At 39.8% G+C, this 69,797-nt stretch overlaps 6 protein-coding genes across 18 annotated transcripts in view; 4 read left to right on the top strand and 2 right to left on the bottom strand.

Moving 5' to 3' along the window:
* The window catches only part of nrap (nebulin-related anchoring protein), a 30,606-nt gene extending 28,259 nt beyond the window's left edge, over nt 1-2,347 (bottom strand). Inside the window, exons 1-4 of one of the 3 annotated variants that reach the window (XM_076887513.1) lie at nt 2,093-2,347; nt 1,620-1,714; nt 1,298-1,385; nt 26-130 (exon numbers count right to left, since the gene is read on the bottom strand). In XM_076887513.1, coding sequence (XP_076743628.1) covers nt 26-130; nt 1,298-1,385; nt 1,620-1,714; nt 2,093-2,158 — 354 coding nt within the window. In that variant the 5' untranslated portion in view covers nt 2,159-2,347. The remainder of the gene's footprint in view (nt 1-25; nt 131-1,297; nt 1,386-1,619; nt 1,715-2,092) is intronic. The other 2 variants (XM_076887511.1, XM_076887512.1) reach the window with 2 other exon arrangements.
* Nucleotides 2,348-4,023: 1,676 nt separating this feature from the next.
* Nucleotides 4,024-13,923, top strand: casp7 (caspase 7, apoptosis-related cysteine peptidase). Of its 11 annotated transcripts, none has more exons than XM_023153827.2 (7): nt 4,024-4,130; nt 4,518-4,636; nt 7,967-8,118; nt 8,209-8,337; nt 10,250-10,425; nt 10,624-10,822; nt 10,969-13,923. In XM_023153827.2, the coding sequence occupies exons 2-7, from the start codon at nt 4,521-4,523 to the stop codon at nt 11,193-11,195; spliced, it is 999 nt and encodes a 332-aa protein (XP_023009595.1). In that variant the 5' UTR covers nt 4,024-4,130; nt 4,518-4,520; the 3' UTR covers nt 11,196-13,923. The 11 variants fall into 11 exon arrangements, with proteins under 11 accessions (XP_023009595.1, XP_023009597.1, XP_023009596.1 ...); XM_023153829.2 differs by having other exon boundaries at nt 4,025-4,130; nt 4,515-4,636; nt 7,970-8,118; nt 10,684-10,822; XM_023153828.2 differs by having other exon boundaries at nt 4,025-4,130; nt 4,515-4,636; nt 7,970-8,118.
* A 6,644-nt stretch (nt 13,924-20,567) lies between these two features.
* LOC101473660 (pleckstrin homology domain-containing family S member 1) lies at nt 20,568-29,703 on the top strand. Its single transcript, XM_004567491.4, has 17 exons — nt 20,568-20,628; nt 20,986-21,008; nt 21,365-21,462; nt 21,556-21,671; nt 21,921-22,055; nt 22,754-22,829; nt 22,930-22,959; nt 23,412-23,465; nt 23,681-23,752; nt 23,861-23,932; nt 24,191-24,246; nt 24,320-24,370; nt 24,464-24,592; nt 25,822-25,923; nt 26,894-26,986; nt 27,796-27,931; nt 28,053-29,703. The coding sequence occupies exons 2-17, from the start codon at nt 20,999-21,001 to the stop codon at nt 28,137-28,139; spliced, it is 1,317 nt and encodes a 438-aa protein (XP_004567548.1). The 5' UTR covers nt 20,568-20,628; nt 20,986-20,998; the 3' UTR covers nt 28,140-29,703.
* Nucleotides 29,704-31,600: 1,897 nt separating this feature from the next.
* Nucleotides 31,601-40,706, bottom strand: dclre1a (DNA cross-link repair 1A (PSO2 homolog, S. cerevisiae)). Its single transcript, XM_004567492.4, has 9 exons — nt 40,003-40,706; nt 37,765-39,126; nt 37,539-37,672; nt 36,088-36,206; nt 35,286-35,429; nt 34,985-35,130; nt 33,965-34,119; nt 33,184-33,325; nt 31,601-32,132 (listed from the first exon to the last, which is right to left on the bottom strand). The coding sequence occupies exons 1-9, from the start codon at nt 40,427-40,429 to the stop codon at nt 31,966-31,968; spliced, it is 2,796 nt and encodes a 931-aa protein (XP_004567549.2). The 5' UTR covers nt 40,430-40,706; the 3' UTR covers nt 31,601-31,965.
* A 36-nt stretch (nt 40,707-40,742) lies between these two features.
* nhlrc2 (NHL repeat containing 2) lies at nt 40,743-61,594 on the top strand. Its single transcript, XM_004567493.3, has 12 exons — nt 40,743-41,108; nt 43,394-43,546; nt 47,021-47,070; nt 49,108-49,513; nt 50,154-50,275; nt 50,387-50,516; nt 52,599-52,692; nt 53,007-53,238; nt 55,702-55,824; nt 56,087-56,296; nt 56,528-56,741; nt 59,526-61,594. Exons 1-12 carry the CDS (start codon nt 40,946-40,948, stop codon nt 59,786-59,788), a joined length of 2,160 nt encoding a protein of 719 aa, XP_004567550.3. The 5' UTR covers nt 40,743-40,945; the 3' UTR covers nt 59,789-61,594.
* Nucleotides 61,595-66,941: 5,347 nt separating this feature from the next.
* On the top strand, nt 66,942-69,306 carry adrb1 (adrenoceptor beta 1). Its single transcript, XM_004567496.6, has one exon. The coding sequence runs from the start codon at nt 67,216-67,218 to the stop codon at nt 68,407-68,409; it is 1,194 nt and encodes a 397-aa protein (XP_004567553.2). The 5' UTR covers nt 66,942-67,215; the 3' UTR covers nt 68,410-69,306.
* Nucleotides 69,307-69,797: the final 491 nt, after the last annotated feature.

The following is a 69,797-nucleotide window of genomic DNA, read 5'->3' as shown; positions in this document are numbered from 1 at the left end:
GCCAGTTGCTCTCCCAGGAGCTCACCTGGCTGGCCATCTGATTGGCTAGGCAAGCCTTCTTCAGCTCCATGGATCTCGTGTCACAGTGGAAGGTGGACATAAAGCGTTCGCCATCTTCGCGATACTTCAGCTACAAGGATGGCACATGGATGACAAGCATTAAGCCAAGGCCAGCGAGCATTTGCACATGCAGACGCTGCACATGTGACTGCAGCATCCATTTTGGTAGTTGGATGCTACTAATCACCTAAAAATAAAAATATATTTTTTTTACTGCTAGTCCTAACTGGTATTGCTTTACTTAAACAGTGCCAAACATCTCTCTATTCTTGTGCTGCAGGAGAACCTGAGCTGAAAAGCTAAATGATGAAGGGATAATGTTAGAGAGCTGGTATTAATAACTAAGATGTTCCACTCAAGATGGTACAAGACCTGCCCAGAACAAACCAGAATAGAGTACTTTGTATATCATCCTAGAGTTGTAAAAACCATCCCAAACTAATCTTAGAATAGCTCTATGTCAGAGGAAGACACAGGACAGAGTGACGTCTCTAGAGCATCATCGCCTAAAGGGTATAAAGTACAATCAATAGGAATAAGAAAGCAAAAGCTGCATGTTAACCCAAGCAAGATATACACTTTTAAAATGTTCAGTGGGGTAAATCTAGACAGGGGGTTGAGGGCCACTCACGATCCGAGGTCAGCCCTCAGATCAAATGTTGAAATGTTAATTCCCACATCCCTCCAGTGGCTTAAAACAGTAGCCGAGGCGCTTGCTAGCCTACTGCTAATATAAGCATGAGAGCCTTGCGTGAACTTAGAGGCACAGACAGACTCAGACAGACAGAAACAGGTGGCTGAGCAGAGGAGAGGAAGGGATGTGAAGCTGTTTTTCCTGACATATAATTTTAGCCCGTTGAAGCATAAAGTGGGCTAAGTGGAGGGGGGTATCTAGCCCCTGTCAGGGAAACAGAAATAACCTGAGCCAGTCTCCATTCCAAACCACCTCCGTCACCACGGCCTCAGAACCACCGACCACCTCTCGTAAAGAAGGATTTAGACCTTTGTGATCCAACAGTAATGGATACAAATGCTCAGGGTCAAATCTCAAGTTTTTTACTGCCTTTTTAGACCTCGGTGTTCAGTATAAATAACAATCTTTAGAGTAGACACAGCCATAAACTGTCTTTCCTCTAGTGCCATAGACAGCAACAACAATGCCAGTGAGTCAGAGGACTGAAACATGTTGTATGGCATGCATGCTGCTGCTGTGGTTTTGCTCAGGATGTCCTCTTACCTCACTGCTGGCCTTACTTTGCTTCTTTGCGTTAATGTTGATGGGGGTCTCATAGACGCTTGTGAATGTGTTGTTCCTTGGATTGTGCCTGAAAGGATGAGATACACATATAGTTGCCAACATGGTCACACCAGGTGTAATTCACAACGTTAAAAATGGGACCCTGGCTATTGTGCAATCGTGGTTTACTAAGATGCAGTTAATTTGCCTCCTCTGTGCTTTACTCATTAAAAAAAGATTACGTTTTTATTTATTTTTATCATGTCTGGTGATTAACTACAAACGCTCAATAGGCATTGCAGTAGCATTGACTCCTACTTACACAGAGCAGTATGGCCTCTTCTTGTGGCTGACAAAGTTATTTGGAGTGAGTACCATTTTGCAGACATCACAATGAAAACATGCTTTGTGCCAATTCTGCCAAAAATGAAAGAAAGAAAAAGAAAGACAGACCATGAATCTTTAAATCCGTGTTCAGAGGAAACATGACTGGAATCTAGTTCATTAAGCAGAGAAAAAATGCTGGACAAGTAATTTCTGTTATATCTGATTAATAAGAGGCCCAGAATAACATCAGTAATCACATCACATTTTTCCACTCAATGACCGATTCTCTAAAGCTTTAATGTCACTGCTAAACTGTAAGTCTTTTTTTTGTCCAGTCTTTTAATTAAAAACAATCTTATATCCATAACCATTGTGCAGCTGTTATTAGTTTTATGGCTAACACAGACACATTTGAGAGTTCACTTTAACCCAAGAAGGCATTTATTTATAAATGCTTTAATGTATTACCTGGTCAATGCAGTTGATCTTCTCAGCTGGGTAGACCACAAACCCACACCTGGCGCAAGACTGCATGGTGAATGTTTTCCCTTCTTCTCAAAATCTCTCGGGAAAACCAATAAAACTATTGGCCAAAATGAAGTCGGGTCAGTCAGACGGACAGACGGCCCTTTAGCTGAGGAACTGGGAATCCCAGACAGTAGCGGTAGTGCGTCTCTGGTGGCTGAAAACTTAGCTCTGTGACTGTGGGACTGTGAAACTGGCTCTTACTTCACACCATGTCCCATGATGGACCACCCCCCTTCTGTGCCCCGTGCTCAAAGACTGGCCGAGTCCAGCTGTCTGTCTGCAGTGAGGGGGAAACAGAGTGACAGAGAGTTCACGTGTCAATCTATATGTGTAATGATCCTCAGTTGGACAGCTACCTCAACTTTGAGTATCTCCACATGACTAACAACATAAAACTGTGATTCCCTGTGTAATACTTTTACTTAGTCAAGTCATCAGCCATGCATGTAAACACAAAGTGTAGGCTGCTTGTTTAAGGCAAGTTTCTGTAGACTTACAAAAGATGTAAAGAATAATGACACAGGATTAATACAGACATACGAGAAAAAAATACACAAAAAGTGAATACTAAAGAAAAAGGTTAACGCAACATTAGCAAACAGCTTTTTTGACATAAAATGAGGCAATCAAGACCCTCTGAAGCTCAAAAGGGTCAGGGCTGTATTCACTGTAGGAAGACTGTCATGAGGTTGAGGTTTTTAATCTAACTGTGATAATAGGTCACATACCTTGACCTCATAGGATTTTTTTTGTGATTTTTGATAGATTAAATATGCAATAGGAGTAAATATTTAATACTTTGAAATTAATTGTTTATAGAGTATTCTTATACTTGAAGGAAATAGTTTCATATTAGGGAATTAGTCAGTTATAACATATTACTTTTCTTTGCGTGATCAGAGACGTTCGATGTTTGAGGTTATTAACTTCAGTCTATAATGTGACATTTTATCTGTGATGTCTTAAAATGCTTCTTTGATTTTCTAATGGATCAACTGTTTTAGTCTAAGATACAGTAGGACTTCTTGTGCCTTTTACAATTTCATTACAATAAGAATAGAAACAGGAGCAGAAACAGAAATACTCTGTTAGATAAAATAATTTTAAAAATAACTAAATAAGCTTGAATTACTAGCAACCAAGATACAGAAAATAACAATTAAATGACTTGTGTAATAGCCACAGATAGAATGGATCTCTTGGAGTGCTCAGAGATCCTTTGGGCCAATGAGGCTGTTGCTGTGTGTGCTGCAGTGACCAATCAGAGAGGCATGTGTCGGGTGGGATAGATTGCCCATGATGCTGAGGAGTTTCTTCAGCATCCTGCTCTCACACCTCTACTGGAGTCTGACGCTCCACTCCCAGAACTGAACCAGCCTTTTAGTTTGTTCATTCTGCTGGCATCAGCTGCTTGCACTCTGCTGCCCCAGCTCACATAGAAAACCACACTTGCCACCAGAGTAATAAACATAGACTGATATCGAAGGCTCTGAGCTTCCTTCCATTTGTAATTTAGGGCAACATTAAACAAATTAATATACATACCTGGCATAGATTATTCGCTTTATGCTGTATTATTATGTCTTCACCGGCCAGCACAGAAAAAAAGCCTTAATTTACGTTTGTGGATATAAATTTGATCAATATGCTACAGGTAAATGCTGTCACGAATATTTCTGCTCCAGAGCAACTAAAACCTTTCCCATTTGGAAGAGAAAAAAGATAAACCTTCATAAATCAATCTTGCTTTTACTGCATCCTTTATTGTTGTTGTTGTTGTTATTATTATTATTTGCAAACAACTAGTCGTTTTTCTCCTTTCAGAAAACAAGTGTGCCAAGTGTGCAGGTAGGAGGGACGCAGTGCTGTGACGCAGTTACGCAGTCGCGAGAAGTCAAACCGTACTTTCTCTTTCTTTCACAAGGAAGAAGGGACAGAAACTCAGAAGGAGACACTTTGGAGAACGAAAATAAGTCAGGTAACTTTAGTGCTACAGCAAAGTTCGCGTAACACAGTACGATTCAGCTTAACTTCACTCCTGTGTATTAATCTCTTTAGGTATACTTAAAGAAAATGAAAAGTTTATTTATGTATTTTTAGCTAAGTCGCTTTTCTGCTACATGCTAACCAGACATGAAGCTAACAAGTCAAGTTGAATGCCTCAATGTGACAAAGTGTTAATAAAAGCAGTCTAAATTTTGCTAGCTGTCCGTTTTCAAACCGTTGAGGTGGGACTGAAGAAGATTAAGGAAGTGAGGCAAACTTGTCTCAAAATAACGCCAACGTGTGGTTAGTTTACACCTAATGTAAGGAAAGCAGTAGGTTAAGTAAACCATAACGTTATGTTCGATTTGTGTGCTAGAAGAAGATGGCTGGATACGCCGGTGAACCCTCTGAACTTGGAGAGGGTGGGGGAGATGGGCCGGTGACAGACGAAACAGACGCCAAGCCTGACCGCAAAGGGAGATTTCTGCTATTTGGGAGGTGACTTCCTTTTTATTGCTTCTAAACATGAAAACCAGTTAACCTTCGAGGGAAAAAAAGGTCATAAGTTTGGGCCCTAAAAATAAACTCAGTATAACGCAAATAATCTACGTACTGTAATAATATAGGTATTAAGCTGTGGGTTTTGCTTTCATTATTATTCCCTCACTCATTTACAAGGTGTGTGTTCATTTACTGTGGTTGTATCAAGATAAGGTACATGTACTGGACACTTTGTTAGGTACACCATACTAGTACTGGATTGGACCTTTTTTTTTCCCTTCAGAAGTGCTTTAATTATGGAAAGGTGCTTGAAACCTCCCTCAGAGATTTTGGTCCATATTGACATGACAGCATCACACAGCTGTGTAGGAGATTTGTTGGCTGCACATCCATAGTGGGACTCTCACTCTGCCGCATCCCAAAGGTGGACTGAGATCTTGGGGATCATCTCAAGTTCAAGAAACCAGTTTGAAATTATCTGGATTTGTGACACAGCACGTAATTGTGCTGCAAGAAGCCGTCAGGAGGTTATACTGCAAGCATAAAGGGATGGTTAACATCCCTCAGATAGGCTGTAGTGTTGAAGAAATGTTAAGCTGGTGAGCCAGTGTGAAGGTGAGAGATGCTCTTCTACCTAAATTGATTGTTACGAATGTTATCAGCTTGACGGAGTCTGGCTGACCTCATCTAACCTCGCTGGATAGTTTCTCTTTTTTTGGACCTTCCTCTCTAAACCCCAGAGACTGTCGTGTGACAAGATCTCAGTAGATCAGTAGTTGAAATACTCGGACCGTCCCATCTGCTACCAGTAACCATGCCACATTTAGTCACTTAAGTCACCTTTCTTCCCCGTTCTGATGCTCAGTTTTGAACTTTAGCAGATCATCTTGACCATGTCTACATTCATAAATGCACTGAGTTCCTGCCATGTGATCGGTTGATTAGATGTTTGCAATAACAAGCAATTGAGCAGATGTACCTAATGAGGTGGCTGGTGAGTGTGTAGTTTTTAAACCATCCTATCATCTGTAGCATAATCTATGTCTGTTTTAATTTGCTTATATTTTTCTGGGGATATTGTCACCTGTTATGATTTGTTTGTGTTGGATGTGCAAACTTTCTTTTCTTTTTTTTCATGGTTCTTCCACATCTGTATATGCCCCACAGATCTTACAGTACACACGTCATAACACATAAACATAGCAAGCAAGCTCGCACTTTGCATAAAATTAAAAAGAAGGTTTTTACAGAATAGAATAACAAAAGTTATAACAAAACTCTGTTTCTGACTGCTTCAGTATTCCTGTAGATACTATTAGAATTGGTTTGCAAGTAATTTGTGGCTCGTCTTTTTATTTCAATGGTAGTCTTCTGTTGAAATTTGCTTTATTATTCTCTAATTTAGAAAAGAAATTAAACCCAAAGTGTATTGATTTAAATTACTCAGACATGTATTTGCTCATTTTCTCAAGTAAAACTATTGTGGTGATTAAACCACTTCCACATAGGATTTGTGTCCACAACCACACAGTTATTTTTGGACCACACACAGCCGAGCACTCTCAGTAAGATCCTGGATTCAGTATCTGAAGGTGACTGTGGTTTCACAGCTAATCAAAACCTAAAAAAGTAGACTGTAAAAATACCCTTGATTTTACACAGCGACCTGGTTTTGAATAGCCCAATTAAGGCAATGGGTCACAGAACATGAAATCAATCTTAAGTCTAATTCAGGGACAGGGGTCAGTCCTCAAGTGGCTTCTCAAAATTAGACCATAGCTGAGGCCAAAATCATTCAAAATGTGCATTCATTATATTATGGAGTGTGGGCCTTTTAACAATATGCAAATTTGTTTTGTAAACTGATCACTGACACAAAGAGCTGTTTATTCCAGTCTTACTCACAAGGTGGCACTCTGGACCTTTTTAATGGAGAAGTATAAAGTACGGCAGCTGTGTTTTCCCTCAGACACTGGTAATCAAGCAAAAAGGCTCTGCGCTCCGTCTGGAATTTAGATTCTTACCCAAAAATATCAAGATAGCAAGCAATAGAAGATGTAAAAAATACTATATTAAGGAATTATTAATGAAATTCACATTCATTTATTAATCATTTGTAGTGTGCTTTGGTGTTCATCAAAGGAATATCTTCTTGGAAAGAAATATTTTCTTTATTTACTTATTTATTTAGTTGCCTTTTGTCACAAGTGTAGATAACAAGTATGAAAATCCATACAGGTAGATTCTGTACCTGTCAGCAGAGGAGCTACTTGTTGCCCTGTCTGACCTCAGCAGGGAGAGCGAGGCACAGGGGCCATGTGTGAATAGGCCTTTAGAAAGCACTGGTGTGATGGTGAGGTTGCTGACTCAGGGGCCTCACAGTGCGCCGCCCCAGTCAGGTCTCCATCCAGAACAGAGAGCATGTCAGTATCCTAGCACACAACCAAAAATTACGCTTCCAGGTTTGGAGAAACTTGTTTTTTTGTGAGGGAACAAAAGACACAAGACGAAAGCAACGCATTTCAGATGCAGAGTGGCGTAGCGCTTAATGACGAACCCAGGTAAGACAGACGCAACGGCCTCCTATTCCGCTCGACTGTCTTCCTGCTGTACCTGCAGTGCCCAGGGTCTCAGCTCTTTGCACAGCCTCGTGCAGTTGTTTGGTACAGTTGGCACAATTTGGAAGTGGGAGGGGGCTAGAAAAAGTTCTGGATCACATGTTTTTTTTGTTTGTTTTTTTCTAATATGGCTGGGCAGCCTGTGAGTGAGCACGCAACACTGTTGGTACACATTGCTGTGCATTGTTCCCATGCTTGAGTAAGCTGTTGACTAGGCTCTTCTGGAAAAAGCCTTGATTTTGTGAGTCCCTAATGGGTCACTGTTGGCTAAGCTATCTGGATGGATATTGTAAAGAATGGAAATATGACAGGTGTGTGAGAATTACCACTCGTGGAGGATTTCTTCTTGCTCAGTATAGATTGCTGTTTTTATGATTTTTTTTTTTCCAATTATCTGCGTTAAACAAAAATGTTCTAGTTTCTCCTTAAATCTTCCTTTGGATTTCTGCAACCAACTTTGGCCGTGACTTTAATGCCTTATTTGGAAATGTATGTACCCTTTGGTTTCTAAGTAAGTAGTTCGTGTTGTTTTCAGTTTAATGTGTGTTACTTGTTTTGAAAATTTTACTTAAGGATCATTCATTTGTAGTATTTTTTTGTATTTAAATAGACATCTCAGCTGCAGGAAATTTTAACTGAGAGAAATTTGACAAACTGTTTTAGCTGTGCAATATAATATAACTGTTTTTTTATTGTCATTGTATAAAAGCAGGAAGAATAAGGATGGCCAGACGCGGGAGCAGGACTACTCTTCTGAAAGCCATTACAGAATTGTTTCACCAACATTCCAGTATAAGATGAGCCACCGGCGAGTGGGAAAGTGCATCATCATCAATAACAAAAACTTTGATGAAAAGACGGGTATAGCAAACCTTACTCAAACGTATAAATTCAGTTTGGCTCAGTGTTATTGCATATTGAGTTTGTAATGTAAGCGTTCTTTTTTGACAGGGATGAATGTACGCAACGGCACGGATCGAGACGCAGGCGAGCTTTACAAGTGCTTCAAGAACCTGGGCTTTGATGTCATTCTTTACAACGATCAGACATGTGAGAAGATGGAGCGTCTTCTCCGAGAGGGTAAGTCATGTCATATAGATAACGAGACTTTTCTCTTTTTTTTTTACATTTTTCTTTTTGTTGTGATGGTGTTTCATATTTAATATTTAGATCCAAATGTAGGCATATATTTTCTTTTGTAAGCCACTGTAGTTGACGGAAGGGTTAGCAGCACAAAGGGTATTATTTAGTTACATATAGTTATATACTAGTAATCTGGTGCCTTTTAATGTGTAAAACAGGGAGGCCTTTGGTCATATACACCCTCTTTGATCTTTTGTGGGCCCGCGAAATGAAACTTCCTTCTCTGTCATTGTACAGATATTTAACTACACATTTAGTCACTTAGATATTTTTATATTAGAAAAATGAGCACAAGTTCAACATTGCGTGTATGTTTTTCAACATGACAAAGAAATGCTGCTTTAGTAGATGAAAGAAATGTGTCAGTATGAGTCTTAAATTGTAAGAAGCAAATGTGTAAAATTACAGAAATCTATTATTTACTTACTTAAGTGAAATATGAATGGTGATAGGGAGATCTCTATCAGTAGGAAAACCTGTAAAAAGTACAAAACTTGTGCTCTCCTTCACATTTTTCAAAGCCATCCAGTAGAGCTGTTCAATATAATGATATCGGATGACGATATGAAAATGTCTATCGTTTCATTTTACGCTATCGTTTGTTTTGTGGTGTCGCAAAATAAACCGTTTACGGCAATATTTTTTCATCGTTTTGATGGTCACTGTAGTGGTTTTATTAATTTCCTAAAGTTCTCACTTTCTCTTATATTTAAAATAACCACACTACGGATGGACAAGCCACTATTTTTACGCGTTGTCATTAGCAACGTGTGGCGCCACCATCCTTTGTTTATTTTCCACATAAACCTTTCACAATAAAGCTGAAGATCCTGTTGAGATTTTTCAAAATAAACTGAAATGATGACAAACTAAAGGACCTGTCAAAACAAAGTGAGGAACTTATTTTTAAACGAGGGGCCACCTCTGTTGCATGGACATGGTTTGGTTATGAAAAGTCTGACACGGACCAGAAAACTGTACTATGCAAATTATACAGGAAACCAGTCCCCACCTCACACTCAAACAAGGCTCTTCTACCTCCTATGCTAGAATCATGTGAAAGAGTACGGAGAACGTTTATGTCAGGTGCTCAAAATAAACCTTGGACTTAAACGTTAAAACAGGCTTTTCTCAGCAGCACGCCGTGTAATAAATACTCATAAAGAAAATGCCTAAAAATGTATAGTTTCATGCATTGGTCAAAACACTCGACTCCAGTTACACGACACCCAGCTGAAAACACTTCACGTAAGCTGAGTTGCCTGAGATTCACATAATTTACAGAAAATGTAACATTTTTCTGATATATATCGTTGTCAGGACGATAAATGTCTTATATTGGGATATGAGATTTTTGGTCATATCGCACAGTCCTACCATTAAAGTCTTCCTTGGCCTGATTCTGCCTTATGTTAGACATCCCTGTTGTAAAATGACCAAGATGTGCAAGTTTAAATTAATAATTCTTGTTTCTTAACAACCACCACTGGTATAAAAGTAACACATCCTACTACTAAATTTAGCCAGATGTGTCTCTAATCAAAGTAACTGGAAGTCCAATAACCAGGTTTTATGATCATAAGACTATATGAACCTGTCATGTCAGTGATGCTGATAAATTTCTTCTTATAACAAAGGGCTCACTGGCATATTAAATATTTTGATGGGCTGCATTATAAATCATTCTTTATCAGTTAAATATATAACTTAGCTGAAATCTCAAATTCACGCTAAATAAACTTCAGACGTAACTATTAGGGACTGACTTTATTCATTGATCTAGACAGGTTTAACAAGGCCTGAGTCGAGCTAGGAGTTCAGTGTTTGTTTGTTTGTGTGTGTGGTTCAGCCTCGGAAGAAGACCACAGTGACAGCTCGTGTTTCGCCTGCATCCTGCTGAGCCACGGCGAGGAAGGAATGATCTACGGCACAGACGGAGCCATGCCCATCAAAACGATGACCTCGCTGTTCAGGGGGGACAAGTGCAAAAGCTTAGTGGGAAAGCCAAAACTCTTCTTCATCCAGGTGTGCATGGTTCATACTTGATTGTGTGACTAAAGTCTTTTATTGTAACAATAGCAGTGTTAAGTTACAGATTTGTGTGAACTTCTATTTGCTACTTTTCACCCAAATGGGCAGTTTGAACAGTTCTTTGCTGTGGAAATAGGTGAATTTGGCTTATCTCAGCTTTTAAAAACAGTTAATTTTGAATTGCTTCACCAGGTCATCGATGAGAAAACTACTCAGGATCACAATGAAATGTCATTTCATTTACTTCACCAGGCTTGTAGGGGTTCAGAATTTGATGATGGTATACAGACAGATTCAGGTCCACCAAATGATGCCCTGGAGACAGATGCAAATCCAAGACATAAGATCCCCGTAGAGGCTGATTTCCTCTTTGCCTACTCCACTGTACCAGGTAAACCTGAAATCCCAGTTTAAACAACATATTTTTCCTTACAGTAAAATACAATTGGTATATATATAAGTGGAGAAGCATTTCCTGAAGAGTTTAGTTTGACTGATTTCTAGTTTCATTGCTCACTAATGATGCTTATTTTCCAGGATATTACTCATGGAGGAATCCTGGGCGTGGCTCCTGGTTTGTACAGGCGCTCTGCAACGTCCTGAACGAGTTTGGAAAACAGCTGGAGATAATGCAGATCCTGACACGGGTCAATTACATGGTGGCCACCAGCTTTGAGTCCTGGTCTGAAGACCGCCGCTTCAGTGAGAAGAAGCAGATTCCCTGTGTGGTCTCTATGCTGACAAAAGAACTGTATTTCAACTGACTGCCGATCCACCTGACTGTACTGTAATGGTGACACAGACTGACCGACTGACTAACTAGACTGACTAGACTAGACTGTTTCAGGTACTGATTAAGCAGTCAAAGCATTCAGGGATGATTCAGGCCTGGCAGGACGCTTCATATTTCATGCACATATGACATTTTGCATGTGGACTTGGGGCCGAAAAGCACTACATGAGAAACAAAAACATTACAGTGGCACATGGCGTTCATGTGTTGATAGTGAAACTTCTTCCTCTTCTTCACATTCTTCCACTTCTTCAGAATAATGGTGTCACATTTGATCTGATCTTCGTTGACAGGCGTTGTGAAATATCCATGTTATTCTACCAGCCCAGAAAATTTGCTGCCAGGTTTTGTGGGTTTATAGAATCGTCTATACGTCACACCATTTCCAGCATTTGCAGTAGATGTTTGAAGGGACTGAACCCTATGAACACGGGCAAGCAAGGATGGGCAAAAGTTGGCTTTTGGTATTATACGACTCCCAGTGGAAAGACATTTTGTCATTTTGACTGATCTAATATGATTTGAAAAACTAAATTAAGCCCCTTTTAAGATTCATTAGGCAGTTTATAGAAATCTTCAGTAGGAAACTGAAATGAGTGATTACTAGAACTTTGATTGCTGTAGGAGTGTTGAGGGACCTGCCTTCATTACAGACCCTGTGCAATGAATTGTTAAAGAGAAAAATGCCTTTTAAAATGACTTAGATCATTTTCAGCTACCTGTATTTTAAAGTTTCTACTGTCAATTGTCAGAAAAAGAGACAAAAGAAAAGACAAACAGATCAGAAACATGTCAACCCTCTTGCCAAAGGCTTCTTGTCTCAGCCTTCCTAGCAAGTTTTAGTTTGTAGCAGAAAGCTGGTATCCTCAGGTTCTTTAATGTCCACGAAGTGGGTAAATGTCATGTTAATTTCATATCCATAGTGGTTAGGAAGATGTGATTGTTTGCTGTGTAATGATTAGTTCAGTGAGGTTTTGGGTCAAGTGCATAGCATAGAGTCCGCCCTATTTAAACTCAAATAAGTTAATCTATGCACCATTATGCAGTCAAAAAACTGTAATGGATTCTGCTTGTTATCTTTAGAGTTCTTCTTCAATATTTTTACTAAAGAATGAAATAAATGCTGTATGATTATAACACTAGATAGACAAAAGAATGTCCAAAGCTGTGTTGTAAATTTGTAAATATCATAGTCTTAACTTGAACTCAGGTTAAGACTATGTGCCTTAAGCACAAATGCCAAATCATTTTACTCAGTACATTTATGTTCTCTGCTTATACACTACACAGTAGTAAACTATCAGTCTCATACCAAATCTCTTTTATTCATTTTTTTAAACTGTTGCTATGCTTTCCTTATGCAATTAGGACATATAACCACCACAAGAGCTCATGACCAAGACACCAAAGACCCTAAACTCCCCCAGTTAGGGTATTAACTTGTCCCAGACCTGAAGTGGGCTCTGTACCATTTAAAAGCATGGCCTCTGACTTAGAGGGGCTGATTCTCATTCCCATCACTTCACACTTGAGGGGTCGAGTGTGAAGTGATAGGTCACTCTACGGGTCGCTCTGCATTCCTGCCCTTAAAGATAGGTGGAGTAGAGCCACCACCTCTTCATATAGCAAGGAACCAGTTGCCCGGGGCAAACCCAGGACTCTGGGGAGATTACATCTCTTGGCTGGTTTGGGAACAACTTCGTGTCTCCCAGATGAGCTGGAAGAGGTGGTGGGATGAGGGAAGCCTGGGTTTTCTGCTTAGAATGCTACCCCTGCAATCTGAACTCTGATAGGCGGCAGAGAATGGATGGATGGTACAGACAAATTTCTAAACAATTTAATGAATTAATTAATTTGTTTCAACTTAAACAAAGTTTGTTTCTGCAGATAATGTGTTATTGAGTGTTTTTAATTACAAAGGCAGCTATTACTGACATTCTGAACATACACACTCCACATGTCCACAATCTCGCTTTTTCTAAAAGGTTTTTACCATAATTCATATAACTGCATGTCTCAGTACCTTAGAGGGGGAAGTTCAGCAGTTGGTTTCATTTTGTTTTAGCTTTTTTATGCTTTTTTAATTAAATAAATATATTTTATTATTATTTTTTTTTTAATCAGGATGGTATTCCCCATCCGTGTCCATTGTACCCACAAGTGTTAAATCTTCTCAACACATGGATCTGTGATGAGCGATGTAGTGCCTAACCTGTGCCAAAAGGAGTTTTTGCTCCGCTTATTGTGGAATGGAGTTGAAAAAGGGGGAAAATGTGTTTAGGGGTAGAAATTTTAAATGCTTTCAGGTTTTAAATGCTGTTGTCCTCAGGAATATATTTGAAAAGATTTGGGAAAATGAATGACTGAATTCATGATTTATTTCTTTTTTATTTGGGGCAATACATTATTTAAACAACTTCAAAATAAAGAAATGCTCATGTAAACAGTTCATTGTATTAAACTTACACACTTTATAATGTAGTGAAGTCTGTATCATTTGTCTTGCACATTTGTAAACAGACCCCATTGAAAACATTGTTTTTTGGTAGGATGGTGCTTACATACATACAAACATATTATGAAGTCACTGGGTATTTTTAAATGTTTCCATGTGTTTCACTCAGTGCTCACCTAAAATTTGTACTTGTATTGGTAAAAACATTCCAGGATCAGAATGGATATTAAAGTTTTTAAAAACATTTCTCTCATTGTCATCTTAAAAACATTAATTTTTTTTTTTAGGTCGTGAATGTCAAACCATAAGACCTGCAGACCAGCAGTGCCCTAGCAAAGTCTAATCTGGCTCACTGAATGGGTTTACTGTATAAGCTGTGAAAAGCACAGAGAAGGAGGGGCTCATTTTTGGAGCTTTTGTATTTCCCGCTAGGAAGCATGACTTATGTTGTGATAATAGTTGTTCACTTTGCTCATTTCAACCAAGCCAAAGATCTGAATCACCTTACTGATAACATCATGCCTGTGGCATCCTATAATGAGATTTTTACCGTAAGTCAATCTATGCTGGAACATCTCTTTGAATTATGAAAACAGTTGGTTAAAAAGCGGATGAACTACTAATATCATATTTTCTGTAAGACAACTCGGGTGATTTTTTTTTTCTACTATTTTCAGGTTTGCATGTGTGTGTTTAGTCCATGAACTAAAATCTGCAATAAAAATGAAAATAAACTCTTAACACTGATGTATTAATCATTCAAACCTAAAAATAAAATAAAAATCATTTAAACTGTAAATGCAGTAAAACCATACCTGGATAGAAAAACACACAATGGAACACTATCAGTCATGGATTGGCCTCCCCAGAGCCTGGATGTGAAAGTTATTGAACCAATGTGGGATCATCTTGATAGAGAACGGAAAAAAAGACAGCTAAGACCCTAAGAAGACCTCTGAACGTCCTTCAGGAAACCTGGATAATGATTCCTTTAGAGCAGCTGAAGAAATAATGAGAGCATAAGAAAGCTTGCTTAAGAAAGTTGAGGCTTTATTGAAAAATCAAGGTGTTTCAAATATTGACTTTCAAGCTTATTAGAGTTGAACAAACTTCCACTTTTCCTTTGCCGACTTAATTTTACCATGTATGTTTGCATGTTTCGATAAATTGTTGCACTAATTGTTTAATTGTTGTTTCAATAATCCTATTACATCACATACTGGTTATACATACCAAAGCTTATTTAACTCTAAAGATATGTAAGCTCTGGTATGCATACACGTGAATGATGGTAAACAACATGTGCAGTAAATCTAAAACAGAAATGCTTTAAAAATTACTTCATACTAACATAGACTTGCTTGTAATCAGGGCTGCGGTGCTGTATCAACAAAGTAAACAAAGCAAACGACTCACTACCGGTACTAGTCCATAGCCCGGGGGTTGGGGACAGGAAAGGACAGAGCAGGCTGTACCTGCTGTGGAGGCTTAGGTCGTTTGGAGTGAACGGCCCACTCCTAAAGACCTTCTATGACTCTGTGGTGGCCTCTGACATTTTTTACAGTGTGGTCTGCTGGGGCGGCAGCATCTCTGCAGGGGACAGAATGAGATTGAACAGGCTGATCCGATGGGCCAGCTCTGTTCTAGGATGCCCTCTGGACCCAGTGGAGGTGGGGAGTGACAGGAGAATGGTGACTAAGCTGTCATCCCTGCTGGAGAACATCTCCCACCCCGTCCAGGAGACTGTGACAGCACTGAGCAGCTCTTTCAGTGGCAGGCTGCAGCACCCACGATGTGGGACGGAGAGATTTCGCAGGCCTTTCCTCCCCACTGCTGTCAGACTCTACAACATGGTGTCTGCAGAGGCCCACAGATGTGCAGACAGACACACACACACACATCCCATACACATTTGTAACTGCCTCCCTTTCTCCTTGATGTGCAATGGCACATGTTTATCTCATTCTATTCTATTGTTTTTCTCTTCTTTCTCTTAAGTTTTCACTGTTCGTGTACCAAAAATTTCCCACGTGTGGGACTAATAAAGGTTTATCTTATCTTTTCTTATTTCTGGGTAAACTCATAGCTTGCAACATCTTTTCAGTGACAGGATCGTAAGATCTGATGAACAACAATAGACTGATGTAAGACTTAGAAGCTGTTTAATCTTGAAGTCATCCATTTCAGTCAGGTCTGGATCAGCCAGTTTCAGTGTCTTAGAAATTCCAATTTCACACAAAAGAAAGAGATTAAAGAAGTAATGAAAAGCTAAAGAGGTGTTTTTAATATCTGTCAATCAAAGTTCTAACCAGAGGTTTCTGCTTTGAGGTTTAATCTAAACACTGGATCTTGTTAGTCAACTAAGAATCGATTTGTCATTCCACTGCACCAGGAAATGCTCCATTTGTTTTCAGTAAGGAAAAACAGGCTGTGCAGTAAATAAAGTGGCTCAAGGTACTGGTAAACGCCACAACTTGATTTTCAGGGTATTCTCCCCTTTCGGTATTTCCCCCAAAATATGTTTGGTATGTCTGGGCACTCTACTCTGTTAAAATATTGTACTGTAGGTACCTATTGTGTCACATGTGAGTAATATATACCTCACACAAAGAGGTTTTGAAGCAAGCTGTTACCTCAGAAAATGTGACTGTTTCTAGATCCTGTTAAAGATATATCAAAGAACATATGATAATGCTATTTAATGCCAGTGAGAGAGATATACATTGAAATTCAATGGCACAAGCTGGGCTCTTTACTTTATGTCTACCTGAATATTACTTTCCTCAGCAGTGATGTTGACCAGTTTCTAGCTCCTCTGTGGCCTCGGGCCATCTACAATTCACTTTGCGTCATCCTGTCTCTTGTTTATTTGATCCTTTCCTGTTCTAGTCTTTATCTGAAGTTAAAGTGGCCAAGGATTTAACACCTGAGCAGATTACAATTTCAAGAACAAGTGTAGTGAAATGTCTTGGATAGAAATCAAACTGTAGGCAGAGCTTTGTTTTCAGGCATGCCAGGCACTAAATCGGTCACAGTGATAAATGTTTGTGCAAGAAAAGGAGGCCAGTTCAAAAGTTCATAACATAGTGTAACATCAAAGAAAAGACACTAGAATGAGGATTTATTTAGTTGTTTATTTATTTTTGGTGTGAAGAAGAAAAACATTATTAAACAAAACATTGTTAAAATGTTTCACTTGCAAATATCTTTGTGCTGAAAACTAAACTGTCAATGTATTAATCAAATACCTAATCTAATATTTTTAAAATGATTTTTAATTCTAAATTTCTAATCTAAGTGCACCTCTCCATGAATTGCACCATTTGCTTCCCCAGTTGACAGCAGGAGGTTAGCTAGCAGGGGCACCTCGCCTCGGGAAGGGTCTCCCAAGGCAATCTTGTCCTGTGTGAGGAGCCAAAAGCAAGAATGATTCATAACAGCTCTATAAATACATAAACAACCCAGAAACCTTGCCATTAATAGGGACACCAGGTCCCTGCCCTGGAACAATACCTGGAAGAAGTGGCCTTTGGTGAGTCTCTGGTGCCTGCCTGGGCTGACTCTCTTGTAAGCCCATTACTTGCAGAGGGAGCTGCTGAGTCGTTGAGTGCTTTTAGATGAGATGACACTCAAAGTCAGAGGCCTTGGTAGGCTGATTCCTAACTATTAAAATTAGCTTTAAGGATATTGTGTATAGCTTGAGAAATTAATATAGACTGGTCCATCAAACTTTACAGCACAGCTTCTTGGATCAGCTTCCTGTTTTGGCTGAGAGGGGTGGTTGGGGGTCTGACTGTTGCGTATGTATTCTTTGTTTATTTTTCCTAAAGAAGGGAGATTTGATAATGCTTTCCAACTTCGAGTAGATGAACTTTCCGAGCCTCTGTGGAAAGGTCTCTGGGAGGGAACTTGGATGTTTGCCCGGCCAGTCTGTATGTGGGTTATGAGTATTAGAGGTGATCACTGTACAGCCTTTGTGAAAGCATGAAATGATCCATGGTGGCTGTTAATCTCCTCCAGAGTTGTCCTTTGTCAAGACTTCTGTTCAGAAGTTGTTAGGTTGTTGTTTGGTATTTGGCATGATGATACAAATGGTTTGGATGAAAATTGCTGTTTTTTGATTATATATACAAAATCAAATTCTTCCTATTTTCATTTTTTTAAACTACACTACTGACCAAGTTCAGGTGGGTTCAGCATATGAAAGCAGTCCACTAGTGCAGATAAATAGCAACAAATGCAAACAAAATTATAAACTAATCCCAGATGTCAATCAGTATTTGTATTGTATTCTTTTTACTGAGACCCAAACACTTAAAAGTTAAAGAGAACAATAGACATACTGTTATTTCCACCTGCATGGCTGCCAGTTACTGGCCGCTATGCCTCTCTTTGCCACTGCAGGTGCTGCTGATGTTTCAAAAGCATTTTCTGAAATACATACAGGCAGAAAATATGAAGAAAATTAAAAGAAAGAGTTCAAGAACTCCAGGTAAAAGAGGTCCAAACACCATGAAATGAATCAAAGTCATTGAAAAGTCTTCTTGAAAAGTGGACGCGCCCTATGTCAGCTGTGCCCTTCCCACCAACTTTGCTAATACAGAAGTACAGTACTTACAGAAGTGCTACTAAAACCTCACTAACCAGAGGCAGCACAACCACAAGGGCTCTTATTGCCCCCCCCAAACTGATGTAAATGCTTTCTTGTCAAAGAAGGGGAGGCTTGGGTTAATATATGTCACCTACTGCCTCTACTGTACTAGTGCCTTAAAAACTTTGAACACAAGAAGTTTTCTGGCGAAGATGGTCAAATAGACAGCTAAACTGTCAGATTTTCTGAAGAGTTATTCCATGTCCTACTAAACATGAAGCCCCTAGGAGCTCTATTAATACCAGCCTGACACTGGCCTTGATGCATGTGTGAGAGTACTTGTGACCCACATGCACATTTGAAGTAGTTTGTGAAGTTTTTGAAACATGGACAGTGCCTAATTATTTATATATCAAGTGCACACATGAGTGCCTGCTGCCAGAAAAAATTCAATTCATCCTGTTAATACCTGTTTAAAAAATTCTTGCCATGACCCAGGACCTTCATGCCAGGTACAAATGGCTCGTGCCCTATGGCAGCTGGGATTGGCTCCAGCCCATCCATTCATCCACCAACTCAAATTCTTATAGTTTAATCATAGCAACAAATTTTCATAAAAACTACATTTATTTGAGCTTTCTGTAAACAAAACAAACTGATGATGGCTCTGTATATTAAGTGTACATGTGGTTCCCTGGACTGCAGCAGAGTAAAACTTCTATTTCGTTAACTAGTCCAATAAATCATACTGGGTGTTAGGATGATAATCTGAGTCACATAAGCATTATGTTATTGATTACATAGTGACAGCTGCTTTGTGCACATTTCATCCAGTCAGCAAACAAGTTATTATGAAGATTATATGTTGACATAAGTCCCATTAAGTTTTTATTTTTTGATTACATAGATAAATTGTTTATCATGTTGTTGATGGGGTAATTATCAGGAAATCCAATAATCCCAATAATCAATTTTTTATTCAATGACAGAGCTAGATGGACAGATTGTGGGGAATTCCTTATGTTTTGCATTAATGCATTAAAATGTCTCCCTATGACAGCTGGGATAGGCTCCAGCGCTCCCCCGCGACCCTGAAAAGGACAAGCGGGAGCAGATGGATGGATGGATGGATGCATTAAAATGTTTCCAAGACTGTCACTGCAACAATCACAGGCCATTATTTATTTTTTTCTGCTGCTTTCTATTTAAAAAGTGTCAGGCTTTTCTCAAATCAGGTCAGGGCGCTGCTTCTCTTAGCTGTCTGTATGTGTTCGTATGTGTCTGTGATTCCTCCTGGAGGAGAAACACCTTCATTCCCATCCAGACCATTGCCCTTGCAGGCATCGGTCTCAAGGGATTGAGGGATAAGGGTCTGATTCGGTCTTATAATGCTGGGAAATGTTGATTTGCTATTTAACAGATGCAGCCCCCTTGACCTAAATGAACCTCACTCCAGCAATTAACATGAGACATCATAGGAAACATCTGCAAAGTCTGCAACACACATCTGGCCCTGCTAAGCTACATAACATTAAACATGTTAACAACACAAAAGCCATATTAAACACAGACTACTTTAGGCCCGGAAGTAGGATTCGTCACGTCATCACTTAACAATCGGATAGCTTAATGATTACAGGACATCAGACTACTTGTTCTTATTGTGTAATTATAAAGAAGTATCATACAGAAATAAATAACCTGAAGTTTCAACAAAAACATTCAACATTCACACTTTCCCTCATTCACAGTAGTGCTGTCCCACACTACAAATTTTGTTATTGATCCAATAACAAGTAAAGGGTTAGGGTTAGGGGTTAAGTTGCTCTGCATGTGTGTATGGTCAGAAGGGGGCCTATTTCAATAAAGACTTAATCAATCTTAATCAATGTGACCTGTTAGGGCTTTTATGCATTTTGCATCATGTTTAAGATAACTGGATTCACTAGGAAAAAAAGATTTGTGGGTATTGGCAAAATAGAAAAAAAAAGCCACCTCAGCTGGCTCCTTTCGATGTGGAGCATCAGCCACATAGCAGGGCTACTCTGAGCCCCTCCCGGATGGCCGAACTTCTCACCCTATCTCCAAGGGAGAAGCCAGCCACCCTTCGGAGGAAGCTCATTTCTGCCGCTTGCCACTGCCAAGACTGGCAATAGCTGTAATGCTTTGAGCATATCTTCTTGGAATCGCCTCTTCCGAGAAGGTGCACTTGAAGTTGTCACTCCAGTAACCAGAAATTCCAGTTCATATTAGATTTTTCCGGTCACTGTAAGAGATAAAAAACAAAAAAACAACCTGGCTTCTTAAACAGTTGCGCAGCTTGCCAGAGAGAGTGCGAGGTGAACAGCTGTTCCACAGGTAAGAATACTTATGCTGTACTTGTGTTGCAATTAGTAGTTTTTCTGTCTTTGTATAGTTTAAAGTCCATTCAACAGCAAGTTAGTGAGATAGGTTAATGCTCTTTATGAGTTCATACTTTGAATTCGCTGATTGTAAACGACTCACTTTCCTCCCTCTTGTGCTTGCACATGGGCATTTTTTCTCAGTGTTTAAATTCAACGACGTTTTTCTTGACATAAGCTTTGTGTTTGAATAGATTTATAGAGGAATTTATAGAGGAATGGGCATAATAAGGATAGTTTTTAAATTTTTTTTTGAAAGGTTGAGTTTCAGAGAGTGATACATTCTCATGTTATCATCTTCATCTTTTCAAAGGTTTGGTGTAAAAATGAAGCCAGGTATTGTATGAGATCTGGGAAACTTGATGGGTGTTTTTTGTTTTTGGTGCTGGTATTTCCTGGTGTTTTGTCAGCGCTTACGGTGTATTAGAAAACCTGTTTTTGCAGATGAGCACAGAAGGTTAATCTGACAAAGACAGAATCTAATGTACAAATCTGACACGTTTATTAACAGCTCATTTCGTCAACTTGCAGGAATTAAAACTTTTCAGTTCTTACATATTTTGCTGGTATTCAGCAAAATATGTAAGAACATACAAACATAGAACTGGAAATACAGATTTTTGTTAATAAGGCGAATCTTTAAGGTCACCTTTAAGCAAAAAACTACTAAACAGCCTTTTTGTTGCCCTCAGTTAGATGCAGTTTGTTCTATGGACCTCCCAAAGCAGTGACAGAGGTAAGAGCTGGATACCTGCATAAGTCTCCTCCTCCAAAACTGATGACAACAGAGGTAATATAACCCACTCAGTGATCCAGTAATTGTACTTATATTTGCAGTTCTTTGTGAAAAGTACAAAACATTGTTTAACCTTTTTTTTTGCAGAAAGCATGGAAGAAACGTTTCTTTATCCTGTTCAAGCTCAGTGACACAGAATATCAGCTCAAGTACTTCAGAAGAGAGGAAAAGGACAAGGCAGCTGGAGAAATAGACTTGTCACAGTAAGTTCTTGCATAACACTTTAAAAGCTCACCTTAAGCCATTAAGGTCTTTGAGAATGTAAACCAGCATACTTTTCTCTCCTTTGTTTTCCAGCATATTCTTTCACCAACACAAATGTGTGTTGAACTTTTAAAATACCAAATCTAAAAATACAATTTCATCTACATACATGTTAGAATTTGAAGTGGCACGATGCAAATAGGGCAGCTCTGCTTTTGAGGGTTTAACTTTTTTCAATCGCCCATCAGGGTCTCACTGTTGCATGTGAGTCCGCAGCATCATCCAAAATGGAACTGGATCCAGAAAAGCTTTAAATGCTCCCCTTCCTGTGTGCTCTTCATCAAGGCTACGGAACGGGAGTACTTCCTTGTCGGGGAGAACAGGTTAGTCAGCAGGGCTTTATGGGCTACATAAAGCTGGCATGCATTTTATTACACTGTCCTGTAAAAGTTCTAGGCAAACCCCAGTGCAGATTGTCATGTGGCGTTTTTCTGTTTCTTTTGTCTGTTGTGCCCAAGTACTGACTGCTGTTGTGTGTATGGACCCCTAGAATACAGAATTAAAAACAAAAAAAGGAATCATAAATGCTTTTCAAAATAAACTACAGTCATTTTGTTATGACAATGTCTGACTCATCTGAAGTGTGGATAAAAGCAGCCAACTTTAATGGGTGTAACTTTTTCAAAAGAGATTGGTTTATATTGTTTTCTTTGGGGGGGGGGGTTCCTGCAACTTTCATAATATGTTCCTGTAAGAGTAAACTGCATTAATTTGAAAGTCAGCAATGGCAAAACCAAGACAACAGGCTTTCAATTACATGTTCTCACCTCCCCCCTGCCCTTCACACCCTATTACTATTTTAGGAGGTTTCAACAATCAAAAAGACACCATAATGCTGCTTTCTGGTTTAGTAACATTTATCATCTGGTGACGGCTTTGCTCAAACTAAATTGCCCCTTTTTACTAAATTGTTATTATTTCCACTCTGCGTTTAGTTTTGGTATTGAATTTTAAATTAAACCCAGTAGTTGTCATTTGTGGAGCCTAAAAAGACCTTCATTGGTATCCTTTATTCTTCCAGCGACGATGTGGATGGCTGGTTCTCTGACCTGTTTGATGCAATGAAAAGCCGACCTCATCAACTCTCCTCTTCAGGGGTACATTTAACCTTTTTTTTCATAAAAATAATAAATACAATTTAATTATATGCAGTGTTTGCTTCTTTTGTCACTGACTTGGACTATCCTGCTCCTACAGGAGTTCCCTTATAAGCAGGCAACGATTGAGGTAAATACTCAAAATCTACTTGGCGATATCTACTCAACACATGCACAGCATCTGAGGAAAGCTTTGACATTAAAAAAAAAATACATTCACTTCACATGGAGTCAGTATCTGGTTACCTCAGCTTAGTTAAGACTGTAAACAGCTTGCCAGTTAACAAAATCCACCTACCAGCAGCTATCCGACGTATATCTTATTCGAAATCTGTATAAAAAATAAAAAGTCACGTTTTTATTATCTGTCAGAGTATTTCGGGTTTACAGAAAGATAATAAACTGTACGTTCAACAAGTTAATCGCCTGCAAACTCCTTTGTTTCCAGTCTTTGTGTTGAGATAAACAAGCTATACTACTTCTATGTTTGATCTCTAGAAAAGGAAGCAGATAACCTTGATATAAATATACAGTGCCTCCTTCTATGACAAAAATAACAACAAAAAAATCTCTTTTTTACAGGTAATTTCAAAACCACTCATCAGAAAGACGAATTCTTTCGCAGAGGCTGAAAAGGTTAGTCACCAAAAGCTCTGTGTTAATTTGCCTCATGCTTTCTCAACCAGAAAGCATCCAAACGCTAAATTATATCCTAATTTTTTTTTCTTTCTGCAATTTTCTTTGTTCTTCCAATCCACGCTTCTCAATTGCATAAAATATTTTTTATGGGGTTTGTCTTATCAGGACAATGCAAATGTTTGAATGTGTGCGTGTGTGATTTTACTTGTCAGGGATTCCTAAAATTCCGGTCAATGTCCGATCCGTCCTCAAACACTTTGGAGAATGTCACTGAAAAACCCGAGGTGCAACATCTTCACTTGACTTTTCGTAGATAGTAAACAAAATTACCTCTCTCCATTTGAGAATTAGACTTGACTGTATGCATTATTGCTTTGCATCTTACTCAACAGGAGCAAGCGGATCCTAAAAGACGCGCATCTGAGCCTGAGGAACCAATCTATGTAGTTCCAAGACCACAAAAAGTACAACTGGGATTAAAAATTATTTTCATTGCTAATTCTTTGGCCTGATCAATCATGTGTTTTCTCTATAAAATGACAAATAGAATATGTTCATGTTAGAGTTTTCCAAAGTCCAGGTTTGAAAAAAAAAAGCAGCACAAAAACTAAAGATAAACAGTTTCGTAGCATATGTGACAAATGATGAATCACATCTTTGATCAAAAGTACAGTGACTAAGACTTTTAGTAAAACCAATTTCTTTTTTCTAATTATGCACAGAATGTGAATAAAGATGGACCACCAAGTGGGGAACGACGCAACAGTGTGGAAGCATTGTAAGTATTAATTAATGTTTCCATTGTCATACAGACTTCTTTAAAACATGTCATAATGTTTGTTCTCATTTAGATATGAAACAATGAGTGGCTTCAAATATATTGAAGAATCAGCTCAGCCAGAGTAAGCATACAGAATTTTTTAAGATAATGACAATAATAATGATAGCTAACTGCTTATGGTTGCTGAAAAGGTAACCGTACCAAATGCCTCTAGGGACCATGAAGTTGAGGACGCTAACAAAAGCACGCTGATGAGGACCGTCATTCAGACCTTTGACAAAATGAAGACACAGGTGTCCCCGCTGCCACCGTTTGCTGAGGAGCCAGATGATGACAACAACAGGTAGCTCTCACGCAGTTAGTGGTCCTATCTCTGTTTGGCTTGTTTACTTCAGTCTTCTATATCAGTGCCCTGGAGCCCTTCGTGACATGTGTTGTGAGCACCCTACAAAAATAATAATCACAGGTAACTGTGGTGCCACGGGCACAAACACCTTGACAACAACCAGACTTATTTTTAGCGCACGGAACTGTTTACACTCCAGGAAGAGGCAAGAATTTATAAAAGGCAGCGTTTCAGAGCCAGTTTAGCAACAAATGTGCTTGACAACATGAAACATATCTTCTTATCTTGGGAAAGAAGTTGTGTCTCAACTCAACTCTGCCTCTACACTTGGACTGAACATCTTTACTGATTCATTTACAGTTAGGCTGTGAATGTGTGTTATGGCACAACTGAAAAAGGCCGATATATAAGCTAAACATATCAATTATATATCTCTCAGATTGGGTGAAACCGTTTAACATAATCTGTGTTATCTGTACGTGAATCCAAAGGCGCTTTTAAACTACACTTACTTGTGTGCATTATCTACTGTTGATGTCTGTTACAGATTATTTACACAAATTAATTTTTTTAAGTCCTTTTGCTTCTTATGTAAAAGCCTCTTGGCTTGCGTACAATAAAAACATTGTGAAAAGGTCAACTCGGGTAGCTTGCCTGGTAAACTGTCTCTTTTGTTCTGTCTTCCTGCCCTCACCCACAGCCGATCACAACAGATTTTTTCTGTTAAAAAGGAGTTTTTTCTTCCCACTGTCGCCCAGTGCTTCCTTATAGGCGAGTCTTTGTATTATTTTACAGTCTTTACCTTACAGTATAAAGCGCCTTGAGGTGACTCTTATTATTATTTTGCACTCTACAGACAGAATTCAATTAAACTGAATTTTGTCCTGTACAAATATTTTATGCTTTTTGCAGAGGATTGGGTTCCTATACTGCAAATCACTCACTCGTCATGATGTCTTTCTTAATAAATAAAAAGGAATCCCATCAAACAATACAAGGTTTCATCATCATCCTATATTTAAAGCACTGACGACAAACTGTTTCTTTCTTGCATTCATGCCTTTCTGTTTAACAATGATGTTCTTTGTGCAGGCTGAGGCTAGAAGGAACTAAAATTCCAGACTTGCAATACAGTGCCAATGACTGTTGTTGTATGCATGCAAAGTGTATGCAGCCAGACTACACATTTACTAATATCTGGTGTTTTATTTCCTTATGCTATACAGTAAACGCTGGTCTACAGATTTAAGCAGCAGCTCTAGTGACCGTGGTGCCATGTCCCCTGTTGAACTATTGGATGCATCTGAAAAAAATGACTCCAGTGAGAGGTGAGATTAGACAGGAAGTTGTTTTTTTTTAATTCAGTTTCATAATAAGCAAACACAATGTGCCAGTAGGTGTTAACCTGTATTAGGGATAAGTTGCTTTACTTGACACATGGACATGGTAGCATTTTAAAACCCAACTATAGCAATGTCTGTCATATAAAAATAAAAAAGTTGTCACCACAGTCTGACTTAACCAGAATTGAATGCTGACATGTTAGACTGGTTGGCGTGGTTTCTGGAGATTTCTACAAGAAGGCGATGACAGCTGGTGATAAGCAGTCTTTCAAAACAAAACAACAACAAGTCGTTGAAGTTTTATCCAAGAATTTAAATAGGTTATGTGTAAGAGTCCTGCCTGTTATCGTTTTCTTTTGTGTCTTCATGTCTATGTATGTCCCATGTCTCCATTTCAGTGACATCATGGTCTATGCTGAATGCTTTTTTTCTAATATGGGACCTTTTAATGCCTTTGTCTTACTTATTACTCTTCTCTTCCTGGCCTATATTTAGTCTGTGTGCTTCCCCTTTGCTTTTGTTGTTCACAGGTTGCGATCTTCCCCTCATTTCACTTATTGTTAACTAATTTGATTAAAACTGTGTATTTTTCATAATGTTTTTTGGGGGAAAATTTGTACAATTAATGAGTACAATAATATAAATTCAAGTTGTGAGGAAAGGTAGCTGGATGGTTAGATTTAGCTTTAGATGTACTTCTCTTACGGGTACAAGATATAACACTCCCTAATAAAGCTTTTGTTGTCTTTTAATTTTCTTTCAAGTATTGACAGAGAGATTGATGTGAAAGACATGTATTTCAGAAGGCAGTGCACACTAACTGAAGTAAATGGACAATCAAGTTATAAACGTGATATTAAAGCATGAAAGATCACACAGTTTGAACTGATTTGAGTCATACCTTTAAAGATTTGATAGAACAATGGATGTTGTTGTCTTTTGTCTTTCTTTCAAGCTCTGACCACAGAACAGAAGAGCGGGATATTATGGTGAAACAGGCAGACCTTAAAAACTACCTGACCCTAACAGAGGTGGATAGGAAGCCCAGGTGGGTTTATCAAAAATCAGGATGAAATCCAACAATCCTCAAACTGAAAATGTATTCACATAGGACTGCTTTGAGTCAGATAACTGAGAAGCCTGGTCTAACTGGAAGATGTAGTGTCAAATGTTTGACTAAATGCTTTCCAACTTGTTAATATTTATGGAAACACAAAAATCTCAGACATTTGTGTCATATTTACTCAGGTCTGTTGATCAGGTTTCGTTTAATCCTGTGTATCACTGGCAAAGCTGGCCACAGTTGGACTGTTTGTCCTGACTTGCGCTTTTACAGCTGACGAGGCTTAATATTGTTTATTCGTGGCATGTTTGATTTTATTAGGCTATTTCTTGTGTCAGTTTAATTGCTTTTCTCTGATATGTTTGTGCTGATATTTTGCGTGCCACTGAATAGCGGTCTCATCTGTTCATCCAACATCTAACATGCTAACTGAGACCTGTAGAATCTCAGATGTAGATCTTGTGTTTTTTGTCATTTCTTGGAGTGAATTTGCTTGGACCTCCACTCTTTAGAAGACTGAGGCATTGCGTTAACACACAAATGCTCATGAAAACTGCCAAAGCTGCTTTCATAACATGCTCAGACTTGCTGATGATCAAGTGCATACGATTATAGGCACCTGGCCTCTAATGAAATGAAATGAAATGCCCATGGAAGCAGTAAGCATGCACTTAAATTTTTAAAGGACTGTATACAGTCCTGTGAAAACCTTTTTCTGCGGTATGCTAAATAGAAGAGCCAGAAGCTACAGAGTGCTTGGAAAACTCAAACCTCTCTTTGTGTATGTGTGTCAGTGTGTCTGGGTGGACGGGACAGCCACAGACCGTGTGTCTGTTCCACAAAGGCGACCAGATTCTGGCAGTTAATGACCTGCAGGTCAGCACTGTGGAGGAGTTCACCACGTTTATCAGCAAGTCACTCAAGAATGAGGTATGCTCATAACTTGCAATCAACCAAATGACAACGCACTAACAGATTATAAGAGTCCATGATATAGATGTGTTAATTCATGCATGCATTCAGTCTATCTGAAAAGCAAATCTACTTTCAGGTGAAAGTGACCCTCCTGCGTCAACCTAGAAACCAGCAGCTGCACCTGCCAAACTTCACCTGCACTGATTGGCAAAATGCTAATTAGAAATGAGAAATTTCATTCTTCTACAAGCCAGCATGTGTTTATATGACCTGTGCTGACCACTTATAATAGCTGACAGTATTTTCCCTTCCCTTGCTTTTTTTGTTTTGTTTTTAAATCTGTCATCAGTTTACTCAACAAATGAAGGATGAAAATCATTTTGCACCTTGCATAAACCATATTTGTGACCAGATAGATGTGATCTTCTTTTGGACAAGTACTCAGTGTATGTTTCAGTGCTTGTTTAATTAACTGCAGATAAGAGGAAACTGTCAAAAGTTACCAAAGAAGGAAACAAAAGGCAGACATTAGGCAGAAAAATAGTTCCTTGTGCTGCATTAACGGTGCCTTTTCCCAGGCTGATGTCAGTGTCTGCAAGATATTAAATTGTACATGACATGTTGTGAAGAAATGGTGTAAATATGTCGATGAAAGTAAATATTGAGCCTATTCGAATGTCTTCAAGTACGATGTCAAGTACTTTTTCCTAACATCACCTACCCAATTGTGTGTTTTCGATTGTAAGATCACCAGAAGCACCAGCTAACAGATTTAATCTAAAAAGTTACGGCTGAATTCTTTTTGACAAAGTTATATATTTTGAAAATATACACGTGTGCATTTAAAGTATTAAAATCCCATTTTATTATATTCCTGTGGCTTAGGAAAGCCAGATATCTAATGTGAATGCTATCACCATGCTGATAAATCTCTGGTTTACCTTGTAACCACTGAAGTCTGGTGATTGAGAGCCGAGTACCAAAAATCAAACCCACGTGCAGAGAACCCAAAGTGGAGGCGGAGGAAAGGGTTTAACAAAGGTTTATTAGCTAGCACAAGGATGATGTTTACAATGGCCCTTGACTTAAGGCTTGACACATGGGGCGTGGGGGTCTTGGCTAGGAGAGAGGGATAAAGTAAGGGGACAGGTCCAAGAAAGCAACAGCAGCTGGCTGGTGATTAGGTACGCACTGGAAGAGAGGAGAGCAGTGTTAAAGCAGTAGCCAATGAGGAGTTCTGGAGAGCGTGGAAGCTATTGAAACTGTGCAGGTGGGAGATGGAAACATTGAAGGAGAGGTGGTGTAGTCCGGGTGGGTTTGGTGGTGTGTGTCAGCTGTCCTGGGCGGTGAAGGTCCCGTGGTAGTGTAAGGGCAGGAGGGCAGGCAGGTGAGGCAAGGAGATGATTCTGAAAGCAGGCGGGTTAACCAGATTTCCAGGATAAGTTATTCAGTGTGATGTAATTCCCAGGAGCAACTAGAACACAAGATTGCAAGGTTAGTAAAGCACTTGAGAATCATAGACATGAAGCGTGAGGCCTGGTTACCAACATGGGGTTGTTGAGGAACTGGCAAGGAAACAGTGTCAGCAAGCAGCTTAAATCTCCAACCTAATTGCCTCAATCAGCTCCAGGTGAGGGAAGCTGTAGGCCCTGCCCATGGGTGGATACCAGGGAGGTCCAGACCTTCAGCAGAACTTTACAGCCACACACCCAGACCATGACACAGAGATTCTTTGTATGTATGCAGTGATTACATGAGTGCACTAATAAAATGCTGGCATACATTAATTTTTTCTGTTTGGCTTTTTTTTTTTTTTTTAACGCAAGGATTCCTTGATAGTAAGTCAAAGCAAGTAGGAGATGAACAACGAAGAGACCATTAGCTGATGTCCTCAGCACCTCGGGGAACATTAATATGTAGACAGAATCGTGTTGCTTCACCTATTTGTGCTGTTTTGAGACATGTAGTAGTGACTCAAATAACTGAGGACACTTGCACACTTTACTTTGTACTTGGTTGTAATCTTTTTTGTATTGTGCCAAATAACCAGCGCCGTTCCAGGTGAAGGTCCAGCATTAAATGGACTTTATCTGCAAGGCCTGTTCCCTTGAACTGCTGCAAACCAGTTTGTTCAGAATCGATTCATTCTTTCATTTTTTTACGCAAAAATACTGTTTGAATGTGGCAGCAGAAATTGAGACTCATCACACCAGGTAATATTTTTCTAATGTCTGGTTGTCCAGTTTTGGTGAGCATGGTTAAACGGTTTCTTCAGTTTCCTGTTAACTAACAGGAGACGTCCCTGGTGAGGTCTTCTGCTGCTGTAGCCCATCTGCCTCGAGGTTTGAATGTTACTTAAATCACCTTTCTTCTCAGTTTGAACTTCAGCAGGTCATCTCCACCATGTCTACATGGTCTAAATGAATGGTGTTACTGCCATGTAACTGTATGATTTGATATTTCCACAGCATAACACATAAAATAAAATGAGAGGGAAGAGGGACAGGGAATGAAATGCCTAATGTGTATATATATATATATATATATATATATATATATATATATAGACATCCATCTATTTTTTTTTTGCCAAAAACTAACATAAGTGGTTAAATTTAAAAGCTGTGAATTAATATTCCAAGCAGCTCTTCTGAGTGCTTTTATGCAAAGTGGTGATGTGGAAACCAAATTCCTAGATTAACCTCCTAAAACCCGAACTCTTCCACAGCATGCATTTTTTAATTTCTCTTTGATATTTGGGCATATTGGGACCCAATGAATGTAAAAACAAAGAATCAGCAGATTTGTTTTTGTTTTTTTACCTGATTTCTGTTCCTAACAAAAATGAGAGCCACGTATGAGGATATTAGTTATAAATTTTGATGGAACAGTGGCAGTATAATGTCCTTGTAAGTGGATATCAGGCCCTTGTAGAGAAAAATTTAGTATTTTGGTCTAGACAACCCAAAATGTGATGTCCACATGTGTGGACGCCAGATCCTAGGAGGTTAAAATTGTATAGATAACTTGCACCCTGCAGTGTGCTACACGGTGTTTCTCACATGGTGGAATCTACAGGACACATTTCTGAAGTGTTCAGCTTTTGTTTTTTTCCTTTTCTCTCCTCCTACTCTGGTATCTGATGCTCAAAATACACATGCACCCTGAAACACCTTAACACATGATAAGACAGATGGTTTAACTTAAGGACGAACGAAATCAAAAACCATCTCTGTACTGTATGTCTGCTGACCCAGAGATAAACTCCTGAAAGACAAGACCGAAGACATCTTAAAAAAAAAAAAAAAAAAAAAAAGGCTTACACTCACCTGGCATTCCCTCCTAACACACTGTAAGTGGCTGCAGAGGTTCATCAGTATGAATCACAACATAAGATTCAGCAGTGAATATCCACATGTTGACTGCAACCTTCCAAACTGACCATGTAAAGTTAGCAAATTAGCCAAAACAACTATTATCAATATAATACTTAGAGTCATAATATGTCTTATAAACCTAAAAGCTTTGATGGGCTCTTCTAGGTGCTTTTACGTAGGTTGGGGAATAAAACGGATTGTTTAAAGAAGGCAATAGAAATATCAAGTATTATTAAATATAGAGCAATTAGAAAGAAAAGTTTCTAAAGTGGTATTGTTGCAAAGAAATAAAAACACGGTAGCAATGTTATTTTAAAATATTTATTTCTTCAGCATAAAACTTTGATCATGTACAAAATAAATCACAATAAAAAAAAAAAAATTGCACAGTTTCAGAGCAGCACCTGCAGCATATCAAATGAATGAGATGGTAAAAGAGTCTGGATGACCCTGGTCCAACTGTAAGTTTAATACATGAATCATGTCAGGTTCATATAACACAGCTTCCAGAGTTTTTCTAATTCAGGTCTAAAAATCACAACCGCTTCCTCTAAATTTAAATGTAAAGTTAATTAAACAAATAGCGTTAAAATAAACCAGTCCATACAACACTTCAAGTATCGCATACTATTAGGGTGTTCCTTTAGCACCGACAGGCAGCTGGAAAATAAGTCACTGTTTATTCTTAACGTCCATGAGCCACTCACTGAAACACTTCTCCATCGCCTTCCTGTTGGCCCAGCTGCCATTGTTAACTGTAGGGATGATCTTGAGGGGCTGGAGCCACTGCACAAACCGCTTCAACTCAAGAAAGCTGCTGTGTTCACTATAGGGGATACCTGTCAGACAAACAGATGGGTTGATATCATCATAAACCGACAGCTCTTTAAAAAGCAATTAGCTAATTTGAAAGTTTTACTTCTCCTTTGGGAAATTTTTAGAGTTTAGTCAATTCAGAGGGAAACTGGCTTGCAGTAAACAACGCTGGAGACAGATGTTAAACACACAGGGAAATCGATCAGGCAAGCAAAAGGGCAAAGCTTTAAAAGCCGGACCAGATGCTCAATGAAGACGTCCACAGGCTCAGACTGTTCCCCTCTAAGGGACAATGCAGAATTATTCAGTTTTCAGTTAATACACAAAATAAAAACCTAGCTTGGAACCAATGCAGAAAGCAGATGCCTTGTGTTTATCCACATTTTAGCCCTGGACAAATTTTATGTGCTCCTCTGCTTTAAACAGGTCTAGCTAGAAAAAGGGGGGGAAAAAAGCCTATTCATGGATAAAGTCAGTCCGTTTCCACATGCAGAGAACATTTGCAGCAAATGGCGGCATATGGCAGGGAAGAGCGAGAAGGAGGAGATAAACAAGGCAGAGAGAGAGAGAGGGAGAGTGCAAATTGGCTTCCGCCTGAGTGACACACAAACTGCTGAGAAGGAAGAAAATATACGTGAGTGTGCACCCCAGAAGCCTCTAGCTGGTGATTGGAGGTTACGAGCCAGATGGCTGATGCTTCTGATGGATCTATTCAGAACATGAAACGGGGGTTAGGAAGAAAAACTGGCTAAATCTGCAATTGAAAAATCAAGTCATGGCCCAAATTTAGAACTGGGGTTTAATGCTAGACTAGGAAGTGTTGTCCACAGAGGAGATCCACGACCCCAGGGCACTGACGTTATGTATCCTGTTGCCACCAAGCCAGAGCAGTCTGAAACCAAGCCATGCTCTATTGTGATTCTATAAGACTTGTTTCAGGCTTTACCAAAAGAGGGAGCTGTAGGCTAAATACAACAATATTAACAACACTCAAATTGTTGTGGGATAATACTCTTATATATGACACTTCTTTTTCCTCTCCAAAAACTAGAAGAAAAAAGGCTTTGTGCGTACCATATATGGTGATGTTGCCGCTTTTCTGAGGCTGAATGTCTTCCACTGATTCTATCTGCTGACTGAAGGTCCAGCCGGTAGGTTTGAAGGCCACCAGCTGATCATACTGATGAGAAAAGCGTGCCAGGTGATCCTGCAGTTTCTGGAAAGAGAAGGGAAAAAGGGAGGGGAAAAAAGGACAACTTAAAAGAGCTGCATTGTCGGGGGTTTTCCTGCCTCAGCATGGACCTGGTGGAGTAAGAACCATATGCGTGACTGTTAGCTTATCTAGAAGAAATCTGTGCATTTTCTCGATTCCCGATTATTTCATGAATAAACTGTGTATTGCGCTCGAGTATTTTTAACTCAAATAAGCAAAAGTCACCAAAAAGAAGTTGTTTCCCACCAGTCTTTGAATAAACTCATAATGCTGTAGTTTAATCTCACACATGTATTTTAGAGTCTCTTTACCTCGTGATGTGAGCTCCTCTGAACATTGCTCATTAAGGAGAATAAAGCAGATATGAAAAGCTACATCTATTCTCACCTCTGTGACCTATCTGTGGTAATATTTAAATATCAGTTCTCCAAGATAGATATGTTTTTTACAAAAACATGACGATTTTCTGACCATTTTGTTGCTGCTGGTGTTCACATTTGGACTTAATGTGTGTTGCTAACATGGCTCACATGCCATAATTAAAACGTGCATTGTAAATCTGCTCTTTGTTGTATAAATATGAACTTAAAATATTAAGAATAGTGGGACTTTGGGAAAACAAGTCATGAAAAATGCACCTACTCTGAAGGACAGCTGCATCATGGGCAGCACGTGGACCTGGGCTGCCTTCCAGTCGGTGGTTAGACGTCCTTTGATTTGCTCCGACTCCAGACAGCACATGGTGTTGTACTTGTCTCTAGAGAGGCAAACTTTAGACCCCAGAACCTCTGCCAGCGCTGCAAATGAAGCAGAACGAGGTCTGTGTGAGAATGAAAACTGCAGGAAAACAGTGGATTTTAGTTTTCACCAACATTACTGAAACAAACTCTTCAAACTCAACAGGCCTTTATTAAAAAAAACAAAACAGAAAACAACTGACTGACTAAATATGGCACTCCCTGGCCTGTAAAGTGTTTGCTGTACGTGTACAAATGCTTTTGTGGAATAACAGAAGGACAAAAAGGATGAGTAAAGTGCTACAGTCAATTAAACTAGCCATCTGCTTTTGTCTCCACTTCATGCAGCGCTTGTTGAAGCAGCTGTGATTAAAGAATGAATGCATGCAGTTTCCCCTTCTGTCAGTTAAACACTGTTTTTTCAGTTTTTCATTGTACTAAAGTGCTTCAAACTATCGTCCATGTATCACAAGGGAACACTTTGCCTCCACTTGAAGACAATGCACTGTGAGGGGCTCCAGTTTTTAAACAACAATGCTCCTATTTCAATATAGAAGAAATATCAGATGAACTTATAATAGGACAGGTCAGCCACACACAGAAAACTACAGGGGGAAAACTATTCTACTATTAGGTTTAGAAACCATTTTGCTTTGTGTATTCTCAGAATGAAATCAAGCAGTATTTAGAAAACCCATCTTCATATTTATTTTAAGTATAACTACTGTTACTAAGAGGTGGATAGAAAACACATTTCTTTCTGTATTTATACATTTGGGTCAGCCATGTCTCTCATGCCGAGATATCCGATTATAACTGACTTTCTGATTTTTAAAGGAGTAGAAAATGTGCCATACAGCTCAAAAACAAACAAAAAAAACATCAAAAGAAAGTGTGAGCATAGACTCTCCTGCAAAGCACATACCCAAAAAGACCTTCTCTTTCCCCACCGAGTACGACCCGCACACCACAAGTGTACGTGGGTTGAGTGTCACCAATTCAAATGCAGTGCTGGCTGCAAAGTTGATGACTTCTTGCTGCCTGGGGAAGGTGTACTCAGGGCTGCAGTAGCTAGAGAGATATAAGAGGTCACACTGAAAAATCTGAGTTTCACTGCTGGAGTTGTGCTCAGTTTACCAAAATCAGAGAGAAAGAAAGTGGTCGTCATTACCGGGAGTTGTTACTTACAGCAACAAGTGAAAATGATGAAACTGAGGGGTACTTACGTGGTATCCAAATAGAGTGTCTGTATCCTGCAGCTGAGTAGCTCAGGGTAGGTTTCCATTGAGGGGTCAGCTCTGAAGTCTCCGGTGTGAAGAACCGTCTGTCCATCGGGCAAGAAGAACAACAGCATTGCAGCACCTGGACAACTGAAAGAACAGATAAGGATACAAAAGAGAGGTTTTAATCAAATTTAGCCAGTTTTCACTGTGAGAAATTCATTTAACTCTCCAGGGAAATATTACGAGGAGTAAATAGAGTCATTAAGTAGAAACTATGTAGCACAACTGTAAAAGATGTGTTCTACATTCAAAAGAATGTATTCCCAGTGACATAATGAATAGGCTATTCGCTTGGTTGTGTCTGAATATACTTCAAATTGCCTCAATTTATCCCTTTATGACAATTTTACTATAAAGAAAGTGGCTACGGTAGAAACTTTTGTATCTGCTCCCGAATGCATGAATGCATGTTTTTGTAGTCTGCTAATAGCGGTACATATGTTATAAGTGACTCATTGTGTCCTTCTCCTCTGCCCACAGTGTTTTCAGAGCCATTTCTCTGGGTTTCAGAAAGATCGTATGGGAAAATACCAGGTCAAGTTTTAATGCATGCTGGTGAAGAGCCCATTAACCTCAGCTGCAAATCTAAAACAGTATTTAAATCTCAAAGACAGAAAATCAACCTTCTGGTAATAAACCAGCTGAATCTGATCAGCATGAAATCAGCAGCGTGACAAAGAAGCTCTCATGTGTCACAAAACAGCGTCACCAGTACAGATCCCTGCTGATGTCACAGATGACTCACTGGTTAGCGTCTAGGAGGATGACCCGGACCCCCTCCACAGTGACTTCAGTATTCATGGGGAGGATGTGGACGTACTGCTCGGCCACCCTCAGTTTGCTCTTCACCAGGTTCCCTGTAATCTAATCAGGAGACACAGCTGAGAGTGAACAAATCTTTGCAGTTTACAGTGATGATCAGGTTTCAAACAATCTCAGATATGCGGAGTAATTCACCCCCCCGCCTCCCAAACCCTGGCCTTGAAATCGTATTTTCCCAATCTACTTTCTAATTACCCTCTGTGATTATGATCAAACTTTTCTGGGCTGTGATCCACCTGGCGCCCACGCTCAAAGTCTGTGGCCTAGCAAACGGAGTCCCAACAAGTACTTATAAGTCTGTTTTTAGCCTAATCCCCAGAAAACACACACACACACACACCACTGTGATAAACCTGACCCACTTGATAGAAGAACTCCCAACATCTCTAGTCTCTTGACTTTTATATCATTTCAAGTTCATACCTCATATCATACCTGATATTATATATTGTTAAGTCGTAGCTAATTGAACCAAAAATAAGCAATAAAGTCTGAGCTAAAGATTTTACACTTGTTTAACTGCAAACTTCAGTTTATTTAGATAATTCTCTACATTTAACACACCTTCACTGATGTAGCTTTTTCACAGTAACAACAAAGGGGATGGCAAACAACTGGGCCCCAGCTAAACTTATTTTACTGCACATCAAATGTTGTATTTCTGTGTCCAAAAGAAGAAGAAAAAACTCCCACAAAGGTCTTCGAATTTTAATTGACTCAACTGTGATCAGAGCCATTTGAATTTTGGTATTCATAGCTGCCAAACATTTTCCATTAATGTGAGTCAAAGCAGTGCAGAGAGATAACAAATGGATCAAGTACTTCCTCTATGAATTCTGTGGAAGTGAGGAAGCTTTTTAATGAGTTGAAAGTAAATAGGATTTCTGGCGGCAGAGAGGGGTGGTGGTGGTGTTATATCATTTTCAAATAAGTGAATCGCTTCCATACCACTGAAGGAGAAATACATAAACGGACAAAATGTCAGCCTTTTGCTGAGATGGTGTTGGATATAGTTTCAACAGTGGACTCAAAGCAGGGATAACATCCATCACCCTGACTGTTTAGTATCATAGAAAAACAGCAACTGTTTTATGCAAATCAATGCATATAATAAATCAGATTCTGATTTCAAAACACAGATTGTGCAACCTCAATCATCTAAATCCTGCACAACATAAGCAAGGATATATTCATGAGAAGACAGACATCTCTACATCCAATATTTTCATAGCTGGGTACCTCACGGACAATCAGGGTGGTGAGAGAACATGTAAATGTGATTTAAGGGTGAACTGTCCCTGGCACTCGGTGATCCAGTACCAAATAAAAACAAAACTAAGTAAATTATTTCATCAAAACTACAGATTGACTTACTCTGTTGCAGTAGATGGGAACAGTGGAAGTCTTGGTCAAGCCTCCGTAGTGGTCTGAGTGGAAGTGAGTAAGGAAGTAGGCTGCGATGCCCTCGATCTGTCCATATCTAAAGGCATCAATGGCAAACTTTGTGCCTGGGGAAAGTTTTTTGCATAAGATTACAAATTAAATAATAATTAATGTTTAAATTTACACAGCAAGAAGAAATGTACATTTGCTTACTAACCTGGGATTTTCTTATAGAAAGGGCAACGGGGCAGCTGTACTTCTCCATCAGCATTGACTCTGTTCCTCCACCTCCTCCTCCCTGTGGTCCCACTCCTCCCCCAGACTTCTCCCTGTCCATCTACTGATGGGTTAATGGTTTCTGTGGCCTGTGGCGTATCTGCAGGTGTGTCAGCTTTATTTTTTCTCTGCCGGTCTCCTCTTTGCCGTCTCTGTCCCGAGCTCTTCCCAGCCGTTGGAGTAGACGAAGCGTTGAGGTCATTTGGTGCACTCTCTGCTTCTTTCTCCTTCTCCCTCAGTGGTTTGAGGCCAAAAAACACCCCGATGTCAGTTTGTTTGAGACCGGAGACCTGACCGGCTTTGCTGTGGCCCTTCTGAGGGGGCATGGCTTGAGATCGTTGGACAATGGAAGTTTGAGATGAAGGCACTTGAAGAGAAGCTGGTTGCTCTGTTTGAATAATGCTGTTTGAGTTTTGGGAGTGTGAGTTATCTGAGCTCAGAAGAGTGTCTCTCAGACGCTCTAAGACAATACTCTGTGGAGACTGAATACTAGTCTTACTGATTTCAGAAGCTTCTTTTCCACCTGAGGAAGCAGCTCTGTTCTCAGCAGTTAACTGATTAGTGGGTGTTAATGAGGAAACTGCACCCAGCTGGGTGTTTGCAGAAGGCAGTTTCTTTCCTTGCACATTGCTGGCTTCTGAATTGCTGTTTATAAAGTCAGTGAGGAGCTCATCTTCACTGGAGAAGCAGTCACTGAACAGCATCATCGAGTCTTCATGCTCATTTTGAATTGCACTGTCATTAAAAAGAGATTTTCTACACTCTGTAGTATTGATTTCAGTCTCTGCAGGGAACTCAGAAAGAGGAGAGTAGGATATCATGTTATCATTTTCCAAAGAATCCTCACTTCTGTGTAAATCTTCACTATCCTGCTGTCCACTATTTTCCATGACAGGGATGGATAAATCCCCTTTATTACTTTCCTGAGAAACAGTGACAGAGTTTTGGCTTTTAGTAGATGATGACCAGCCTTTCTTTTTCTTAAAGTCCTCCGGTCCAGGAGAACGCAGGAGCAGAAGGCCATTTGTAAGTTTTGACTGAAGTGTTCCGGTGTGACGTTGGTGAGGTGAGGAGCTAGGACTGGATAATGCAGGAGGAGTTAGAGCCCCTTGCTGTGAAGTCTCTAAAATAGACCCCTGATTTTTTATCAGCCCTGGAAAACAATCCAGGCTGGTCTCAGCCTGTTGGGACAGACTGAGGAGGGCTGTGCCGCTGCTGGCTCGACTGTGGGCCAGAAGTGTGTGGTTGAATTTCTTGTAATGGTTCGGAATGGTGGAGGAGCACCGAAGACCATCTGGACATTCTGTATGAACAGATAAATGAACAGTGCCTGCACTCGTTAGAGCAGGGTTACAAGAGGATAATATTTAGCACTTTACCAACTGCGCTACTCTACTCTAAACTAAACTGATGATATATACTATAAAGGTATCTTATCAGCCTGCTGTTTGAGATAAACACAACTGAGCTAAGTGCATAGAATCAGTGCTACACTGTCAGTGCACATTTCTTTTAATCCTTAATCCTGAGCTGTTAGGCTATGTAGAAGGTTTCTTTCTACCATCCAACAAGCATGAAGGATACCATCACAATGCATTATGGGAAATGAAGGACCTTTTGTTAGAGGAGACTTGTTTATCCTGTGGACTTCTGGTCCTCTTATTTAATTTTTTTCTCTCAAAAGTTTGAATTATCATAGATATGTCCGTATGCCATATCTTCTTCCAGCTGTTCCTTGTGGGAGTCGCCACAGGAGATCAACCTCCATCCCTATCCCGAGCTTCCCCTTCTGTCACACTACTCTGCATGTCCTCCTTGACTACATCCATTTATCTTCTCTATGATCTTGCACTTTTCATTTTCCCTGGCAATGGATACATTGCACAGAATTCTTTGTCCATCCCTATCCCACTATGCCCAAAACATCTCAGCCTCGCCTCTCTATCTTTGTCTCCAACCTGCTTCCATTTCCTTTCTGCCTCTCCAGGCTGCTGCCTATTCTCACTGCAGATCACAGCGTCACCTGTGAACATACATTCACTGGGATTGAGGAAAAGCTGAGATGGTTTGGATTATTATGGACCTGAATGGCTGCTGTGAATGACATTAGGCTTATCTGAAGCTGTGATTTGGTATCAAGTGTAACTTTAAGATGTGTGATGAGTATGGACGTCTGTACCTGTGCACGTATCCCTGGGAGTGTCAATACATTCAGCAACGTGCCATCTTTGGGACTGCACAACCAAAATGAAGAATGGCATCTGACAGATGGGGCAGAAGTCTTCAGGGGATGGGCCCTCGGCTGCAGCATTGTCACTTTGATTTGTTTCTTTTGTGGGAGATCTCTTTGAGTTAAGCTCCTGTGCATTTAAGCTTAAGTTACAGTCGTCTGTTATTCCAGCTGTAGCACTGACTTCACTTTCTGCCGCTTTGGCTTTTGCGTTCCTGTCTTGTGGCTTGATTGAGAGAGAAGATGCGTCTTTCTTGGAGGATTTCCTGAAAGTGCATTTTCTTTTAGTGTTTTTAGGTGGCGATTCGTGCCTCTTCTTTTTCTTGCCAAGAGGTTTATAGTCCCAGATGTCATTTTCATTTTCCTTCTGTGACATTTGGAGCAAAATAAAGCGTAACGTGCCCGACGTTACCTCGGAACCATTGTTATTACACAAGGACTGATGTTTGGTAACATTCCGCGATCACAGCAAGTTAACGGCTACTGACAACTTCCTTATATATTATATAATACACTGCGGATATTTGTTACTGATAAACAGTTCAACCTCATTATTTAACAACGAAATGGAGAAATTTTCCTTCTTGACACACCGTTTAATAACATGTCAACAGCAGGACTTACCGCCACTATGCTACAATGAATGGAGTAAAAACAACTAGGAAGGGACAACAACACTTTCTACACGTTTTAAACGATTAATTTAGCCAATTGTTTGATTTGAAGGCTGAAAAAAATAAGAACCCTATTTTAGAGGGTATTTAATTCGGATAATTGAAACTGAAACTCTTTTAGAACCCTTATAGTCGATAACATTTTTTGCTATTGTGTCGAAATCCGCGGTATGAATCTCCTCGCTGCTTTACCGAGCTAGCTGGTTGTTGCTTGAAACATGGCGTCCCGGTGCAGCGTCTCTACACTGTTTCCTGTCCAAAGTCAGCTGGATAACGCCTTAGATGACGCTGCAACACAGCAAGAAAAAGAAGATCTCGTTCAACAATATCTAAAAAAGTTAGACGAGAGAGAGGACCTGAAGATACCCGATTTCCAGACAGGTTAGAGCTTTAGCTTAAACACTTCGCCTCTCTTTCGTAGCAGTTTGACTTGAGTTTGCCAACTCTGCTCGTCACTACAGGACTCGGCATGTTCATTCATATATACATTAAGAATGTTGGACAATTGCAGTCTACTTAGGAAGAGCTCTCTTTCCTTTTAAAAGCTAACGTTACAGCACCACACGCCTTGTAACCCTTAAACACAAGTTCTTCATAGTCTGTCAATTAATTAGCTAGCTACCTTATCTATTCCGGAAGAGGAAGAAAAATTACAGGCATTCATGTAATTTAATAATATGTAAAATATGTCAATTTGTCAATGCAGTACTTCACAGTAGGGCTCACTAATATCTTGTAAACCTTCCTTTTCATTCTTGCTATTATCCTTCTGTCACAAATCACCCGAGTCACTCGTCTCCACCCACTCCACCCTATCTTCTTTACCACTCTTGTGCACTGTCCGCTGTTTTGGATGGTTGTCCCAAAGTATTTAAACTCATCCACCTTCACTATCTCGACACCTTATAGATTACAGTGTCGTCTGCAAGTATCATAGTCCATGCCTGACCTCATCTGTTAACCTATCCATCACCACTGTAAACAAGAAGGGGCTCTGAGCCAATCCCTGATGAAACTTTAACCTATATATATCTCAACTGCTGCACACTGTTCTTAGACGTACCCTGCGCCACCCTCACAAACTTCTCTGTCACTCTTCACTTTCTCATGTGGCACCATAGTTCCTGTGTTGGCACCCTGTCATATGCTTTCTCTAGATCCACAAGATGGAGTGCATCTGATCTTTTCTGTACTTGAATGGTCAGAAAGCTAAAAATCTTTTTGAGCTTTACCACCATCTCACATATTGAGTCAATGTTTTGCAATCTGATTAGCCCTAGTTTACATAAGTGGATAAGTTGTTGGGCATAAGTTGTTAGCCACTGAACATGCAGGGTTCCTTGGTTTTAATAGTCGGAACAGCATCCACTTGTCTTTTATATGCATAAGAATATAAAAACAATCAAATCCTATTCTATTCTATTCTAAACAAAAAATAAAACAAATGCATTTAACTAAATATTGTATATATTGCCCCCCAATTAATTGCTAATGTAATTAAAGTTTAGTTGTGGGAAACTTGGGTCTGCTGCTGAGGGATGCAGCATATTGACAATATTTCACCACACCAGTAGGTGGTGATCTACTGTTAGAACATCAAATGCTAGAGTCACACAAGGCTCAATGTGAACATAACAAGGTCCCCACAACACGTGCTTCTTTTTTTTTTCTTAATTCAGAATTCATCTAAATTTATCTAATTGAACTCTGTTCTACGCAGTCAGAGATAAAGAAGAAAAGGAGCCTTTAAGCTGCTCCGTACTGTGCTAATCTTTTATGCATGTGATTTTTTGTTTTGTTTTGTTTTTTTGTTTGTTTCTTTTTGGGGGGGGTAGATTCTTATCTGCTGCAGCATACCAACAGCGAGGCATATGATCGGTCCCAAATTCATTCTGCAGCAACAATTCAAACATACTGTTGGAGTTCTAAAGAATTATCTCATCAACAAGAACAAGGTGTCATGAAGCTTTTTTGCAAAACACCGTGTGGAAGTGCACTTAAGAGATCTAAAAAAGGAGATGAAGTGGAGATTTGTGTAGCCAAAAAAACCCTTTGGGGCTAAACACTGAAAGATAATAAATGTTAACTAGATTCATCACTAAAAAAGCACACATCTATACATAGGTACCCCATTGGCTGATATGATTATGAATCAATGTGATTTGTTTTGTTCTTCTTCTTTCGTACATTTCTTTGAAAGGTTAAGTATTGAGAAGATTATCAATGGAAAATTTAGGTAGGGGTATTACTCTTTCACTCTGTACTGGATTTTGATAGTCACCATGCTGTAAAATGTGACAGTAAACTTATCAAATGTGCACGAGTTAAGCGTGACAAATGCTATCAGGCACAATTTAGAGTGCACATGAAAGAAGTGTGAAACAAGCTGATCTAAATCTACAACAAAAACACTTTTTATGGTATTTAACATAACACTTGGGCCACGAGAACTTTCAAGTCACTGCTTTGATCGATCAAACTATCCAACTTTTTCTCCCATGTGACACAAACGCTGTGTCAGGCCCAACCACAGATATGCCTTTTAGGTGTTTTGTTACTATATCCATAGCCCTTCTAGGATGGTAGTGTAAAGCATTTGCCTACACCGTGACTAAACATGATTAAAAAGATGACAACATCATTTTCCACTCTGTGATTTGCTCCAGGCTTAGAGTGGCTGAACACGGAGGGGCCTCTCTCTTTAAACAAGGAACTGGCTGGTAAAGTGGTGCTGCTGGATTTCTTCACTTACTGCTGCATCAACTGCATCCACATCCTTCCTGACCTGCATCAACTAGAGAAGAGACACTCTGTAAAAGGTTTGCACATACTCTACTAACTACGAGGTACTTTCCATACAGCTAATTTAATCAGCTCCAGGAAAATCCTAAAGTAGAAAAACTGTGTATTGTTTAAAAAAAAAAACCCTGCTCATCGCTTTCCTTGCTGTTCACATTAAATATAACGTAATGCTGCGTAATGCTTTGCTTGATATTCATTCATTTTTTTCCATCTATCCATCTGCCATCCTGGAAAAGCATGTTTTATCCATCTTTCCTCATTCACGTGTTTGTCTTTTGCCTGTTTGATAGGAAATATATCTGACGTGCGTTCTTGTGCATGATGTTCCCAAGTAAATCTATTTCAGCACATTGCTAAAGAAAAAAGGCTAAAGTCAGATAGTTCGTGTGAATTTCAACCCTAACCTGCCTTATCAAGAACATCATGTTTGTGAGTGAAATGGCTTGTATCTGTGACAGGCGATGGCAGATTGAAACGAAATGATAAACGTCAAGAATGAAAGCAACAATGAGTGGTTCCCTCCAGTGGCACTCAACCTCAAGCTCTGTCATACCCAGTGAAGATTTAAATCAAAAATATTTGGGGCTGGTTTTTAGCACTGTTCTCAAACCAGAAAAGATTGTGCTTTTGTCGGGGGCCTGTTGCCAAACATAATTAAACATCTTTTTTTTTAAAAAAATAATTATGGGAATGTCTATTAATGATGTGCCCTGTGTGGGTCAATAATTCACTCATCCACCCATCCATTTATTTTCTTAACTGCTTATCCAGCTTAGGGTCATTGAGGCTAGAGGCGATCCCACTTGGTATTGGGCTAAAGCCAGGAAACACCCTGTCAGGCAACAGTGCTAACCACTGGCCTCCTGCATGAAGTCCAATGACTCAGTTATGTGTATTCAGAGTTTGCAGTAGCTTATTATTAAGCTCAGATTAGAAAACTTACACTGGTTTAGGGTTGAGATTTATCAACAATAACAATATCGTCTAATGGCTGCGACATATAATGGATGCCACAGCCTCGGGGAAGAAGCTGCTTTTTAGTCTCTTTATGCAGGTTTTGATGGTGCGGTATCTCTTCCCCCAAAGGCAAAGGTGTAAGCAGGTGATGACCTGGGTGTGTTTTCATAACACACTTCATTGATGGATGTTGTCACTTACAGTATAATTTCTTGACATTATCTCATAGATTCTGGAGAAACTGCATTTTTTCATTGCAGTGAGTTTCTCATTGGGCACTGGCAGATCACATGGTGCTCAGCATCAAACAGGATAATTCAGTTTCATTGTCTTTAGTGTGTAAAAACAATATGGTTAAAAAATGCTTATACCATTAGCTTTGACTTGCTAGAGGACAGTTTAAAGTATAGAATTTGCTCGTTATTTGGTTACTGTTGAATGGGTGGAAGATCAAGTAAAGCACTGCAGGAATTTATAGTGTATTCTTAAAGTCACACTTCAGCTGCACTGGGCCTCAGTGGAGGTACACGATTTAAATTGGTCCTGTGGTCATGTGTTGTGGAGCAGCATCTCAGGGCCATATTCGTTGGAGCAGGGAAACTGCTTCTTTTCCTTAGGCATGTAGACCCTTATCTCAGCTGTGAAGCGACAGTAGCTAAAAATACTTTCAAGACTCAGTTTAAGTAAGCATAGGTACAGCATACATCTGCCCCTCTGTAGTTTATTGTTTTGTACTTATGCATTCACAATTCCCAAATGCATTAAAATCATGACTGATGGCCTTACATTCTCACATGCAGCTCTGAAGTAATATCTAGAAATGTTCAGGGCTGCAATAATGTTTGAGAACAGTTATATATAGCAACTCCATGTAAAGCATAATCTCTGGCATTTTAATGGCCCTTTAAACAGGCTATCTATAAGTCTTGAGAGGTCTTAAAAAGGATTAAATTAGCTCTTTTTTTCTTGTTATAGGTACAAACTACAGGGGAGTGCAGACAAAGTGCTGCATACAATAAATAATAGATTCATGGACCTAATGAGAAAGTGCATAAAAGATATCACTGAAAATATAATCAAACTTGTATGATGACAAACAGGCATTACATTTATTTACATTCAAATGTTGTATCATCTGAGGAAGATGTGCCACTTGAAATTCATTTGTGAGTTGAACATTACATAAAAGACACACACACGCAGACTGCAGTGCCACCACACATTATCGTACTTGCCTTATCTCTGGCACCGCTATGGGTACATTCTGTTTGCTGCTGTTGTCACTGAGGTGTGGGAGCCACCCTGTCAAGTCACTCCACAGTCCACCCCGACCCACCCATCGTCACTGCAATCTGTGCCGGCGCTACGCTGCTTGGCAGAGGCCGCGGGTGACGAAATCCGCTGCAGACCGTGTCGAGTTTGAGCGTTGGTGGGGTTCATTTATGAAATGCGTTTTTTTGTGTGTGTGTGTGTTAAAAAATATGAACTAATGCAACTGTATAGTTTTTAGATGCTTTGTAATTTGTTGGTTATTAAAGCCCTGAACAGCTCAGGGCTGTCCCTGGGATTAAAATCTAAAGTGAAAAAGCCACATAGAGTTTTATGCTCCATATATCTGGAACAAGATATCAGAAAACTTGCTGTAGCTTTTAGTTCCCTCAAATCAGTGCCTTATAATGAAATTAAACATGGGATTCACGCCTTTTTAAATAAATAGTGTGTAGTGTTTTGAAAGTGCCTTGTCACTGAAAGTTGCTCTTTTGCTGTTTCTTGTGTAACTCTATTAATGAAAACAAGTCTTTTTTTCCATTTAGAAAGTTGTTTTGCTCTGTGTACAGTTGCATGCAATCAAATTGTAAATAGTAGAAACTGCACAAAATCAAACTTGTTAGAAATCTTTTTTATTTTTTAAAATCTGTGATCACGCTCGATTCCCTGTGAATAAAGCATTTTCAGAGCGACAAGGTAGCTTTGACATTTCTGCCGCTCCGCTCGGGCTCTGTTTACCCAGCGTATTGTCGAGTTTTTGATTTAAGGAATGACAGAAGTACAAAAGTGACTGTTTCGATAGAGAGTTTTACAATGATTGTAAGGAAGCTAGGAAACTAATCAAGATATCTGCTATCTGTGGACTCTTTGGAGAGTTTTAGTGCCACAAAAGCATGTGTTTAAAATAACATCACCAGCCTGTTACATTCATAGTTCTAGGCAATTCAGTTGCATAACATTTGAAAGTCTGCAGCCCTTGTACAAAGTCACAAATTATAACCACTTTCTGTCTTTAGCTGTATAATAAGCATAGTGTTTACTTATCTTTGATGATTACTGAGAAATGGCTTTTCCAGAAACCTCACTTAAACCTGCAATGTGTTATGCTTGAGGGTTGGTTGGTTTACATAGAAGGTCTCTTAAATTTTACAGTGGAAAAATCATTGTGCTTAGTGCATCTTTGCATGTACGTTTGTGACATGTGTGTCTTATGCAACACCTTTCTGCCTAAACGCTCACTGTTCGCTGTTTAATCTCTTTTTCAGATGGGTTGGTTATTGTTGGTGTGCACTCTGCCAAATTCCCCAATGAAAAGGTATGTTTTGGGTTTTTTGGAAACTTTTAGGGGAAACTTTTGCTTTTTTTTTTCTTTAATACTTCAAAAGTATCTACATGTATACCGATGAATTTATACTTTGTTTAAATTACTCCAAGTAAAAAGAGGGCTGTAGGAGCCAGGGTGTTAATTTGAAGTTTTATACCTGTATACAAACAGGAGAATAAGATTTTGGCAGCATATAAAAATTGCAAGAACTTACTTTCTTTATCAATCCCGGACCAGAAACTCTGTTCTTCAGATATTCCTCTTAATATTCTGCTATTGGCTCCCTTTTGTTTGTTTTTTTTAATGAAATCTTTTGCCAACTTGGCAGGGGAATAATCTGTACTCTCCAACTGTGAGGAAATAAATTATGCTTCATATGCATAGTACTTACCCTACTTTTTATCAAAAACAAACAGGCAGGCAAAGTTTTACAAATTAAAACAACAAAATATCTGGATATTATATGGTTTACAATGATATCTAAGTTCGTGGAAAGTCATTTGTAGCGTTCTGATGCAGAAAAACTGTATATGTAATTTGCTCTACATAGATGGGCTCTGTACCCTGTTATAGTTTGTAATAAATGGGTAATATCACAGTAATAAGTTGGTAATGGTATAATGGTATCATTGTATTAAACCTCCCAGTTAAAGTGTTGCAGTCTTTGCAAGTAACTTAAAGCCAAAATATTTCATATTTGATTACTGCATCCATGTTTGCAATAACTGCATCAATATGCATCAATATGCAATTGCATCATATTTCTTGTTTCTTTATTGGTCTGTGGGGTTTTGCTTCTTCAGTCTTCTCTTCAGGAGGTAAAATGTATTTTCATATGGATTCAAATTTGGATTTTTGACTCCAAAACCCTAAATAATCTCCCGTCGATAATGTGGCCAAATGTATGGATGCATTTCTTCGTAAGTCAGAAGACAAAGTGTTTCTGTAGATGTAGGCAATTACTCTGTTACTACCATCGTGATCATCAGGAGATTCTCGATAAAAATGTGTTAGCTTGTTCCATTAGCGGCCATGTAAACCCAGGGCATGAAACAACCTCAACCATGCTGCACAGATGAGCTTTTATTGTTTAGGATCATGAACAGATGCCTTCTTTCTTCATACTTTCAAGCACTTTCACAGTTGAAATCGCTGTTTCGTAAGTCCAGAAGCCTTTGGTCCCAAACTGTCTCCAACTGACTCTTCTCTGCACATTTTTGCCAGTTTCATTACAGCTAATAAGCAGTTTGTGTTTTGCAGTAAGACCTCTATATTGTTAATCTTCGCCACTTTTCTTTGGCGGTTGTTCATAATGTTATGCACTTTTATTTTATTTATTTTTTTCTTTACTGTTCTCACCATTTGTCTCTGTCATCAGTTGCCCCTGTTTTCCTTGGATGCCTGTTTAAATGCCTGTTGGTCAGTACTTCGGTGGTTTCCGTCTCTTTCAGGACATTCCATATTGCTCCACTGGATGTGCCCGATGTTTTTGAAATGTCTCTTGCAGATTTTCCCACTTTTCTAATCTTTGAAATTATGTGCTTTTCATGAATAGATCTTTATGTTGGTTTACCCTGCTTAACTAAAAATGTAGATGAAATCCAAAGCTTAAACTAAAAGTGGAAATCCAGAGCTTCTTTACAATTAAACCTTTAATCTTCAAAAAATGATGTACGTCATGTTTCAGCATTTCACTCGTTTAAAAATTTGGGTGTTTTGATACAAAATGTGTCAACCTGTGTGTTGTTTAAAATCATTGTAAAGGGCAGTTAGTCTTTTAAAAGATGACTTTCAACTTAACAGCAAAAGCTTTACTTATAAAAGGGCTGTCCTGAATACCAGTATTTTGTGCTCCTGTAATTTGGGGGGATAGTTAAATCACTAAGTAAGAGCTTTGTAACGTTTTTGCTACATGCAGACTTTTCTAAAAGACTTGGAAAAGTTTCTGAACTTTTTGATAAATTCAGGTGGAGCCTTATTGAAGGACAACACTTGAACTCATCACCATTTTTGCACATGTTCTCAAAGGTCCTGGACAACATCCGAAGCGCTGTGCTCCGCTACGACATCTGCCACCCCGTGGTAAACGACAGCGAGGCGAGTCTCTGGCATGAACTGGAGATCTCCTGCTGGCCCACGCTGGTCCTACTTGGACCACGTGGCAACTTGCTCTTCTCCCTGGTGGGTGAGGGCCACCGTGACAGGCTGATGCTTTTCACTGACTGCGCTCTGCGTTATTATGGGGTGCGTGGTCTGCTCAAGGCTCACACAGTGGGAATCAAGCTGTACAAAGACGCCCTGCCACCCAGCATCCTTTCTTTTCCTGGAAAGGTGGCTATAGACAACAGTACTAAAAGGCTTGTCATAGCAGACACAGGACATCACAGAATACTGGTGGTGTCTTCTACTGGAGACCTGCTACATGTCATAGGAGGTAAGAGACTTCACACCAATGCATTTTTAAAACAACAACAACAAATGGGCATGATGTAACGAGCTCCAATTTAGATGGCCATTAAATACAAAAACTATTGTGTTGTAATAAGTGAGATCTGTAAAAGTTCAACAGCAATATTTAGCCAATGATGACATTTTAGCATTATGCAACTGCCTCAACAACCCTCAGAGGAGCCACATGGCAGTTAGGCTGATGTCCCCAGACCAGCAGAGAGGTTGGCAGCAGCAGGGACTTGTACATGCTGGGAACTGGCACTGACCTAGAGTGGACAAATGAGGAGAGAAAATTGAGGATTGGTTTTATTTTTGTGTTGTTGACATCAGCTCTGTGCACGCATAAGAAAGGTTTGCCGAGCTGCAGAGCGTGACGTGATTCTGAAGTTTTCTCCTATTTAGTTTCAGCAAAGAAGGAAGTTTCTTCTTTGCTGAGACTAAATAGCAATAATTGTCATACGAATAGTCATGAATAAAAATAATTATTCCACTCTGATTCATTTTTTAAAAATTTAATATTGACATGTCTGAATTTTATTATGAAAAATAAATATTTGGAGCTTATTATTACCTTTAAGTGATCGAAAGCTTTAATCAGTGCTGGGTTTTTCCTTTTGTCACAGGGCCTGAAAGCGGGAGAAAAGATGGCGACGTGTCTGAAGCTTCCTTTAACTCCCCTCAGGGTGTGGCCATTAAAGGGGACACTGTATACGTGGCTGACACGGAAAACCACTTGATTCGAAAGGTTGTCTTAATAATTTTAGTTTTAAAAAGTATTTTTTTCAAGTCTTTGTTGATATTTATCAACCATAATAAATAATAATAATAAACCATCTGTGTCTGCATCTGTTTGTAGATCGACCTGTTAGAGGGAAAAGTCAGCACTCTGGCTGGAGTAGGCACTCAAGGGACAGACAAAGAGGGCGGGGCTATGGGACCACAGCAGCCAATCAGCTCTCCTTGGGATGTGATGCTTGGCACTGCCAGTGAGGAACTTTAATTGCCTTTCTGCCTTGTATGAGTCTTAGAAGATTCACCTTCAAAACAAGCTTTTAGTATTCAGGGCACAAATACACTAGATGACACATTCGTTTACACTTATACAATGTAATATAAAACTTCTATTTCTCCTTAAAACATCAAATCCTCCTTATCCCTGCCTTTTAATTATTTTCTCTTGAGCATTTATTTATACACTTGATTATTAATAGCTTATTAATTTCATACAATACTTTTATTTTTAAATTCAAGTGGGAATCTTTTTTCTTTTAAACTCTTTTTGGTGAATATCTTGTTGTCATGAAGCGTCATTAATGTGGAATTTAGATTAATAATCAGTCAGCTCAGACTCTCATATACACTTGTTATTCCACATTGATTATCTATTTTTCTTCACCCTAGGAGAAAAATACAAGTCAGTTTGTTTATCTATTTGCTCTCCTTGTGATTTAAAAATGTGACAAACTAAATTTGTTACTTTGTTTGTTACTTTGTTACCAGCAGACTGATTGATTTAATTATTTTTTTCTTGAACATTAAACACCTCTTGTAAGATCTTGCGGTTGCATTTGAAGGAAACTGTCCCCATAAATTGTGTCCTTCAGTAAAAGAAACAAAGAATGAAACTGTATGTCTGGACAGAGGTGTTTATTTTGCCTCTGGCAAGCGCTGTTCTCAACGATTCATAATGTAGAGGTATGTGTTTGTGTGATTTATACAAATCTTCTTAATTGAAAGTGTTAAGCATAGAAGATTTCAGGGCTACCGCAGTTAATTTTTTGCCTCAGGTTGATTTACGCCACAGCCAGCTGGTTTTAAGCTGGTCTCAGAACCTTTAACTTCAGTACACCCTGACTAATACATTTAAAATTTAAAGCAGTCTTTTAATATTAAAATAATTTCCATAAAAATGAGCCATTCGGCACTTCTATAAGTACCAAATGGCTCAATTTTGCAAGTACTCTCTGTCTGTGCTAACATCCCTGGGAAAGGTATGCATTTACCATGGTAAACAGGAAGTGAAGGGCTGGGTGCTTGAAGAAAATACTATGAAGGAAGCAAAAATAAAACAAAGATTTCTTTGCTTGGACCTAGAAAGATGGGGAACTGTTACTCAAAGCAACACACAGAAGGTGTTCATGGCAGCAGAAAACAGATTGGGACTCATGGAAAAGCAAATACATCAACCCAGAGTGATATGAAGAGCGTTATCAATTACATGGGAGAGGCATATTCAAAAGATGAAATTAAGTAAATGTGTGTGTTTAATATTTTGGCTTCATTGACCCAGTCAGAAAGCAAAGATGTTTTCAGGTTCTGCCTGTTCTGACTAAATCTCTCCTTAAACACCACCCGTATGGTTTAAACAGTGAGTGTTTAAAAAAAAAAAAAAAAAAAAACTCTTATTAGTATGGATGTACCCTGACATTGTCTTCTGAGAGAACGTCCAAACACACATCCACATATTCATGATTTATTCAAGATGTGGATGAATAAATTATTCAACCAAATCAAGAGGATCCCACACCTTTTGAACTATAAAGTGCTAGACTGGCTTTGAGTCAAGTATGTATCCCTGACAGTCCACCCGTTTTGATCAAGAAAGGCTGAACTTTGCCCTGCATTAAAAATACAACAGAGATCGTGCATGTCTGTAAGGCTTGTGCGTTCATCACAGTGGCAGTATTGTATCTGCTGAGTGCATATGGCCTTTGTCAGAGAGGCTGCTGTGTGTCTTAAACCTGCACGGCTCCATATTTTGACTCAGTTCTGACGCTGAGCAATCAGCAGATCGGGAGAGGGGGAGTTTGCAAAAATAATTTTGCTGCCTGGAAAAAAAAAATCTATTTCTTACTTTTACTTTGAAAAAAACACATTTTGTCCTTGTGTTTGAGCAGACTGTAGTCCCAAACACACCTCAAGAACATAGCTCAACAACGAAGGACAAATATCACAGTAGTTGTTGAATGATACTGAGGCTGACTGGTAGATGGCCAAGAGCACTGACACCAGTTCCTGCTCCCATATTTATCCTGTGGGGTTTTTTTGCGTTTTATTTTCATGTGTAGGCGGCGATGAAGACAACGTGCTGTGGATAGCCATGGCAGGGACTCACCAGATCTGGGCTTTGTTCCTAGCTGATGGAAAACTGCCCAAAGGAAGGTGAGAGACCAGTACATGACTGCCATGGCCGCTTCGAAACATATTCTGATAATATAATGACATGGTTGTAATTCTCCTTTTAAAACTGTGAAAATGGATTCCTCTTCTTGTGTGTCTTCCGTGGTCGGAAGTTTCACAGGAGGTCACATTATGTAATAATCTTTTTTTAATTACCGCAAATAAACAGGAGATAAAATCTCAGTCTTGTTTTTATTAAAAGAAACAAAAAACAAACAGATTTTCTCCTTTTTGGAACTCTGTCCATCAGGAAGTGCATTCTAGTATTTAATGACATTGTCTTGCCATTTGAACAGCGAGTCCAAGGCAGGGATTTGTGTGCGATGGGCGGGCAGCGGCAACGAAGAGAACCGGAACAACGCCTACCCTCACAAGGCAGGCTTTGCCCAGCCTTCAGGCCTGGCTTTAGCCCCAGAGGAGCCCTGGAGCTGCATGTATGTGGCTGATAGCGAAAGCAGCACCATCCGAACGCTGGCGCTGAAGGATGGAGCCGTCAAGTTGCTGGTTGGAGGAGAGAGAGACCCACTGGTGGGTGTACAGTAAATGGGGGAAGAATGAATTAATAGTGTAAAAAAAGCTTTATTTACCATTCATCATCATCTTCCCTCTGCTAGATACCTTTTCAAGTATCCTTATTTCCAGTTATAATGCTCATGTGGTTTGAAACAAACAGTTACAGCATCTCTTAATGAAGTTTCACAGACCAGCATGATATAGTGCACATAATTTATCAACTTGTTGTTTGCCATATTGTCCATTTTTATTGCTACTTTAAAAGGTGAACTTCTTATAGAAAGAAAAAGCCAGCACAGATGAACTTGTGGAGACAAATTAAAAGTCCATTTCCGAAGCAGACTGTAGGAGCAGAATAACCTTGTGCGGCACTTTCAATGATGATGTGTCCTGTGCTTGGCTCTGTCACCATACATCAACGCAAAACACACAGTGTGAAACCTGCACATTAGTCTGCCACATTTCCAGCCACACAAAACATTAGGACAATTATGAAGAAAAATGTTGCACAAATATGAATCATTGTTAGGCACTCACGCAGAGTTTAGGGCTATTTTTGTATGCATAAAAATATGGGGTTTTTTTCCTTTAAAGAGAAACAAGTAAACACAGACCCTCTTGTTTGTTGCTAAAGGAAAGCCTGAAAAACAATGTTGGTGCATACCTTCATACCCTTACAGCAGCTCTGCTGTAGTTTCTTTGTCTTGCCGCACTGGTGTATTTTTGGAAAGTCACAAGCTTGTAAGTCCCCATGAGAGCAGGAAGTAATTAACTAGAGAGTCATATACAGTTTATTTAACATGGTGAAGAGCCGGGAGAAACTATTAGCTGCCCACAGATGTTTAAGGAGTTGATCTAGAACAGCCAAACAGTATTGAAGCTGAGGTGGCGTCCTCTCATGTTTGCACTTTTACAGTAATATCAGTTGTCAAATTGAGCTAAAGCAGAGATGTCAGACTCATTTTACACTGTGGACACATAAAGAGTAAGTCACCGTGCAGAGATTTAACTGCACCTTTAATCCTGGAGATATCTTAATATAATAACAGACAGTATGACAAAAAACAGTGTTGTTGTTTTTTTTTTGTTTTTTTACATGAGAGAGAAACACTGATGTAGTATGTGAAAGAAATCTGTCAGTGCAACTCTTAAAATGTTCTTTTTTTTTACTGTGGATCTGTTGTGAAAAAATACATACATTTCTACAGTAGATGGTGGGAAAACGGGAACAACTGTTTTTCTATTATTTTATTACTTTGGTGTAGTATGAATGGCCATGGGAGGGGTGTTTATCAGTAGAAAAAGCTGTAAAACGGGTGAAAAAATGGTTAAAAGTCCAAAATATATACCCACCTTGACATTTCCCAAAGCAGTCCAGTGTAAGGTTATTACAGTTAGCTAACACTAAACTGAAAGTAGAGATGAAAAAACATTTTAGTTAACTAAAATAAAAATAAAAGCTAGACTTTTATTTTCCATCCTATTTTCCATATTTTCCAAATCAAAAAACGTATCTGATTTTAGATTCAGCATCTTTTTTGCACTGCTTCTGATGTGGCGGCTGACTTCATGTCTTTGATAGTAAATGGACTGTTTCTTATGTAACACTTTTCTACTGTAGTTGAGCATTTAAAGCACTTTATTCACACTCGAGAATAATTCTGCATCCTTGGCAACCATTCTTCTGATTACTGTCGTCTGCAACAAAATACTGATTTCCATTTTCAGGGGGTAGAGGATGAAGCTGCACGTAGCTGGATCTAGCTAGTTTAATTACCAGTGACTGAAGATTGCGTTTTTTCCCCATTTCAGTCTAGGTTGTCTGCATTGCAAATTCTCAAGTCTGGGAGGTGAATTCATGGTGCACAACCCCTTTAATGTTGAGAACATCTACGAGCATGCTCCAGGTCCTCCAGCTCCTTTTTGAACTCGACCAAATTCTGTTTACCTCGTTCTTCAGCTGAAGTCTGGTTGGGTTGCTGAGATGTTTCAAGCTCACACTTGTGCAGTTAGATAATGGATTTAAACCTATTGGCTTTCACTCAGTGGATTTTACATTTCCAAGGATTTGTTGTTGTAAACACCTTGTAGCTGTTTAGTCAGCGAGCCAGGAGAATCATGAGACTTTGAAGATTGTTATCATGGTCCTTTTCTGTTGCTGTTGTTATTTACAGAGCTGATACAAAATTATAACCAATTTATCGAAATGTTATCACAGCTTCTTACAAATTGGTTGTTGATGGGATTATCTGTTTGGTCATGCTAGTTTCAAATGAATCATGGCACACACAAAAAAATAAAATGATTTATCTCACAGTCTTAATCTTTTTATGTATAAAATTCATCATTCATAAGATAGAAAAGGCTTCGGCTTTCTTCAGTTTCCTGTCTCGTTTTCAATGCAGTTAAGGGTGTTTTGTAATTTTAGTCGATAATATGTTTTTTTCTCTAACCAGTGTTTTGTATTGTTCAAAACAGAACCTTTTTGCTTTTGGGGATATGGACGGGAAAGGGGTGGATGCCAAACTCCAGCATCCTCTCGGTGTTGCCTGGGCTTCCGAACAAAACTTGCTCTATGTAGCCGACTCCTACAACCACAAGGTAACAGATGATTGTCCCAAGGCTGCATTTTAAAGATGTACTGTGCAAATTTAACACTTATGTTCTGTAATGAGTTCCTTGAAGTGACTGAGTTCATGCCAAAGTGGTTAAAACTCCTTTTGAATTCCAGGAAGGAAATTTTTTTTTTTGATAACCAACATCTTGTGTGTGTGTGTGTGCGTGTGTGTGTGCGTGTGTGCGTGTGTGTGTGCGTGTGTGTGTGTGTGTGTGTGTGTGTGTGTGTGCCTGCGATTCTCCTCAGATCAAGGTGGTAGATCCAAAAACAAAGCAGTGTAGCACATTAGCAGGAACAGGAGATGCTGGAGATACTCTGGGTCCAGAGTTTAACAAATCCTGCTTCAATGAACCCGGAGGAATCTGTGTCGGTGACGGCGGAAAACTGCTTTACGTGGCCGATACCAACAACCACCAAGTCAAAGTGCTGGACCTGACCTCCAAGACTGTCTCGCTGGTGAGTGTGTTGCCTGTGTGTGTGTGTGCGTGTGTGTATTTAGGAAAAGTGTGGTTCCAACCTTGAGAAAGTGCTTTACATTTTGTACACTTTTGTGTAATTAATCTGTCCTAAAAGCTTCTGCGCTAGAAGAGATTGAATTAAAGGTGACAAAGACAGGACACTGTAAGTTAGGGTAGCTTTCTCCTTGCTTTTGTTTAATCCAAACACCCATATCTCTCTTTTATCCAGCTCCCCATCTCCCGCGAGTGCACAGATTCGGTACCTACAAAGCCCTCGGGTCCGACCAAAGCCCCCACGCTGCCTAAATCAGCTGCCAGGAAAGAAATGCCGCCAGTAGCGGTGACTGCGGGCCAGACTGTCATCATGTCTGTCACACTGTCACTTCCAGAAGGGACCAAACTCACTGAAGAGGCGCCCAGCTGCTGGGCACTCTCAGCAGAGGGTGAGACAAAGTTCAGTCACTGTTACATGAAGTATCATGCATGTAAATGTTCTGAGCATGTTTAGCCTTCATGCCCATGAAAGATGTCTTGACCATCATTGACACCTCATCCTGTCACTGATGTTACATCCATGAGCTTCTGCCACACAGCTGCACATGTTCACAGGGACACACTTGGAATTTTAAGTAAAGTTTTGCACGAAAAGTTTTTGATTTTGAGATAATGTTGACAAAATTCAACTTCTCAGTTTCAACTAAAGAGCACTTATAAACACTCATTTATATAATGCTTCTTTAGTAAGTACTGTACATCCACAGTCAGTTTAGAATCACCAGTTAACCTGTTGTGCATGTTTTTGGACTGTGGGGAAAAGCTGGAAAAACGCAGGCAGGCTCCGGGAAAACATGCGAACTGCAAGCACCAAAGGCCCCAGCATCACTGGAGATTTGAACCAGGAAGCTTCTTGCTGTGCGGGAAAAGTGCTAACCACTGCATATAAAAAATTAGTAATTCTTCTGTGACTTGATTGAGAACCTTCAGCTCACTTTAAAGCAAAAACCTTTCGAAGCTGATTGACTGTATTAGTTATTTGGTAAAATTACATGATGCTGTGACACAGAAATTAGGCTTTTTTTTTTGTTATTATTACTGTAATTTCTAAGCTAGTTAGTCAGACATGCTGTATTTCCATTGTGTTGCTGGGCCAGACTAATGCAAGTTAATTATTTTGTTGCGTGTTGGCTGAAGAAAAGCACTAAAGCAGCAGCCTACAGACATCACTGTAATGTGTGTAAACCCGAGGACTGACAGATCTGCTGCGTCTAAGCTTTGATTGGACTTTTTTTCCCGTTCAGGTGAGAGGTTAATTGAATTCTAAAACCCCAGCAGTGTTTGGCAAAGACTTCACAAATATCTGCTGGGAACCAGAAGTGGAAGGATTTAGGTGGCAGAGCAGTGAGGAGGCAGCTTACAGCAGCTGCTTTGTATAACAGCTTGTTTGAAAAAAAAAAATGCATGCTTTTCCTCAAGTTATTTCTCTGTTCGTCAGGGTAACCAACCAGAGTCAGGGCTGCAGCATAAACGTCCTCCCTGTGCTTAGAATGAGCGCGTTGTGGAGTGAAGCCTCTAATTCTCTCCTACAAAACTTTATTTTGGTCTCTGATCTGTCAAAAAGTGAAGGATGCTTAACCTGCCTGCACGTCGTTTTCACCGTTCAACAAGCAGATTCTCACTCTGCCAGCCCACACCTGGAATTTATAGTTCGCAGCTAAAACAAAGACAAATACTTAAATCACTCAAAGCTCTTTTAAACCACCAGCGAGGAGGTACGAGGCGTGGATGGCTTAATTTATGATTTTATATTCTAAAGAGGTTTAGTCTAATTCTCTCAGATTGTAGTGTGGACCATAGGATCGATTGATACGTGATTTTTTTTTTGATTTTATTTTTATGTGATGTGATGTTAGTGACAGTTGTGGTCTGTTCATTACGTTTGCACCAAAAGTGTTTCCATCATCCTGAGTGCTGCAGCATGAAATCCTCGATAACGGCAGGCTATTTTTAGAGCATTTCGATAAGACGACATGCCTTGGTTCACATAATTAGCTACCAGGCTATGTTATGTGATCCCCCGCTGTCCCATTATACCCAGTCTAGACTTATGCTGATCAGATCAGAGCAGAGGCAGGGATTTTAATGGATCAACTTAGAAGTGCACGCCAGATCTAAATTGTTTTTTTAGTGGCTTTTTAGAAATGGTTTCCCTGGGACCCAGCGTTAGACATCAGCTTCATTAATCTTGGCTGGCTTGGGTTCTGTGGTCTCTGTGGCGTGATATTTTCTCACCGCTGACGCTCCGGTGATTCTTTTCGACTTTCATTTATCTTTCAGTGGTCGTGTCGCTTCAGATGTGTACTTGTGTCTAAAAATATTCCCTGTGTTTCAGAAAATGAATGTCTTCAACCACTCTTTATTTGATTTAGTAAGGGTATGTGAGTTTGGCCTAATATTTCAGAGGGACTGTTTTACTGTGCAGGCTTGAGTCAGCCCTAGCACTCTGGCTGCACCCCACTACGTTCAGCAATAAATCGAGATGCCAGCCAGCTATTCTCATTCAAAGCCATCTGTTCTTTCAAAACATGGATGAACTAAGGCGGACACGTGACCAAACTGGGGATTGAGCTTAGTTTATGTCATTCTTGAAGTGGATCTGTGGGTTCATCGTGGACAGCCCACAATATTCAGTGTGCCTGACAAGTAAACTTCACTGTCTGTCACTATACAGGAGTTTAACCACACTTTTAAACCTGAATATGTCTTTATACCAGAAAAAGATTGTATGCGAGTATAAAAAAAGTCTTGTTTTTCTTTTTGACATGATAGAGAAACGCTGATGATGAAAAGTCCAAAATTTATGGCCTCCTTCATATTTCCCAAAGCAAAGTCCAGATTAGTCCTTGCCCGGCCAATTCTGGACACAATACTGGAATTCTGAGAGTGTCCTAGACTTTGGAAGCATATCCTTACAGAGTTGAGATAGAACTACCAATCAGACTGGTATCTGGAAAGGTTCCTGAGCAGTGCTAGTGTGCGCTAAGCCGCTGGGGGAGACTGTGCAGAGTGCTGCAACAATGCTTAACTGGGTGCTTCATCTCAAAGTAACATTGAGGTTAATGCCTGGCCTGAGTTTACCAGTTTACCAGCAAGGCATGTACACTGTACATAAAAGTTGGACGTCCTTTGACATCACTTCCTGTTTTGTTTTGTTTTTTGTTTTTTTAAAGGTAACGAGTGGCTGCTAGACCATCAGGTGCTTACTGGTTCCATTAAGGATCTCTCACAGCCCCTCTGCATCTCAGCCAAACTTCCAGTCGTTATGAAGGAAACAAACGGCAGTCCAAGCCTCACGTTGGCCATGTGGGCGTACTACTGTACGGAAGCAGGTAAAGCCTGCATGATGAAAGCGGCTTCATTCTCCCAGCCTCTTCAAATAAACGCCAGTTCTGGAGAGGGAGAGGTCATCGTGGAGTTGACTCATGCCTTCTGAAGCCGCCTACATGTCTTAGTTAAAATAGCCTTAGATACTCGGATGTCTCTTCACATATAACACATTAGCTCGGTAATGTTCTCGACTGTGTGCGACGGCTATTAAAGGAGTGCAGATAGACACCCGCAGATATACTATATATTATATTTATGTAGTGAGCTCTCATGACGACAGGTTGCATTGCTAATATGTGGGGGTTTTGCCAAGTTGTTTATCAAAACTAAAAGAATAAGGAAACTTATTAAAGTTATTTAATGAGAAACTATGAATATCTAATTTATCGTAGCACTGCTGGTGTGATTGATGGGCAGATAAATAAAGGGATTTTCATCCATTCTCTTATCTTCTGGAAAATCTAAAGTTCTTTCAGGTATTAAAAACAAAGTAAAAACTAAAACTTCAGCTTTATAGTTTCACTTTAATTGAGGAAGGAGGATTTGAAGTGATTATTATTATGAATATTATTATTATAAGCTGATAAGTAATAAAATAAGTAGAATTTCTTTAAATGGAGACTTTATATGAATCAGCTTTTCAATGCTAATATCGAGTTCCAGCCAGTGTCTTCATAAAAAAAGGATATTTGAATTATGTAAGGCTTTCATAGGGATTATTAGGTTAGGATAAAAATCTATATCTTTCATTTAATCTCAGCCCAGCAGAGGAGGTAGTTAGCAGGAGAGGATAGATGTGTGACGCTTAAGTCTTTATGCAGTTGGGGGTTTATTGAACGTGTCCATGCAGAGACTCTCATTTCTCGTTATCATTATAATGTTAAAGTTGTGCAGCGCCGCGGTATAAACGTTTTCACTTTCCTCCTTTAAATGCTGTATTACCACAGATCAGCGCGGGGTTGGTTTGGTCACATCAGCTTGGAAAGGTGCCCGCCGATCGAGCTCCCATCCCGCGTGCATTTGTTTACACGTGTGGCAGCAGACTGATTCTTCTTAAGCCGTTTACACTGTTCTCTCGTAGCCCGAAAGCTTTCCGATTGCGATTATTCACAGCGCACCAGAAGCTGTTTTGATTCCGAACCACCTGTTATTTTGAGTAATGAGTAAAGTGCCTGTTTTCGAGGAGGGGGAAGCAGCCGAGGACACTGACATGACTGCCGCCTGTTCCCGCACGCTGAAACCAAAGTCTCATTAAATTCTCTCCATCAAGCATTTATACACTTCATCTCAGCTTCACAAAGGGAACATTATATGAAAGGAATGCTAATAATGATCCGCTCGATCACGTTGTGTAATGCGATATGATAATGTGGAAGTTGTTTTGTCATTTTGCCTTTATTGGTTTACTAAGTTATGAGTTGTTGTGAGAGCGTTTTGATTATCGTTGCTGTCATCATGTCTCATAACCTAATTGTGCTCGTCAGCCTGCTCTTATTTGGTTTGGCTCACTCAGCCCAAGTGCCTTGGAAAGGATTGCATGGATGGTGTACATTCATGGCACTTTAACCGTATTAGAAGCAATATTGTTTTGTTTTTCCTTTCTCTTTTTTTCAACTCCCACAAGTTATTTATTTCCAGCGAACTGCAGTTGTTGTACTTTCTCGGCTCTCTTATCCCTCTGGCACTTTTTAATGAGCACTAATAACCTTTGGGTGGCTGTCGGTGGGCATTAAGCTCCTGATATTGTTTTGTAACTCTCACTTGATTTTGTTTTTTTCTTCATTTCTGACTTCTCAGACACATTTTGGCATGCTTTTGTCTTCAGGGGCACCTTGTTAATACTTTGGCTTCTCCGTGTTGGACTTCAATATGCAGCACAGTGAGGAAAAACTAATAAAACTTATTTTATCTAGTCTGGTTTGTGTGCCGTTCTTTTCATTTCCTGGTATTTGAGAATCAGTTTGTTTTGCGTAATTCCAACCAATACATTAATAAGCTGGTGCTGAAGCTCTTTTATATGAGATGCTATCAAAAGCATCACTAATGAGCACACTCGTTACATAAAAATGTAAAAATGCCAGTTTATTTCTGAGCTGGCCTCATACGCAGACCTCCTGTTTGACGCATAGTTAATATCTTTCATTTTTCTCATTCCTGTTACAAAGAAAGAGCCATCTTTCTTTTTTTTTTACTCTAGTTTTGGTCATTAACATAGTTATAAACAGACAGCTTACAGAAGCAGTCTCTCGTGTTTACAATGAAGTTACAGAAAAACAGTTTTGTGTGTATTTCCTAGTCAATTAACGAGTCCTGGAACAAGAATTATTGGAGTGGTTCAAGCTCAGTTTAATTTTGTGTAAATGCTTTCGCATGCAACAAAAATGCAACTGCAGTAACTGAATGCAGTAAAATATATGGGCTTGGAGTCAATCTTGATAACTTTGAACCCTGAGTGCTGTGAAAAAAGGTATTTGCCCCTTCCTACTTTCTGTTTCTCTTTTTTGCATATTTGTCACGTTTTTTTAAGTATAATGTAAGACAAAGATAACCAGAGTAAATACAAAATACAGCTTTTACATGATAATTTCATTTATTTAAGAAATAAAAGCTAGTGAAAACTAATCGTCTTCCCTTGTGAAAGCATGAATTAAACAGAAACCAAGTGAAGTAAGCTGAAAGATCTCAAAAAGCAACAGCGGAGAAACAAAGTCAGTGACTTCTATCAGTCTGGAAAGGGTTATGAAGCCATTTCTAACACTTTGGGACTCCAGTGAACCACAGTGAGAGCCGTTATCCACACATGGAGAAAACCTGGAACAGAGGTGAACCTACTCGTAGAGCGCATCGACGACTCATCCAGGTCACAAGAGAACCCAGAACAACATCTAAAGAGATACAGGCCTCACTTGCTTCAGTTAAGGTCAGAGTTCATGATTCAACAATAAGAAAGAGGCAGAAATGGCGTCCACGGGACAGTTCCAAGGTTAAAACCACTGCTGACTGGTCAAAGTCTAGATTTAAATGCAACACTCATTGCCAGTTATTACAGACTCAAAATGTAACAAAATACCTGTAATAAATACAAATATCTCCACTTAAAAATACAAATATAGCAAAATTTCCTGCAGCTCATTGCTGCAGCTCAGATAATATCTGGGCGAGGTTTCTACTTTCTAATTTCCTGAGAAAGAAAATTTGATGGCATTTGCTTTTTTGCCTCTAACATTGGCCATGTTCTGCAGTGCTTATCATCTTCTGCTGGTGTCTAATCTAAAATCTATTCTGGTATAATGGTTGATACACCCACAATAACCGCTCATCATGGATATATGGGTGTGCTCATTTCCTATTGACAGCAATTGACCTAATGTACTTATTTAATGTAAAGGGCAGATTCTACATTTTCTTATCTATGATATGTAACTCTAATTACAATTTTACTGTATTGTCCATTTATGTTTGCACATGTTTCAATAAATCGTTGCACCTATTTCCCTTTTCCCCCCATTTTCCTAGCAACATATAATCATCCAGGAAAGGAAATCCCAGAACGCTGATTCTGTTCTTCTGGACATAGTTGGTTCTTTTCTTTTGCACAATACTGTGCCAAGATCCAGAAACACTTCTTCTTTTCCAGGCCTCATATAAGGTGGACCGGTGCGAAACACAGAATTTAAAATAGTTTTCAGTTCCTGCACTAGTGACTGAAATCCAAATCTATGAAGGCACCATTAATGCTGAATCAAAATCTAGGTGTTGGAGCAACATATGAATCCAGCCATTGGATGCTTGGATGCCAATTTCAGCAGGACAATGTCACACCACGTTCTGCACATATTCCAATAAATGGCGTGGTAATAAAAAAAAATTCTTTGTACCAAACTGGCCTGTCTGAAGTCCAGAGTACAGATTGTTGGTAAGAAAATAAGACGTGATGCAACACAGTTGCAAGGAAGATCAAAACTCAACTATTTTCAAAGGTGTTTCTGGCAACAAATTCAAAATGAGCACATTTATTTTAACAGGTTTGTTCCATCATCTGTCAGAATTAGTTTTGAAATTACTTTTTCTTTTCAATCAGTTTGAAAACAAAGAGCCATTTGATTTTTCTTCCCCTTTTTGTCAGATTATTACATGTTTTTATCAAACCAAGTGAAAACTTTATTGCATTTACTGGAATATGTGACATTATTGGGAGCTCCGTTGCATTTTAAAGGAATCTTTAGGCTGCTGCTCGCTCTGCCAGAGGAGCAAAAATTACAGTTTATTGAAAAAGACATTGATAGGTAAGCTGCCCGCTTTTATCTCCATCCTTTTATCCTATCATGCCAGGAGCCTAGCTCCAGATCTACAACTTGAAAATTCTTTTGTCCCCGGGGTGCACTCAGGGCTTTGTGAAAGCACTTTCTTGTTTTATGCACTCTGGGCATGGGATGAGCTGCAAAATGCTATTTAAAAATGGTCCTTTCTCTGGAAAGCTTCAAAGGTCTTTTCAGAACTGTCCCAGGGGAGTAATATTAGTGTTTTACAAAATCCCAGACTTGAGGTGGAATGTGTTGTGGGTAGCAGCGATGTGGACGGTCATCTTGTGATTCTTTTATGTGTATTTTTTTAACACGAAGATAAACTCCACAAGTTAGAACTGCCACAAAAAAGAGCTCTTGCGTCTCAGACCTGAGGATAAATCAGAAATAAAAGCAAATGAATCTGTCTTTAACCAGATACTTTTAATATGCAAAGATAAACATTACAACGACATGGTCGCTTAAGACGGAGAGCTATTATTGGCCTCCTGACTCACTCTGAGTCTTTTCCTGCTGTTTTATCCCTCTGTCCCATCAGCTGCTTTCCTCACTGTCATTCTGGCAGCACAATTAACCCTGTACCACTCACACACTCACACACACACACACACAGAGCCTCAGTTAACATTTGGGTAAACTGAAAACATCAACACAGTACATGGATAAAATACCCAGTCGGGTAAGGCGCTCGGGTCATCGAAGCTGCCACCTCTTCTCTCACTTGTGGTGCTATAACACATTAAAATGAATATTAATATAACTGCAAGATCACCCCCCAAGTAAGGAGTTTGAATGTGAGTGATCAGATAAGAGCTTCACCAGCACACAGCTCCTTTCACCAGCACAAAAAGGGCTTTTAAAAAGCTTTCTCAGGGGCTTGAGAGCCATGTGCCTCTTATGACACTCACAGGATTTGTGAAACTGACACTGGTTTATTGTTATTGAATTAACTGCACGTAAAAGGTGATTTCAAAATAAAATGGCTCATTTAATATTGGCGGGGTGTTTTGGGGCCAGGTGAAGGAGAAAATTTCAGTTTCTCCAGTTTCTTTTTATTTTCCTGCAGAAACATTTATTCACCATTCACTGTGGCTGAGTGGGCTCCATTAAGATCATATCACTGTAAGAGATAAAATATCATTGCCGTATTTCCAGGCTGCGGCGTGTGAGGAACGTTTGCTTGAAACGCAGGTTTTCTGATGAGCAGAACCGCTAACAAAACGCTCTGCAGCTTCACTCGAACACATCGCTTTGTCTGCCTCTGCAGAGACTCTCGAACCCGATCCATAAACGGGGAAAACCATCACTTCAAATAATGAAATCAACTTTGACCTTTGACTCCGCGCTGGTGTCAACATATGAGATCAACCAAAGCTTAACCAGCAGCACTTCTCTTCATTCCGACATTCAAAGCTTGCACAAAGATTATGTGGGAGGTAGCTGCTGTTGAGTGGTCAAGAGCATTTCCATGAGCACGTTTTTATGAAAGTAAACGAGCTGCTGAACATCTGAATTATGCCGAAGAGGTGTAAACGCTTTAAATGCGGCCGAGAAGAGGAGCCGATGCATCAGCAAAGTCAGGGAATCGTTTTAAGCCTTTAACCGTCATTGTCCTGTGATGAAAGCTTCAGAAAAGGAATTTCTTCTATTTAAAAACAGACCATAGATTTTTTTAAAAGCACTAATAGGAAAAAAAAAGTCTTCCCACTCCTGTTAATGCACATGTTTTTGTTTTATAGGGTTTGATTTCAAGCTCTTGGAAATTTCTGCCACCACAGAGGTGGAAAGAAGATAAATGGAGTTTATTTATTTATTCATTTTAACCAAAAACCATAAAGAAACTCTATATTTTATTTCCCACACTAACGTGAATAAAATGTATTTTTTAGGCCCCAAACTTTCAGTTGATATTCTGTTTAATGCCCCTCTGATAGACTTTTGTTGGCCTACAGTAGTGGTCAGATTTGAAAGTGGGCACCAACAATGAGTTGAACAAACAGCCTTACTCCTGCCAGTTTGCTCAAATACTAAATTATTTAGGTTGTAATGTCTCCATACTGGAAACTCACTTGCATATAAATAAACAGTTTATGGCCTCAGAGAGCAGGCCATAAAGTAAGAGGCAATGGAGAGCCCCATTAGTCCAGTGTTTTTTAGCAAGTCTTGCGTGTTGACAGTAAGTTGACAGTGTTCCTGAAATGATTTTTGATTAATTTATGAATAGAGTTAAAAGATGAAACAATATTCATCCAAAGTATGAATTGTTTCTTTCCAAGTCTGTTGAATAAAAAAAATGGCATCGTTACATAAGAAAATCCTTTAATCTACCTTCCTTTCATTGTTTTGTTGTTGTTTCTTTATCTTGAACGCCTTCTTTTCTTTTCTTTTTCTTTCTTTTCCTTCTTTTTTTTTTTAAACTAAGCTCACTACTAGGCTTGTCTTTCTTCCATCTCGGCCATAATTTAAAACCTGGTTCAGGTGTAGGTCAGAAAAATCATTTTTAATGACCTGGAACTGACCTGGAATGTTTATCTCTGCAGTGATGCGTGGACTGAATAGCTGTGAGTCAACCCCTGCTTTATAGCCTTCTGTACTTGCGATTGGAGATAAGAAGTTTACCATAATACAGCTGCTGTGAAGGAAGGACCACAGATCCGTTGTTGGGCCTGACCTCATGCCCACGGAATGTATTCTTAGCGATAAAAATATAAAACGGACAAGTGGAAAAACAAATTTTGTTTGTGGTTCGCCAGTGATGAAAACAGCGAAATCCCTGTAGTTCATGTCCTGCTGGACTTCCATATTTGGTTAATCGTGTTTCCATAACCGACAAGATTTTTGGACCGATGATAGTTATGGACAGTTTGGGGAGTGACCATCTGCTTCTCCTGCTTAATAAAAGTTTGGTTTATTCGTCCATGCGCGTTAACTGGTGAAGACACCAAAAAGAGACTGACTGAAATTTTAAGGTTCAGGTGTTTGTTTGCTTCCACAACTTCACCGCTGGGATCGTTTGCCCGCTGAGCTGCCTGATTGGTCGTGAGGAGCAATGATGTCACCGCGCGCTTTGCTGTCCCGGCCGCTACAGCAGCCAACGCAGGCTGAGGACTTGAGAGGCGCTCCAGATGGAGTTGGCGCGCAGTGGGAGTAGAGCTATAGACTGTGAAGGCGTTGTTAGTGCTGCCTTGATGATCTCGACCTGGTTCCACTCACAGCCCAGCAGCCCGTCATGGGGGACGGTGGTGGCGCGTCCTCGCCAGTGAACTTCCAGAATGGCACAGGGAGCGAGACGTCCGACTCACCGGGCTCCGCTGCAGCCGCGTCCGAGCAGTGGATGGCGGGCATGAGCGTGGTTATGGCTTTGATCGTCCTGTCCATCGTGTTCGGAAATATCCTGGTCATCGTGGCCATCGCCAGGACGCAGAGGCTGCAGACTCTCACCAACGTGTTCATCGTGTCGCTGGCGAGCGCGGACCTCATCATGGGGCTCCTGGTTGTGCCATTTGGCGCGGCGCTCGCGGTGCGCGGTTCGTGGCTGTATGGCACCTTTTTCTGTGAGTTCTGGATCTCGGTGGACGTTCTCTGCGTCACCGCCAGCATCGAGACCCTGTGCGTTATCGCCATAGACAGGTATGTGGCTATCACATCACCTTTCCGCTACCAAAGCTTGTTAACCAAAGCCCGGGCCAAAGCGGTGGTGTGTGTGGTGTGGGCGATCTCTGCGCTGGTCTCCTTCTTGCCCATCCTGATGCACTGGTCTCGGGACAGCGTGGACACAGACTGTTACGAGGACCCCGAATGTTGCGACTTTGTCACAAACAGAGCATACGCCATCTCCTCATCCATCATATCTTTTTACATTCCTCTCCTGGTCATGATATTTGTTTACGCCCGCGTGTACAGAGAGGCGAAAAAGCAGCTGAGGAAGATCGACAAGTGCGAGGGCAGGTTTCACAACACCTTAACCGGACTGACCTCCAAGTGCAAGAAGAGGCCGTCTAAGATCCTGGCACTCAGGGAGCAGAAAGCGCTCAAAACGCTTGGCATCATCATGGGAACGTTCACTCTGTGCTGGCTGCCCTTTTTCATAGTGAACGTCGTGAGGGTTTTTTGCGCAGAGGTGGTGGACAAGGACCTTTTCGTGTTTCTGAACTGGCTGGGGTACGTGAACTCTGCGTTTAACCCCATAATTTACTGCCGAAGCCCAGATTTCAGGAAGGCTTTTAAGAGGCTGCTGTGCTGCCCGAGGCAAGCCGACCGCAGGCTACACATTAGCTCCTGCGACCTGTCCCGATGCTCCGGCGGGTTCGTCTCCTCTCTGGAGCCCGGAACGTTGGGGATGTGGTCAGACTGCGCCGGCTTGGACAACAGTGATAGTAGCCTGGGGACCGGAAAGTTGTCTCACTCCGAATCACAGCTGTGATAGGGGAGGGGGGGGGGGGATAATGACAAAATAGGCGAGTTTCTTTTTGGAGACGGAGTGCGTAAGAGCCATATTTAATCATTTCAACGGGGACCTTTGCAACAACAAACAGGATCATTTGAGTTCAAACAACAGGCGAAAATGCTAGAAACGTGTTTGAAAGCCATTTTAAAGCATCAGGATAAATATTTTCCCATTATCTCCTTTGGCTCAGAGAGAGAGTTTAGTGTAAAAGAGAAAATGAAATTTGCCAAAATTATAGCTCATCAACCCTAAAATGAAGTGGCTGTAAAGCTTCTGTGATTAAAAACCTGTCAGGTGCCGAATTTGAAATCCAGTAAATCTGTGCATCAGCCAAAGAGCGGAGTCGCACTCCTGTGATTGATGCCTGATATAAATATCAACTTTTCAGTTCTGATTTTGTTCGATAAACAGTTGATTTCTGCATTTATGCGTTATAATGGGGAAGTGAGAGTCCGATCCTCGCTCCAGGTTCCTGCGTAAAAATTCGCTCATCACCGCTCAGGCGCACTACAATGAACTGTTATTTAAAGGCACTGGATAAGATCAAGGCATTTGTCGGAGTGACTGTATCGCAGTCATGTAGAGCTCACGAAGTATTTTACCTCACAGCCATCGGCAAGTGCAATTTGTACGACAGGTATTTGTTTATATTAAACATTGGTGTAAAATAGCCTATTTATTCCGCGCTGTCTTTTACAACTAAACGAGTAATTGTGAGGCTGATTCTAATGCCCGTTGTACATAATGTGCTGTTTAGTGCCCAAGAGGAATTTGAGCCTCTCCCTTTGTCTTTGGCTTTACATGCTGTTGTGAGGTGGTGTGTTATAATGTCTGTGAAAATAAAAGAAAGTTTTACTGTTTATTGCTGTTTAACCCATTTTTCGTCTTGTTGTTATTATTATTACTGTGGGAAGGTTTGACTCCACAGGGAGCTGCAGAAATTCTGAAATGCTAGAGGAGAAGTGATTGAAATGTAATCACATTCGGCAACCTCGGTTCGTTCACAATGTACTAAGAGACTAATAAGAGCAGCATTTTGTGATTAAACAGCGTGGCACCGAGAGGTAAACGGCGCTTTGCAGGATTTGTGAATTGGCGTGATGTCAGATGCTGTTGTGCTGCTGGGAGGAAGAGGAATCTGATTGGCCACCGTGGAGAAGGGAGCCACGAAATCCGACTCTTGAACAATGCTTCTTGTGCGCTTTAATGTTGCAGGGATAAATAGGGGTTTGTTTGCATGCTTCATTAAAGTCCACTCGTGGGTGTATCGATATTGTAAGCTCAGTTCACAGCTGTCAGAGGAAACAATTGCGCACGGGGGTGAGGTGAGCCCACTTTACGGCACACGCTCTGACTAACTGGAA

The sequence above is a fragment of the Maylandia zebra genome, linkage group LG8 (assembly GCF_041146795.1).
Source record: "Maylandia zebra isolate NMK-2024a linkage group LG8, Mzebra_GT3a, whole genome shotgun sequence".
Taxonomy (NCBI): Eukaryota; Metazoa; Chordata; class Actinopteri; order Cichliformes; family Cichlidae; genus Maylandia; species Maylandia zebra.
This window is presented reverse-complemented; position numbering and strand designations above follow the sequence as displayed.

Bases quoted from the DNA above. Each gene is read 5' to 3' on its own strand.
- adrb1 (XM_004567496.6), top strand. From the start codon at position 67,216: ATGGGGGACGGTGGTGGCGCGTCCTCGCCAGTGAACTTCCAGAATGGC.
- dclre1a (XM_004567492.4), bottom strand. From the start codon at position 40,429: ATGTCACAGAAGGAAAATGAAAATGACATCTGGGACTATAAACCTCTT. The intron at 39,127-40,002 runs GTACAGACGTCC...CTGTTCATACAG, and splicing joins TCCCAGGGATACGTGCACAG to AATGTCCAGATGGTCTTCGG. The intron at 34,120-34,984 runs GTATGTGCTTTG...CTTCATTTGCAG, and splicing joins GAAAGAGAAGGTCTTTTTGG to CGCTGGCAGAGGTTCTGGGG.
- casp7 (XM_023153827.2), top strand. From the start codon at position 4,521: ATGGCTGGATACGCCGGTGAACCCTCTGAACTTGGAGAGGGTGGGGGA. The intron at 4,637-7,966 runs GTGACTTCCTTT...ATTGTATAAAAG, and splicing joins AGATTTCTGCTATTTGGGAG to CAGGAAGAATAAGGATGGCC. The intron at 10,823-10,968 runs GTAAACCTGAAA...CTTATTTTCCAG, and splicing joins TGCCTACTCCACTGTACCAG to GATATTACTCATGGAGGAAT.
- nhlrc2 (XM_004567493.3), top strand. From the start codon at position 40,946: ATGGCGTCCCGGTGCAGCGTCTCTACACTGTTTCCTGTCCAAAGTCAG. The intron at 50,517-52,598 runs GTGAGGAACTTT...TTTCATGTGTAG, and splicing joins TGTGATGCTTGGCACTGCCA to GCGGCGATGAAGACAACGTG. The intron at 53,239-55,701 runs GTGGGTGTACAG...TGTTCAAAACAG, and splicing joins GAGGAGAGAGAGACCCACTG to AACCTTTTTGCTTTTGGGGA.
- LOC101473660 (XM_004567491.4), top strand. The intron at 22,830-22,929 runs GTACATTTAACC...CTGCTCCTACAG, and splicing joins ATCAACTCTCCTCTTCAGGG to GAGTTCCCTTATAAGCAGGC. The intron at 23,753-23,860 runs GTGCAACATCTT...CTTACTCAACAG, and splicing joins ATGTCACTGAAAAACCCGAG to GAGCAAGCGGATCCTAAAAG.